This window comes from Vitis vinifera, chromosome 15 (genome assembly GCF_030704535.1).
Source record: "Vitis vinifera cultivar Pinot Noir 40024 chromosome 15, ASM3070453v1".
NCBI classification, from domain to species: Eukaryota; Viridiplantae; Streptophyta; class Magnoliopsida; order Vitales; family Vitaceae; genus Vitis; species Vitis vinifera.
Window position 1 is genome coordinate 16,353,920 of NC_081819.1, and position 60,948 is coordinate 16,414,867.

A 60,948-nucleotide genomic window follows, 5' to 3' on the forward strand; every position below is an offset into this window, starting at 1 on the left:
ACTGCTCATTATTCGGAGAGGCCACCATATCATTAGATGCAGAAGTGAAATTAGATTCATCAGATTCATCAAATTCGTCATATTGACTTATATCCCTGATCCTTCTCATCAACCGCTGGACCCTCTCCAGAGCCTCATAAATACACTTTCTAATTTTGATTTCCCCATTCGTAGGTAGCTCCATAACAGGTTCCAGAACATGTGCCCACTGTAGGATACTGCCATCATTCACCACAATCCTATCATGGTCACCAGTAGCATCAGATCCTTTCTCTTCTATAGTAAAAATGTCATCTTCTCTTTCCAAAGAATCAATACCCTATTTTCTGGCCTCTGCAAACAAAAGTGCATCTGCTTGCATTCCTGCAACTCTGGTAAGTGAGTCACCAAGCACCCCACCAAGTCTAACTCCTGGAGCAGGACCTCTTCTTCCAAATATCTCAATGTTGGCATTCCAATTGTATTCCATATCAGACTCAACAGTCAATGATCTTCTCCTGAGCTCTTATTTCAACACTTTCACCCCAATCACGTCTTCACACTGACATTCAAATATCATAACCATTAAAGTAGCAGGTTGTTTGCAGTGGTCATTGTCAAACATCTTTAAGCAATCAAAAGTTCAAAGGCAACCAATCTTTCTTGTTTTTCTCATCCTTCTAACTTTTCTGATATTTCTGAACCAAAGATGCCCAAGAGGATTTGCACTACTCTGGACTTCCCAACTCTCTTACGGATTTTTCTCTTCTGCTATGCTATTTTTCTTGTGGACCCAGAATCTCAACCCCACTGAAATCACCTTTACAGCTCATAAGCCCAGAAATATATACCTTATTCATTCATAAATATAGGATGACACCCCGGGAAGCAAAACAGGGCAATTTGAAGCATGCTCAACTATAGAAAAACAACCCCGCCAAAATAGAGTTTGATAAAAAAAAAGGGATGAACAAATAAGTGATCCATTAAATGAAAACCCATTTCATGTTAGGTTCAATGGGTTTGGAATGATGGGATAAGTACGAGCAGATTCCAACAAACGAATACAACCACAGTTCTCATGTAATGCACGGGAAATAATAATAAAAAAGATGGAACCTTGCAGCCCTAAATCAAAATTAGAGAACTCCTAAGGGATGAATCAACAACATCTATAGAAGCAAGTATCAATGTAGACAAACATGTGAACTCTGTCATTCCCCCCTAGCATCCAAGCAAGACTCAAAATATGGCAAAGATTAATACATAACAAAAGGATAATGGGAATGAAGAAGGAATCTACAGTAGACATACCTGGGAATGCTTACTTCTGGTAAATAAAAAAATCTGCACTGGTTTCTATCCTCAGAAAATCTCCACTGGTTTCTTGTGCTTCCTTCTTCTTCTCCTCTTAAACCGTTTCCTCCAATGCGTGCCCCCTCTTTCTTAAAAAAAAAATCTCCTTTTTATAAGTGCTGCCAGTCCCACTTTTCAAAAAAGAAGCCATCTTGCTGAAAAGGAAAATCCTACTTCCTTTTCTCCTTTCTTTCCTTTCTTTCTTTTCTCTGCTTCTTCCTTTTCTCTCCTTCTTGTAGCCGATCCCCACATGGAAGAAGTATATGTGCTGTCCCTCTAAAAATAAAATCTCCTATTTTCAAAATTCCGTTGATTTTTCTTCCAAATAAATGGCGGTCCGTTTCCTCATGCCCAAAAAATAAAAAAATAAATAAATAAAGATACAAATAGAAATAAGAATAAAATAAAGACAAAATAGAATAAAGATTAAAATCAATAAATATCATGAAATTGAAAATCAAAAGAAATTTAAATCACACATCTAAAAAATAAAATAAATAAATAAAAATAAAAAAATAAAAAATAAAAAAATAAAAAAAATTAAAAACAAAAATAAAAAAAATCAACCACATGCAAGTCATACGAGCTATGTAACCACCAAAAGAATATGAGTCATGCAATCATGCAAAAACACGAGCCATGCAACCATGCAAACCATGCAAAAACATCTAAAGGTGACTTAGGGTGTGTCCTAGTGCGCTAGGGCAAACGAAGTGGACTAAGTGTGCTTAAAAGCTATCCTAAAAAAAAAGAAAAGCCTACGACTAAGTTAGGGCTGCCAAGGGTCACAATAAGGGATCAAATAATCCCTCAACCAAGATCTCCAAGGTGACTCAGAAAAAGGTAAATGGTATGAGTAGCCATGGGCCACCAAGGAACTATGGGGCACTGAAAACGAATTTAAAGACATGTGCTAAAGGGACAAAATTGAGGGTCTACAGATACATGTTCCTGAAACACAACTATGGGTAAGCCTTTTGTTAGTGGATTCACCAACATACTTTTTGTGGACATGTGCTCAATATCAATAAGAGACTTTGCCACTTTCTCCTTAACAAAATAGAACTTTACATCAATATGTTTGGAGCAAGAAATACTCTCAGTGTTCTTAGAGAAAACAACAGCTGCAGAATTATCACAAAATAATTTCAGTGGTCTAGAAATGGAGTCAACGACTCCCAAAGCTGAAATAAAATTCTGCATCCACATAGCATGACAACAAGCCTCATAACATGCCATATACTCTGCCTCCATAGTTGAGGATGCTGTAAGTGTCTGCTTGACACTTTTCCAAGATACAACTCCTCTTGCCATCATAAAAATATAGCCCGTAGTGAATTTCTTATCATCTATGCAACCAGCAAAATCAGCATCACAAACCCAACTACATCAAGTATGTTGGTGCACCAATATGTCAACATTAAGTCCTTAGTTCCTTGCAAATACCTAAGGACCTTCTTAGCAGCTTTCCAATGTTGACTTCCAGGATTGCTCAAGTACCTTCCCAACATGCCCACAACAAAAGCAATATCAGGGCGTGTACATACTTGAGCATACATAAGGCTGCCAACCAAAGATGAATAAAGAATGGTTCTCATTTCCTCTATCTCATCATCATTTTGAGGACATTGAGCCTTTGAAAATTTATCACCCTTCACAATTGGTGCTTTAGTAGAACTACGGTTATGCATATTGAACCTCCTCAATATCTTCTCAATATAGGTTCTTTGAGACAATTTGAGCACCTCATTAGCCCTATCACTAAGAAACTTTATGTCCAAAACATAAGAAGCCTCACCAAGATCCTTCATGTCAAAATGGGTTGACAACATGTGCTTTGTCTCAATCAACAAGTCAGAATCATTTGATGCGAGTAGTATGTCATCAACATATAAAACAAGAAATATGTAACTACTCCCACTAACCCTCAAATATATGCATCTATCAACTGTATTCTCTTTAAAACCATTTTGGGTGATAATCCTATTAAACTTCAGATACCACTGCCTTGAAGCCTGTTTAAGACCATAAATTGACTTATTGAGCTTGTAAACTAAGTATTCCTTTCCAACTTCTGTAAAACCAGTAGGCTGCTCCATATACACGTCCTCATCCAAATCACTATTCAAGAAAGCTATCTTGACATCCATCTAATGTAGCTCTAAATCAAAATGAGCTATTATGACCATAATTACTCTAAAAGAGTCCTTGGTCGACACAGGTGAGAAGGTTTCCTTAAAATCAATCCCTTCTCTTTGATTATAACCTTTAACCACAAGTCTAGCTTTATATCTCTCTATTCACCCACTAGAATCACGTTTGGTCTTAAAGACCCACTTACACCCAACTGGTTTACAACCATGTGGCAATTCGACCAAGTCCCAAACACCATTCATATACATAGAATTCATTTAATCATCCATGACTTCTTTCCAAGAAGTGAATTGAGGACAATGAATTGCTTCTTGATAAGTGACTGGATTAGAAGCATCATAACCATCATACTCATGCTCCTGCAAATAAATCATGTAGTCATTTGAAATAGCCGGCCTACGAACCCTCTGTGATTTTCTCAAAGGAAACCCATCAACAACAGTATCATCAACAGGAATGCCAGATTCCACTTGATCATCATGCTCTCCTTGATTAGTGGTTAGCTGTTGGACAATAGGAACATCCACATTTGGAACATGAGATGTAGGAAAAAGAATCACAACATGCTCTTTTCCAAAAGGTATCACACAAGGCCTAAAATTTGGATCAACATTAACTTCATCCTCAAAGTATACAACCCTGTCTGACTCAATGATCCTGGTGGTATGAGATGGACAATAAAATCTGGAACCCCTTGATCCAATGCAATAACCAACAAAGAAACCACTGATGGTTTTAGGATCAAGTTATTTGACTGTGGGTTATAGGGCTTAACCTCAACCTTAAATCCCCAAACATGGAAATGATGAAGACTCGGTTTCTTCCCTGACTATAGCTCATAAGGTGTCTTAGGCACAGACTTATTGGGCACTTGATTCAAAATATATGCGTAGTCCTTAAGGCTTCACCCCACAAATTTTATGGCAATGAGGAATTAGACAACATGCACCTCACCATATCTAACAATGTGTGATTCCTCTTTTCTACAATCCCATTCTGTTGAGGAATGCCTGACATTTTATATCTCGCATCAATGTCGCATTCCAACAGAAACTTAGCGAATGGTCCAGGATTCCATCCAGTCTCATCATATATCCCATAATACTCACCACCTCTATTAGACTTCACAACTTTAATGGGCTTTCCCAACTACAACTCCACCTTAGCCTTAAAGGCCTTAAACACATTTAGGGAGCTAGATTTCTCATGGATTAGTTCAATATAACTATATCTAGAGAAATCATCAATAAAAGTGATGAAATATTTATAACCCCCTAAAGCAGTTGGTGTCAAAGGACCACATATATCTATGTGAATCAAGTCTAAAATGCCTCCACACCTATCAATCTTCTCTTTTCTGGTCTTAGCTGTCATCTTCCCTTTTAAGCAAACAACACAAGTCTCGAAGTTTGAGAAATCAAGATTAGAAAGCACACCATCTCTAACCAATCTCTCTAATATTTGCATAGAAATATGACCTAGGCATTTGTGCCACAACATAAAAGAACTCAAATTCATTCTAGCACGCTTGCAACCAACAATAGATTAACGGAAGATGAATCACACAAAGGACCATGATGCAAACTGAGACTATAAAGATTGCCAAACAAAACACCATTGCCAATTAAGACTGACTTGCTAAAAATATCCACTTTTCCACCTCCAAATTGAAAAGAATAACCATGTCTATCCAAAACAGATACAAAAATCAAATTCTTCCTAAGTGAGGGAATGTAAGCAACATCGTGTAATAATAAAAAGCTTTCGGTGGCCAATTTTAGTTTTATTATGCCAAAAAATTCTTCTTTCACTTTGCTTCCATTACTCATGTACACAAATTCTTCATGCTTTGATGGCCTTCTTTTCTTTGTCATCTCCTGCAAAGAATTAGTAACATGAATAGTGACACTAGTATCTAACCACCAAGAATTGGCATGAACATCAACAATATTAGTCTCAATCATGTTTGCATTTAAATCAATCGTAACCACAATTTTACATTTCTTCTTTTTCTCTAGCCAAATTTTAAACTTGAAGCAGTCAACCCGCTTATGCCCAACCTTATGACAAAAGTTGCACTTCCACTTGAATTTCTCATTCTTTATACCATTATATGAAGTAGATCCACTAGGGGCTCCTTGACTCGAATTCCCTCTCCTCTTGAATTGCTTAGAGCCTTTAGAATTCTTGTGTTGAGGTTTTTTCTTCATATTGCTCCCATGGTCAATAACAAGAGCAATGAAGTGAGTCTCATTTTTCTTCAATGAGACTTCATGTTGCACCACAATGGACAACAACTCCTCCAAAGTCCATTCTTCCTTCAAGGCATTATAAGTCAACTTCACTACATCAAAGGAAGTAGGAAGAGACTCAAGTATCAGCCATTTCAGGAATTTCTCACTCAACTCCACTTTCATCTCATTTGTCTTGTTGAAATAGTGCTTTAGTTTGATGATGTGATCTCTAACCCCACCTACTCCATCATACACAGTGGTTGTGAGAAGCTTCAAGTGAGTTGTCATTTATGTCTTATCAGTCTTGGTATAATTGGCCTTCACATATTCCAAAAAATCTTTGGCCCTTTTTGCCTTTGGCACACATTCTTTAATGGACTTATCCATAGTGTACTTCATCACCATCAGACAACTCCTATTGGAGTGCTCCCATTTCTCATAAAATGATCTTTCGTCTGCAGAGCTCATATAAGTGGGTTTACTTGGCTCATCAACTCTCAAAACCAAGTCTAGATTTTGCAGGGTCATATAGACGTTGAAAGACTCAAACCATTCCTCAAAATTATTTCCTATAAGAGGCTTGATGGTAGACAATTGCAAAGTAATACCAAGATTGATAGTAGCTGGAAAATAACAAAATAAAACAATATGCATGTTACTATAAAATCATGCTATTTGCTAGTTTCCAGAATTACTCAATTTACCAATAGCTTGGAATTTTGAAAATTCCACAACGGTAAGGACAAATAATTATATATCACAACTAAGATGCATTAATTTTATTATCAAAAAGGCAAAGAAAATTAGTACGGTTCATAATATATAATTAATTTCCTTCACCAATCTAAGCATCCTACCAAATATTATAATCATTGATAGGACAATTACAATACCCCTATGGATCTTAGTAATTACAATAATAAAATAACCAAAATGTGAGAGATTAAATATTTCAACAAAGACAATTTGACACATATAGGATCACAATAGACAACTACATATATGTTCATTATTGTCATGATGAATTCAAAATATCTCAATTTGCACAACTTGACACACTTAGAATTGCGATAGGCAATCACACAAGTGTTCTTCAATTTCATAATAAATTGAGATATTGAACAAAATAGCTTAGGACAACATTATTAGTACAACACAAAAATTATACCCAAAAGAACAACAACAATAATAATTATTGTCCCAATAAATCCAAATTTCATAAATGCATAATAATTCCAATTCCAACATATGTATTATCATTCCAAGAATGCCAAGACCAAAAAAAAAAAAAAATTGTTTTTTAAAATTATGATGTCATGATGGTGTCATCATCTTCTCCACGGGTTGAACAACCCTGGTTCTGGCTGTATAGATCTGGAGAAGGAAAAAAAAAATTTGGCCAAAAAATTATGCAATTTCCAACACAAACAACCTGTTTTCCATCATCAAACATTAATCCATAAATCTTGACTAAAAATTTGCACAAAAACGCATAAACGAAGAGCCATAAGAAACCCTAGTTTTCGAAATCCCATCAATTGAGTTCCAAAAAACCAAAAAAAAATTATGGGTTTTCCTCCAAAAGGTGTTTTCTTCCAAAATGTGTTTTCTACAAGTCTCCAACATCAACTTTGCTTCAAAATGGAGAATTAACATCAAACGAAAAAAACCCCAAAAATTGACTTCGGGAAAACCTTGATTAATCCAAAAATTAAAAAAAAAAAATTGCAGCTTAAATGTCATCCATGGTTTCTCTTATACCAATTGATGAAAAAATTTAAACCATAAACAGGATCTCATGAAAGACATTAAAGCATACAATAAAAATTGGAAATTAAGAAAAACTAACCTTGATTGATCCCATAGAAAGTCATTCCTGTGTTCTTTTGATGTTCAAGGATGCGTTCAATTTGTGAAGGAGAGAAACCCCGGGTTCAATTGGCTCTTCCCTTTCAACACCCAAAAGAATGTGCTCTAAAGAGTTCGTTCGTGTAGTCTCTTCTCAATCCCAAAGAGAAACAAGAACAGAATGGGATAGCCACCCTGCCTTTTTCCCTTATACATATATATATATATATATATTACATATCACACATACACAGTTTGGACCACTTGACTTAATGGGCCAGTCAAGTGAATTAGGGTGAGCCCATAGAAATCAAACAATAATGTGTCTAGCCCCATTATGGACCACAATGCACAAATTAAATTAACATTGATTTATGACATTATCAAATTGATTATGTAAGTCCACACATAAAAATTCCAGCAATGGAGCTGGATGTAACGGTGTTATCTTCTGTTGTACTTACCCTGTTTTTCTTCACTTTCACCTCTCTCTCTCTTCTCTGTTTTCTCTTTCATGAATTTCCTCTTTTGCTCACTCTCTCTCATCTATTCTCTCCTCTTTATCATCTCATTCTCTTCTAATTCTTAGAGTCTCCTCTTATATTTTTGGGATTATTATGAGAAAACCAAAGGCAAAGTTTTTAGGCATAGAGTTAGTGTTTTCTGATAATTGATTTTTTTTTTCTTTTCTCATTTTTAAAACTTTTTTTTAGTCTTTTTGTTGTGGGTGCTGAACAAAGGTGTCGTCTTACCTTGTTTATGATGCGCTCTTCACAATGCCTGTTTGATTGAAGTCAAGTGCACATGGGTTTGCTTTTTGTGGCTTTATTTTTCTATTTTTAGACCTATTTATTGCTTTGTTGTTGAGAAATGAGAATGCAAGTGGGGCAGTGTTTGGATAAGAAATATGTTTCTGGTTTTTGTGTTTTATCAAGGTAAAAAAAATTGTTTTTTATTTTGTCATGTATGTGTGTTGTGTTGTGTTGCTTTCAGTTTGGGTTGTTTACTTCTGGGTTTTGTTTTGTTCATTTCTTTTATTGTGTTAATATGTTGTTGGGTTCTTTAGCAAATCTATTAATAAACCTTTCATTTTTCTGGAGAATATTGACATCTTTTGTTGCCCTTAAGACTAGTGAACAACTAATTAGTAGTGAGATTTTCTGGTCATGTCTCTACCTTATATTAATTAAGTTATTGTAGGGGTTCATTTTGCAGGATGGTGTTGGTTTTTGACTCACCCAAGCACATTCCCGGATCATACTTCAAGGGTGTGATTGTTTGATTGCCAACATTTTTTTCATGATTTACATGTGATTTACTTCTGTTAATGGAATTGAAAGGGGTTTGCAATACAATGGCGGGGCAAACCATGATTAAAAAAGTAGCTTTGGCAATGAAGAAACATATTAAAATCTTTGGAAAAAAATCATAGTATTCTCAAATAATTTTTCGAAATTCCGATTCTCAAATTTGATTTTTAAAGCTTCGATTTTTAAATAATTCTTCGAGGATTCCAATTTCCAAATTTAATTTTCAATTTCTAAAATTCCAATTTTCACATTTATTTATTTAATCATTATTATTTTCGTTATTATTATTATTATTTTATTTATTTATTTATTTTTAAAATTCCATCTTTAAATAATTCTTCAAAATTCCGATTTCCAAATTTAATTCTCAATTTCAGAAATTCCAATTTTCCAATTTCCGAATTTAATTTCCAATTTCTAAAATTCCAATTTTCATATTTATTTATTTAATCATTATTATTTTCGTTATTATTATTATTATTTTATTTATTTATTTATTTATTTTTAAAATTCCATCTTTAAATAATTCTTCAAAATTCCGAATTCCAAATTTAATTCTCAATTTCAGAAATTCCAATTTTCCAATTTCCAAATTTAATTTCCAATTTTAAAAATTCTAATTTTCACATTTATTTATTTATTTATTATTATTATTATTATTATTATATTTATTTTTAAAAATTCCATCTTCAAATAATTTCCAAGATTCCAATTTTCATAGTTCCAATTCTCAAATAATTTACTAATTTCTTTCAAATTTAATTTCCAAAGTTTCAATTCCTTAATTTAATTTTCAAAACTTCAATTCTCAAATAATTTTTAAAATTCCAATTTTTTTCAAATTTAATTTTCAAAATTTCAATTCTTAAATTTAATTTTCAAAACGCCAATTTTCAAGTAATTTTCGGGCTTTCAATTTTCGAATAAATTTCAAAACTTAAGTTTTCTTTCAAATAATTTTGATTTCACTCCAGTTTTCAAATATTTCTTTAATTCTATTACTATTCATTTTTCCTTAAGGTTCAGGGTCACCAAAAATCCCGTTTTTAATAAACCTGTTTTTTTTTTTTTTTAGGCAAACACCTTCATAAATTGTTCTTTGATTTTAAAATAATTTTTCTGTTTCTCTTGATTTTTAAATAAGCAAGAATGAATTTTTCATAATTCCAAAATAATGGAATTTGTGAGACTAATTCATACAAGATAAATTGGGCTTTGGTGACGGCCCCACATATGAGTTTTCTCTTCTAATTATCAATTATCATACTTAATGAATATTGTCTGATCCTTGTCTTACTCTTTGATATGCATGTGATAATTTTATACTTGAACTAACCTGATTTCCATGATAGCGCACTAAGATAAATTGGGCTTTGGTGACGGCCCCACATATGAGTTTTCTCTTCTAATTATCAATTATCATACTTAATGAATATTGTCTGATCCTTGTCTTACTCTTTGATATGCATGTGATAATTTTATACTTGAACTAACCTTATTTCCATGATAGCGCACTATTACTTGCTGCTAAGGTATGATCTCACTCTCACTTTGCTTATTCTTATGCATGATTCGTTTTATTATTTGATCATTTAATTGGTATCCATTAATTTCCTTACTAATTGCCACACTTGCTTCATCTTATTAGTAGAGACCTATTTTTAGGGATTTAGAGGGGTGCTACGGTTTTTACCGTACCTTCCCGATAAGTAACCTGACCCTCGAACCCAAACTCGATTTTTCACAAACTTGTTTTTCCTTCAAGAGTCACACTTAGGGTTTTTCTTTCTTATTTTTTTAGTCTCTTAAAAAATAAAAAAAAAGTAAGTGCCGACTCCAAGTCTTTTTTCTAAGAATCAAATTGTGGACCCCGCATTTCGGCTCATGCGTTTCCCACTCGATGGCGAGCTCGATTTTTATTTGAAAAATGATTTTATTGATTTAAAAAAAAAATGACTTGGAGTCGCCACTTATTTTTGTTTAATTTTAAAAGGGTAAATAAAATAAGAAAGAAAACCCTAAGTGCGACTCCTTATTTTGGAAAAGGTGATCTACGAAAAACCGGATCGGGTTCGGGGGTCAGGTTACTTATCGGAAAGGTATGGTAAAGACCGTAGTACCCCTCTAAGTCCCTAAAGTCGGGTCTCTACTAATAAAATGAAATTGACATGACAATCAATGAGAAAATCAATGAATACCTAGAATGATTATGCACGTATGAAAATCGGAACACTCAATGAAGAATAACCAAAATGAGAGCAGAGCGTACCTTGACATCAAACGAGTCATCATGCGCTATCAAGAAAGGGGGTTAGTGCACAATAACAATCACGAGATATGTCACACATGCCACTAAACCAAATAAAGAAGCACCAATATCATGCATGACATTTCATTCAATTCCGTTTTTATTTTAAAGGAAATTTATTTGATGTCGGGCCCCCACCATAGCCCATTTATTTTACATGAACCTAATCTGTAAATTCCATCACTAGGAATTACAAAATTTGATTCTTGCTTATTTTAAAACAGTTTAAAAACAGGGGAGATGAAAATTGCATGCCCAAAGGAAGAATGGCATCAACATTTGATTAAAAATGAGACTTTTAAAACCTAAAATCTCTAAAGATGGAAGATGGGGAAGTTGAGGTTATTTGAGAAGTTGGAATTTGGAAAATCATTTAAAAATGGGGTTTAGAAAAATTATTTAAAAAAAATGGGATTTGAAAAACTATTTTTAAAATCAAAGAGGAAGAAAATGAAGGTGACACGTGGCCTCAATGAGGCCATGCAAACCATACAGGAGTGGGATCCTAAACTTAAGGTATCTTGAGCATTGACTGAGTGTTACTCCATTCCTGCCTGTAAAGAAGACCTCCCGGAGTTTTCTGAATATCCCTAATACCCTTTCCCAAGCATGAGCGCATGAATAACTCAATCCTCTGCTGATGTTGCTGGAAAACTGAAGCATAGCGACCATCCTTCCCTTGCATTAACATCTCAGCCTTAAAGACCTGAATTCCAACTCACCGGGTGTCCCAAATCTCTGGGGAGTTTAGTAGATCCGGGCAAACAGTGTGAAGGGTGTGCCGTTGATTATCTGTAACAAGATTTCTATGTATTTCTGGAGGCATTGAAGAACTTCTGCTGCAATCAGTACCAGATGGACTGCTGAATATTACACCAAGGTGCTGCTTGTTTTGCCATTATTGAGATTGATCTGCTGGAACTGAGCTCTCCCATGTTGATTTTCAGCATACATATTGTGTAGTTTCTCTGCCTTTTGCAACCCAGAAAAGGTTGCATTGAACCTCACCACCATGATGCTCTGAGGGGCAGATTCCCCTCGGCATATTTAGGTCTTTCCCCCCATCAAAGCTCATATCTCTTAGAATGGTCACAAGTGTATCGATGGTTACAATTATCCGCTCATCTGGATCACTGTTTCCTATGAAACTGTTATGGATAATGATAACAGCAGGCCAATTAATGAGATTCTCCTTCAGAGCCGAGGACTCAGCAGCAGGCAATACCTTAAGAGACATGATGGTATGCATCACCAAGCCTAATATACCCATGAACTCTTTGGAGTTGTTGCCACATATCATGCACTTTAAACTACTAGCTTTCCCTTGCTCTGGGTATATTCTTTGTTGAGTGGGGTTCTCAATGGAGATAAGAAAATTCTGCCCTTTATTTGCAAACCCTTTGGTACTTTTCAAGAAGGAGGTTCCTGGCTCATTGCATCTTACACCAATATCCAGAGTGTTCAATTTGCGTCCATAAAAGTCAAAGAGGTTTACCTATCAAAAGGACTCCCAAAATCTCTCATTAGTGAGATCGTGCTTCTTCGACTCATTCCGCCTACAGTATGTAATCTGAAACTCTTCAGCCAAGTGGCCAAGTTAAGCATGTGAGAAAAAAGATTTTTGCAATGACACTGGAGTTCTCTGCATCCAAACTCGTCAACACTTTTCTGACATTCCCGCCCTTGTTGAAGGATATCATGCATGCCATGAAGGCGAGGTAACAGGAAAGATGACCTGCAGATAGGGTCCCAGAACATGCTAAACCTAGCAGCCCTGTACCCATCAAATGGATGTCTGAGGCCATTTGATATCGAAGATGCATCCCACAGTCGCACACCATGGGAGCTTGACGAGAGGACCAGCTAGGTGTCACAAGAAAGATATGACTGGACTAGTGTCAAAGGATACTGATAGCCCGCGAAACTCTCTAGCATAGTGCTGCTGTTGCAGTAAAAAGTTTTAAGCTATCCAGAATGACTTCCAGCCGCAATCTGTGTAGAATCCCCTAGAAAAGCAAGAGATGTCAAAAGACCATTACCATCATCACGGCAAATGCTCCAGGGCCTGAATCTGCTGTAAATGAATTGACGATCCCTCCTGTTTCCATGAATTCCACCATGCACATTTCCAAACTCACGTGTCCATATTATTGGAGTCTTATATCGGGACTCAGCATCCAAATTTGGTTTTGAGGCAGTCATTGATGGAGTTTCTGGTACATTTGCAGGTACTGAAGACCTTTTCGAAGTACTGAAAACTTTGCTGATTGCTGGCGTTTGGGCATCATGTGACTGAGGCTGATTTCTGAATTGAAAACTGAAAGTAGCTGAGAAAACCAGTGGCTTCTTCTTCGAGGAAGACACAGGTGAATCAAACTTCAAGCATGAATCTTCATCCTTTGTGTTCGGTTTCCATTTATTGGAGAGAAATCCACCGGCAATGCGACCAGATGGCCACTGAAGTTGCATAGATGGAGTTTCTTGGGAAGAGGCTTGATGCACGAGAGATGAGGAGGCTGCCAAGGATGGCAAAGGTGTCAACTGAGCCTCTTTAAGCAATTGAGCAGTAGTTGTGCTCGAACCAGATGCTTGTAGGTGTTCATGGATAACGAGTAAGAGTTCCCTGGAATGGTAAGTAATAGGCGTGGCAGCAGCTAAAGCTGCTCTATGCGCCTCAAGGTAGGGGTAGCAGCATCTGTAGCTGCTAGTGTACTTGCACGCCCCATCGGTACGCTTCCAGTGGTTTGTCTGAGGGCTTTTTGGGCTTCCCCCTCTCACATCTACAGGTACTGCTGTTCTCATAACAAAATCATGCCAATCAATCACAACTATCCGCATCTGTTCCTTGCTCAATTTCATCTTCAGCTTTCTACCTTGCCTACTCCTCAAAACCGGAGGTGGGATTTTCGAATATTTGATGGAGGACAACAGGTTGAAGAAATAATTCCCAGCATCTGCATGAAGTTTACTCCCTTTTCTTTTAAAGCTTTGCAATATGCGCCTTCAATTTTCAGTGGAGAATTGTTTCAGATATGCCTTGTATTCAGGGCTTCATTCTTCTTACTCGAATTGCCTTCATTTTCTGGGAATTCCCTCCCGTAGGTGGAAACACATTCCTCAACCATTTTAGAGGAGTATACTCAATTATCTTAGCATGTTTATTTCATTTCCCTCTAATAACCAGTTTCTTTTTCATAGCTATTCTCGGTCCCGAACCTCCTTTCTTGGTGCAAGCATCCCAATCCATGAATATCTTCTTAATCCTTGCCCAAAAAGGTACTCCAGCACACCCCCATTCTCCACTGAGCCCCCAACTTTGAGCCCAATTCGTAGCCCATCCAAGTCCAACAGCCTGGAACTTATGGTTTTGAGAGATGTTCGTTTAGAAAGGTTGCCAGACAAACCAGCTTTATCAAAGCTGTTCCAAATGGTGCTGTGAAGAGATGTGCTTAATGCCAAATTTGCCAAAACCCCTCCAGCTGCCTCCTTCCCTTTAATATCTTCATCCTCCAGGGACCTGATTACTCAGATGTCAAGGAAGAATGCCTCAACAAACCAGTTATCTCTTCTATTGCCTCACTTTCTGCTACTAACTCTGTATAGATTAATTGAAGCAATTCCTCGTAGAAGGCCTGCAGCTGCTTCACAAGTAGAACTGGAGTCTAATTTAAGGAGATTTACTGTGAGATTTAAGCAGCCTCAGAATTGCATTATGGCATCAATATATTGCTTTCCCCCAAGTAAATATTTCCATAATGCTACTACTGCCAATTCCCTATCAAGAGGATCATTATCTAGCCCAAGCATCCGAACAAACAATGCCACATAACCATCACCAAGACTAGGAGAGCTGCTGTTTATTGTACGCACCCCAGGAACCAGGTCCAGGTCCGTATTGAGGAAAACTTTCTGCGCTTGCCGGTATTGGATTCATGCCATAGTTTGTAAGATAAGGATTTGCTGCATATCCAGCTTCAGGGGTTGCCATAATTTCCACTATAACCTGGATTCCCACCAGGAGCAGCAGCACTTGCTCCTTTATCAGCATTAGCAAGCTCTGCACGAAGTTTTTCCAACTCCCTAGCCATTGAGATCAAGTTATTCTCCATCAGCTGACCATGCTGGTAATTCTCTGCATATCCATTCTTCTCATACTCAATGGCATCTCTTGCTCGGACAGAGGTGAGAAAACAGATGCTCACCCCGGACAAGTATCAGAAACAGGGGAAGATGGCTAAAACAGAGCACAAATGGTAGAAACAAAAAAGGAACTCATACAAGCCACGTTCCATATTTTTTTATCAACAGGCCTTGATGAGGGTGAGTGAAGTATAATGCATCCCATGGAAATGAAGGCAAAACCAAACTCCCACATGATGTATAGTAAAGATGAAACAGAGCTATGTTACCCTCAAATTATTCCAAAGAAAATAGACGAGATAGCAACAAATAAACCCATAAAAGCTAAACACAAGTCAAGCGATCCACAGAAAATATTGAGAAAAGAGAAAGAGGCTATTTACCCACGAAGCAAAACAAAAGATTAGTGGCAGTCATGCCTATACCTTCTTCTCCTTCAAGCTGCCTGCAACTCTCTCTCTCTGAAACTCTCCTTTTCCCTCTCGCTCAAGTGTCCTGCTCCAAACTGAACCTCCCTCAGAAAAAAAACCAGTCTGCCCCTCTCTCAAGTGCCCTGCTCCCCTCTTCCCTCATCTCGTTTCCTTCTTTCTCAAGCTAAGCAATCCCCTCAAAAATATCTCCCCTCCTCTGCCAAAAGCGCCCCCCGCCCCCCCCCCCCCCCCCCCCCCGAAAAGCACCACCTCTCCTGCAGGAGACGCTCCTCCCATAACAGACTCTGAATCCTCTGCATATCCTCCAACCTGGTGTCGCTTTCTCATTCGTCCATCAACTCCACTAAGCTGATTCCACAGCAATCAACCAGGAGGCAACACTTGGCTTTCAAAGAGCCCACCAGCTGGCAAGTGAGCTGCAAAAAATGAGAAAAAAAGGTACCCCAAATGGGGGTCTACACAAATTTTCATCAAAAAAAAAAAAAAAAAAAAAGAGTTTCACCGTCGAGTGGGAACACATCGAGAAATGCGATATCTACATTTATATAAATTGATTTTCAAGACAAATTCGTATAATAAATTTTTTTATTTATTAATTATAAATAATAAAGAAATAATGTAATTTGAAAAAAAAAAAAAAGAACTTCCGTATACATAAAGTAAGCTCTTTACTCTGTTTCTATTTTTAATATTTATTTAAAAATAATATAATAAGTAATGGTTAATCATCTTTTATTTAGAAAAAATTAAAGGAAAATAACTTTTTAAAATTTTAAATTATTTCAAAATTTTCAAATATTTTAATTTAAAATTTTTAAATTTTATTAAGAAAAATGGAGGAAAATAAAATATTTTATTTTTTAATTTATTAAAAATTTTCATATATTTTCATTTTTTTAGTGTGATAGGCAGTGATGTTTAAGGAAATCGTTTTTTGAAGATAATTATTTCTAAAATAATTAGTTTGAGAATGTAGAATTGATTTTGAGTTGAATTTCACAATGAGGCCATACTCAGTTTAAGAATTAAATTTTCAGCCCAATTTGAGCCATTACCAAGCCACTAGGCCAAACTAATGATGGCCCAGGTCTGCATGGTCCGCTAACATATCTACCTTTCGAATATAGGCCCACTTAGCTGCATCACCTAGCGTGTCAGTAGTGAAATACAAACTAGCCCAAATAAATTTCCCCACTTAATCCACTTCCTACAATTCTGCCAAAAAATACCCAAATAATGTAAAATAAGAATAACAACAGAATAATTTTAAGAAACATAACCTCTTAAGAGAATTTAGAAATAATTAATATTAAAAAAGTTTCACTTTCCACTATGGCATAAAAATCAAACTCCTTCTCAAACCCAAATGTTATATTTGATTAGTGGGAGAGGATATGTATATTTTACAATATTATTTTTAATAAAATAGACTTTAGGATATGTTATATTATGTTATTTAATATATACAAATAATTTGTATACATTATCCAAAATTTTTACATATAAATAAATTTAATTTTTTTTATTTTATAAAATAAGTAAGAAAAAGTTATAAAAATAATAAAGTTGTGATAAATGTGACATATTTCTTCGTTTAACATTAATATGTTTGAGGTAAAAAGAATATAGAAAAAAAAATTGAATAAAACATCTCACTACCATTTTATAAGATGTTATGGTGGTATCTCAAACCTCTTTATGTCAGAAAGGACGTTAAAGTCCAAAAATATATGATGTTTGTCTTGGGATCTCTACTGTTATTTCTAAGGGTCTCCAATGGGCCGGGCCGGGCTGCCCAGACTGGAGGAGTAAGGCCCATGGCCCAGCCCGAGGCGAGCCACTAAGCCTGTTGACTGGTTAACGAGTCGGGTCGGGCCCTTGATATATTTAAGGCTCGTGGCCCGGCCCGATGGCCCTCAAGCTGGGCGGGCTTGGCGAGCTTGGCGGGCCGGGCTGGCGAGCTTGGGTAAAAATTAAAATAATTTTTAATTTCGAACCCCTTCCCTTATGGAACCATAAGGAAGCTAGCCACCAACCGAGCTAACCATCTTTTGTATAATTATTTTGCATTAATTATATATATATTAGAAATGTTGTATGATTTTTGAAAAAAAAAATAAAAGTGAGTTGGCTGTTCAACGGTCACATGACCGTTGAACATGCCACTCATAATTCAATTTCAAATATATGACCATTGAACGGTCTTGAAATTTAAAAAAAAAAAAAAATTAAATCCTAATATTTAAATCCCTATAAATATTAAATACCCTCATTTTTTTTCCTATTCTCTCAACTCTTAAGCTTTCTCCAATTTCACAATATTTCCGATTATTGCATTTTGTCTCAAATTATTCAATATTATTGATGGTGAAAAACAAGCATTGGTGGTCCAAAGAGTTCAAATTTGAAGGAATTTCTGCTTCGGTTCTCCAATTTAGTAACATACTTCACCTTTTCTTTTATTTATTTGTTACATTTTAATTTTACATTTATTATTTTTAGCATAATATTTTATCAATAATTATAATTATGGCAAGTGGTTTTTGTTCTTCATCTAATGCATGTGATAGCAAAAAATTTACTTCAAATATGTGGAATTTTTTTGATAGAATAGGAATAAATTTAGAAAATAATAAAAAAGAAATAAAAGCAAAATGTAAAATTTTTAACAAACTTCTTAGTGGTGGCTTAAATGCAGGTACAAGTCATTTAAAAAGGCATCATGAAAATTGTAAAACTAAAAATAATGTAGATATTAGAAATTATATGCAATTAGGTAAAAATGAAAGTGGAAATTTAAAAACATTTTCTTATGATGAATCTTATTATCGTGAAGAAATGATTGGTTATATAATAAGAGCAGAACAACCTTTCAATTTCACTAGTTCACCATCACCGTCAAGAGATAATGATTAAAATATTTTACTAAATGCATGCCATATTTTTATTTTTATTTTTATGGTTGAAAAATACAAATGATTGACAAATAAGTAGGTGCCAACCTAGTTGGGATGTATTTATTTTGTAGTAATGTAAACTTTTCCCACATTTTCAAATGTAATGTATACATTCAATGAATAAAATAGTTAACAATGAATATTTTTATTAATGTAACATTTTCTATTTCTTGAATATTATATATATATATATATTTTTTAAAGTGGCGGGCCCCCGCGGGCCTAATTTGGGGCCCATGGCCCGGCCCATCCAGAAATGGGCTGGGGTCGGGCTTTAGCCAGCCGGGACGCGGGCCGCGAGCTTTTTGGAGACCCTTAGTTATTTCTTTTGACTTCCATCACAATAAGACACAGCTAGAGAATCAAGAACCATGGCAAAACAAAAAACGGTGCTAGTAATAAAATAATTGAGTTAGAATATCATTATTTTTTACCATTACTCTTAGGGGGTGTTTGGTACGTCGGAATAGGGAATGAAAATAATATTTTGTTTCCTTTCCTATTTCTTAGTGGAATGGAATGAATTTGATGATTCCATTTCTAACATTTGGATGAACTTAGAAATACAAGATTGGAATGATTATTTGTTTCCATTCCAAAGTTTGATAATGATAGGAATGGAAATGAAAAAGAAATAAATTTACAATAATATCCTTACATATAATTTAAAATATTTTTTTATTTTTACTTTTATTTTAAAAAAATAAAATTTGAGAGGTTTTTTGTTGTTAAATAATAAGACTAAAAAATATATATATACTCAATAAATAAAAAATTAACCATAAAAAATCGTATAACCCTAATGCACAAATATTCAATTATTATTTTTATTAAAAATTTGAATAATTTGTCATGCTTAAGTAGTTATAAAATTATATTTAAAAAAAAATATATTTATTATAATATTTAAATTCTCAAAGCTAACAAATGTTTTTCCTATTTTCAAAAAAGGAAATAAAAGTACTCAAATTTATTCTAATTTTCAACAAGTATCATATCCGATAAAATCCATAACCTTAAAAAATTTTAAATATTCGTTTTTTTTTATCAAAATTTTAAATAATTGGTCATGCAAAAAAAGCTATAGAATCCATAAATGAAGAGATCTTGACTGTGGCCCATGCTAAAGTTCCAAAAAGAGCCGAAAACGCAGCAGATTATCTGCGACGACAGAATCCATAGCTTTAACTAGGAAAGGAAGACGCCGATAATAATAAACAAAAGGGAAAAAAAACCAAAAGTTTTGTTTTTGTTTGTTTTTTTCTTTTTATTTTTTTCCTAACCATTAAAAATTTTCAATATTGTAAACACGTGAAATCGAAAAATCTTTTTCCAACCATTTCAATTTTTCTCTCCAGTTTCCATTAATACAAGATAAAGAAACATCAAAGATTACAAACATAAATTAATAAAAAAAAATTAATCGATTTATAGAGAAGAAGAAACACATATAAAGAAGTAGAAGAAAAAAGAGAAAATAAGGTAAACCTGATCGAAGATGTAGAAGAGAGTTTTCAGAACCTAATTGCAGCAAACAATGATGAATCCTAAATCCAACAATCAAAATGAACATCCAAAACCCTATAAATTAGAAATTGATTTTTTTTTTTAAATATAGTGGAAGGTTTAATTGATTCAATTTGGAAGAATCACTTGTTGTAGAGAATTGGATGATGAGTGGGTCTCTAGCTTTGCAAAGAACATAAGAAGTGGATGATGAATGGATCTCTACCTTTACAAAGAAGATAAACATCGGGTTTGAAGAACAAGATAAGAGGGTAAAATAGTAATTTATGTTATTTTATATTATCAAATAGGTTTAATGAATCAGAATACCACATACTTTTAATGAATGCAAATTCGACTCATAAGTTGGATTTGATTTCTGCCGGAATAATTTTTTATTTCATTTCTGCCTTCTTAACATTTATCCAAACATAGGAATAAGGGAGAAAAGGAATGAGATGTCTATTCCCACTCCTTATTCCCGTGTACCAAATACCCCCTTAATGAATGTAAATCCGACTCATAAATTGGATTTGATTTCTGCAGGAATAATTTTTTATTTCATTTCCGCCTTCTTAACATTTATCCAAACATAGGAATAAGGGAGAAAAGGAATGAGATGTCTATTCCCACTCTCTATTCTCGTGTACCAAAAAAATGTATATTATTTATTTCATGGATTATTATTATTATTATGATTAATTAGAATGTTTTCAAAAAAATGATCAAACAGAAAATTTTCTTTCCCCGAAATTTTAATAGGAATTTACAAGTATTACATCCTTTAGTTTTGTAAAATTAATTTATTATTCTTATAATTTTGAGTCATTTAGGATCATGATTTACTATTATGGTTGAATTGTGGTTAAAATAAGAAAGAAAAATTATTTCTTTTCCATCCCATCTCTTGTACCACCATATAAAGGAAAAAATTTCTTTTTTATACCAAATTTCCTTAATTGAAATCCATTCATTTCAAAGTTTATTAATTGGACTATTTTTCTTCTTATAAAAGGACTATTTGAGAATTGTATTGTTAAATGACTCTTATATTTTTCTTCTTAATTTTTTTCTCATATATAAAATTTAAAACTTATTATTGTTTTCCAACTTTAAAACTTAATAATAAAATTTAATAATAAATTTTTATTTATCGAAAACGTTTTAACTATGAAATCTTTTCTTGGAGATATTTACATTTTTTTTTTCAATTTTATTATGAATGTATCCTTATTTTCAATTAGTAAAATTAAATGACAAAATTAAAGATGTTAAAAATAAAAGAGAAGTATATCTCAACTTACATAAATTAAGAGGAGATATATTAAGCAAATGAAGAATAAAAATGATTAATGATAAAATAAATAATGTATAAATTAGTATTATGTGTTAATGATTTGTGTTGTTAGAGTGTAGCAGAGATTTTCATTTTTTTTTTAAATACATTTCACCGTAGTGTAGAAATTTTTTTGTATAAGAGTTTTTAAATTGTAGTATGAATTTTTTTTAGTAAGCTGTTTTTTTTTTTTCTATATATATGTAGTTGTTTTTGGTCAGTGATATTTTGTTATCTCAGTAATTCAAAAGAAATAAAAATTATTTATCCCATATCTTTTCAAAACTAAAAATATTATATATATATTTAATAAAACTTTGATTTTCTTAAAAAAAAAATGAAGTAAAGCCAATACTATTAAACATACTATTTAATCCTTAGATTATGACAGTAGCAGGCTGCGTTAGATTGACTAGTGCCTTGGATTATGACATTCAACATAATGCCGATCATCTCCTCGATTTTGACATGCATTAATTATTCTCCTCTTGTTTTGGGTTCATATATTAATCCTTCATCTCCTTTCCCTTCCATCACTCCGCTCCTCTTCTCTGTCTTCCATCACTTTGCTCTTCTTTTGGCTTCATATATTAATCCTTCATCTCCTCTACCTTCCTCTTCATGGCGCGAGAAGCAAGGTATGACTCATTTTCTTATTTTATAGTTGTCCAATCATGCATACACATGATTCATGCCCCTCAACGTCTTTTGCCTCGTGTCTTTTTTCCATTTTGGTCCTCTATTCATCTCCATTTTGCTTTTAATAATATTCTCTTAACTCACTCAAACCATTTGTTTAATTTAGTACACTCTCGTTTTAAATCATTTACTTTAACTTCTATACTTCACTAATTTCACCATCATACGCTCACTCCAAAAGTATAGGTATTCACTAATTTCATCATCGAGAAGGCTTTGTATATTTTCTTCTTTTATTACTGAATTTCATTATTAACTTGTTAATTAAACACTCAGAATAATTTCATTTTCTTGGCATCATGGTGAGCAAGAGCAAGGAATAAGTTCCTCCATAGGGCAAGATCAAGGAATGAGTTCCTTCATAGGGCGAGATCAAGGATTGAGTTCCTCCATTGCGGTCCGAGATATTTAACCCTTCCTTTCAATATTGGGTTTCCTCCTCGAAGTGAAATCTCAAGGCAACAACCTATTTGAGAAACATAAAGTGATTATATATATTCTTTTGTTGTTGTTATTTCCATTTATGTTGGAACAATTATTGTTGGTAAAAAGCTTGGGACGGAGGCTATTAGGCCCATTTATCACTTGGATATGTTCAGGACTCAAAATAACACCAGCGATGGAGGCACAGAGGACAAGAGGAGTAGCTATCCTGTAGGCCATTACCAAAGGAAGATTAAGCAATTTGTCTTTTGTACTATCTTTTTCAGAAATGATTTGCTTCTATATTTGAAGTGTTACCCTAAATGTTTTTTATTTTTTTGTAATAAGTTATTTCCACTAATGGTGGAGGAGCAGTTACCCTTGTACCCCTGTAGGCCATCGCCAAAGGAAGATTAAGCAATTTGTCTTTTGTACTATCTTAGAAATAATTGGCTTCTATATTTAAAGTGTTACCCTCAAATGTTTTTTTGTACTAAGTTATTTCCACTAATGGTGCTATATCCATATTTAAAGATCAAATCCCGACATGTTTCATTGCCAACATGGTTTTATATAATAGAATTATGAATGAACTAATAAAACATATTTTTTATATATTGTTTAGATAGGCCTCCCAGCCACCTCTCCGTAATATACTAATATCCCTTGAACATGGGAAGCACAAACTAACCGCAACTGCTAATCTTTCCCATTCTTACACAAAACAGAACCCAGGAAAAGGTGTTTTTAGAAGTTGCATTTTCTATGTTCCCAAACAATAGAAAATCCCACATATAGCATTTCGCTATCTACTATTCTTCCCCGCATTTTCTCATAACAAAAATATGTTAACCTCTCATCCCAAGATCCAACCAAAATTGAAAAATGCTTGCAACAATCCTAGTAAAAGAGACGCTTTCTTACAACAAATTGAAGTGCTGAATGTACTCCAATTAAATGAAACAAATAAAAACCAACCTCCTCAAAACTCCAAGAGATACTGATCGACAGCTTGAGGAAATCTTGTGTAATACCCATTTAATTTCTACTGATCTAGCGTATATAAATCCATTAAAAAAAACAGATGATCAGTAAATAAACGAAGCTCACTGAGCAGAAAGATTTTAAGAAATCAGCTCAGCTCATCATTAACTCAAAAACTTCCCATTAGATATTTGGAGTCTCTATTTATCACTTGCATCTTTCTCCTCTCATACAAGCAATTAATTCAAATGTTGTTATTATTAACATACAAAAATTAAACTTCATACTCAACAACCACTCTTCTCTCCCCCGAATAGAAACTGTCTGTCTCAAAGATTTAAACTTTATACTAAATAAAATGAAGGTAAGACAGATTGCACATGAACACTAACCCCTGTATGCTCAGAAGATTCCATTGCAGCAGCAACACAAGAAATGTGTCTCCAAATTAATAACCAAGCTGCAGATATTTGGAGCCACTAAAAATCGCATCATCAGCCTAAAAACTCCTGAAAAACCATTGCAATATTCCAAAGAAATTTGTTTTCTCTTTCTTTTCTAAACTTTAACGACAACCAAATAAAGATCCCCAATTTCTTCAGCAATCAAAACCAAAAAACTCAACATACTGTTGCCCAATTTCGAAAACCCTACAAATAATGAGATTGACTGACCAGAGATCATGAGAGATCGCCGCCGGCGAGATCTGAAGAGAAAGATCGAGATCGGCACTAGGACAGGGCGTTGACCACGCTCTTGAGTCTCTTCTAGCTCAGCTTCTCTTCGGTTCCCTCATCTTCGAAATGAGGCCCACAGGGCTGCCTTTATTATTATCAGTATTATTTTCTTTGCCACTATGTGGGGATATTTTTCTCAACAGCTTTCAAGCCACCATCTTCCTCAGAATATTTTAAAAACTTATAATAAATTCATTCCTAATCTAAATTTTATCATTTTTAGGAGGAATCTAAAGAAATTTATAGAATGTAAATTTCATGAAAATTTTATGAATTGTAAGATGAAAATAGTGAATACGTCCCAAAATTTTGATTTTGGTCATAAAGACAAAATCTATTTAAGTCATATTGGTTTTTGGGATGACAATTTTACTATAAATTTTAAAAGTATGGTTTTTAAAAATTTAAAAATATTTTTTTTTAATAAAAATTTTAGAAATAGTATCTTAAAAAATTGGTTTTTATGTTATAATATTTTTTTTAAAGAAATAAATTATCTCTTCAAAACATGATTTTAAATAAAATAAATACTTTCATTTTTTTTTTAAATTACAATAGATTTAGAATTATTTTTTATATTATGATAGTTTAGGAATTACATTTTTAAACTACCTTACCTACTTAAAAATCCAAGTAAGAATGGGGGCTACATATGACAAGGATACGTATTAGCATACGTAAGAATAGGGGTACCTTGTCTGGTGGTTTATTCGAGGCCTTGATTTGTCTTTGAAGCTTAAAATGATGGCAAAACCTTATTATAAAAAATTATAATAACAAAAGTATTTGTTTAACATTAAGAGCTTGTTAAATTTCCTCAATTGCATTTCAAGATTATATATTTTTCCTTACAATGTGAATTTTCAAGTTGTATGAATAAGATAAAAATAAAAAATAAAAATACAAGCATGTGAACCAATGATATGAGATGAAATTATAAAAGTTATAAGAACAACAATCTTTTTTCTTGTTTTAAAGTATATTATTATTATTATTTCTCTTTACTTAGAATATGAATGTGGGGTTCAAAATTCAAATGAATATATTATTTGTTATTGTGTTATACCAAGTAATTATATCATTTCCAAAATTTATCACTTACTAAGTTTACTTATTTTTCTTTTTATTGTTTAATCATATTTCATTTTTTTCAAATTTCAATTGTTTTAAGAGGCAAACTTTATACTAATAAAAAAAATTGGGTCAATAATGGAAAAAAAATGCACAACTTATGACACAAGGAAAGTGAGTAGAAGACATGATTCAAAAATATATATATATATATATATATATATATATATATATATATATATATATATATTTTGGTTAATTAATTAATTATTTTTTAGTTTTAAAATTTATGTAATATAAGGTAGTTAGAGTTCAATTTAATCAAATTTATTAGGATTACAATTGTTTAGGATTTTAGTAATCAAATTCAATCAAATTTTATGTGCATTACATAAAAATCTCTAGGGAACAAAATATAATTTTTTTTTTAAGATATTAAATTATTTCTAAAATAATTAGTTTTGGGAAAGAAGAATTCATTTTGACGAGAATTTCACACTGAGACCAAGCCCAATTTAGGAGTTAAATTTTCAGCCATTGGAGCTATTCCAAAGACCCACTTGGCCAAGCTAAGAATGGCCTGAGCCATTTGGTGAAACACAAATTGGCCTAAACAAATTTCCGGCTCAATCCACTTCCTACAATTCTGCCAAAAAAGACTCAATTTCTCATTGAAAAAAAAGATTAAAAATAAGAATAACAACAAAATCAAGCCATGGCTATATATATATATATATATATATATATATATATATATATATATATATATATATAAATCTATCAAAACCTTAAAAATTTGAAAATAAGTAAAACAAAAGATGAGTTACAAACTAAGCGCACTGAAAGTAAATCCAAAAGTGCGATAGCTAGCTAAAGACAATAATCTAAACAAGCAAGCTTATCAATTTTGAAACCATAGAATCTCTAATCTTCCTATGCATTATGAATTATATTCAATAGTTTAAATTTCTTATCCTATTGGTGGGAGAGTTGATCATTTTCCATGACATCAACCAAAAGGGATTATGAGACATGTTCGAACCTTTCAAAATACAAAATTTTTAAGAAACATAACCTATTAAGGGAATTTAGAAACAAGTAATATTAAAAAAGTTTAACCTTCCACAATTGTTGAGGCCTTGCGTTACCAGGACCACTACAACTGCCTGATGGACGCGCCTTCTCAACCGAAGATGATGCTTCCTTTCTTCAACTTGCAAAAGATGTCCGGACAGGGGTTCCGGACACACCCTCGATGGTTTTGTTAGTTTTGCTTTTTAACATTTTGATATTCTCTTTTGGGCCCTTCTTTTTAAGAATGTTTACCTTTTTTGACTGTGTGAGGGCCTTTTATAATGCCAGGAGCTTTGTCCCTTTTAATAGTGGGAAGACTTTTTGACTTGTCATGATGGTACTTAGATGGTGGCAGAACCATCATTATCCTATAGGCGGCTATTAGAGATTGTAGGAGGGATGACTTGCTGTCATTCTTGTCTTTTCGCTTTGCAGGCAGCACAGGGCAGGTGGTGGCAGGTTGCTTGAAGTGACCCAGGAAGGTCCCGTCGAGCATACTTTTGGTAAAATGAATAATGATTGCTCGCAAGACGCGGTCAAGACTCTTGTTTGAGACGTTATCCACTGAGTCTGGATAGGACATCCGGACAGGGGAGGTGTGTCAGTCCCATGATAGTCCGGATGAAGGGTTGGATGTGCCATGTGTCGATCCTTGTGTACATCCGGACAGGGGGTTGGTGCGTGCCACGTGTCCAATGGAGGAGTGCTTTGTGAGGTTGCCACGTGTTCGCTTAGGGGTGATCCCTACAACAATGTCATCATATTCATAATTAATCTCATGGTCTATGAATCATGTATTGTCAAACCCAAATGTTATATTTAGTTTATAGGATAAGATACGTATGTTTTACCATATAATTTTTTATAAAATATTATACTTAATAAACATAATATTCTTTGAGGTATGTTATATTATGTTATATAATATATAAAAATATTTTTTTATATATTGAATGATACATATAATAATATTATTTTATAAAAAAAAATTTAGTTAAATTTTATAATATTATTTTATATTATGTTAAATTTTTTAGTTTTTAAATTTTAAATTTATTTTTAAAATAAAATTTTTTATTTTATAAAATAAGTAATATAAAAAAAATATGAAAAGAATAAATTTATGATACATGTGATTTATATATATATATATATATATATATACACCATTATTGAGTTTTTTATTCTTTAAAATAGAAAATAGATTTTTAAGTCCAAAACAAATTTGATAAACATTTTACAGAATATATATATATATTAAATTGTCTTGAAAACAAGTTATTTTTTAGAATAAATTTTATGTGTTTTTAGTTATTTTTTTTAAAATGTTATAAACAACAATTAAAAATATGTAAAATATTTTAAAAAACTTTTGTAATACATATAAATTAATAAAGGGTAAGATGAGAAAATTGTTTTCATATTCTAAGTTCTCAAATAATTTTATTCCTAAAAATAATTGAAAAGCATTTTTTAAACCTGTTATAGAAAAACTATTGGAGAGTTGTTTTTAAAAATATTATTAGACAACTAAGAATCAAGTGTGGCCAACTATTAATAACTTTTTCTACCATGGTTAGATGAATGATATTTCGATGAGAGAAGTTATTTTTTAAGTTGTTTTGATAGTAAAACATTGTATTTTATCATTTTGTAAATTTTATCATCACTCATATCTTTATTTATTTATATTTAAAATTAAATAAAAAATTAAATTTCTTAAAAAGATATGAAAAGAAAGTATATCACAACTTATATTAATTAAAAGTCTTTATTTTCTATTCTAAAATGAAAAAACAAAATTAAAGTCATGGAGAGAAAGTGCATTCCAACTTATATTAATTAAAGGTTAAATAAATCATTTAATAAATAGGTAGTATGGGTTGATGATTTTATTATTAGACTCTAATAAGGATTTTCATTTTCTTTTTAAATGCATTTCATGGTTTTTAAATGGTATATATATATATGTTTTGTCCTAGATTCACGGACTTCCTAAATTCACCTACTAGGAAAATGTTATTTGATTCACTACTATCACCATAACCTCAACTTCATGCAAAGGTATCAAGTTGTTGCTTACTAGTGGTAAAAAATAAATAATAAAAACAAAATATATTTATTATTATTATTATTATTTTGTATTATTACTATCCATTATTCACTCATTAGCATACGATAGAAAAACAAAAAAATACTGATAAATGATTATCTATGTTGTATAATTTTAAGTGAAATGGTCATAATATTTTTAAAAAATTAATAATTGATGAAATTTTTTTGGTAAATTTATAAACTTGTGATAAATATTGATAAATGATAGGGAAACTAATTTTTAAAGTTGTTGCAATGGTTAAACATTGTATCTAATTATGATTTTCTAACGTCAAAACTTGATAATAAAATTTTGATAACAAATAATGATAGAGAAACTAATTTTTAAAGTTGTTGCAATAGTTAAACATTATTTCTTATTATGATTTTCTAACTTCCAAACATGATAGTAAAATTTTGATAACAAAATTTTATCTATTTAAAACTTTTGAATTGTGAAATCTTTTATTGTGCATCTTGTATTTTATCATGGACATGATCGTTATATTCTATTTCTAAAATTAAATGATAAAATTAAAACAGTTAAAATAAAAGAAAAGTATATTCCCAACTTACATCAATTAAGAGAAGATATATTAATAAATCACTTATTAGCCAATATTTAATGATTTACATTATTAGACTATAGCAAAGAGTTTTATTTTTATTTTTGTATATAGGGATTTTTAAATTGTAATACAATTTTTTTTTTTTAATTTTTGAGTTAACTTTCTTTTTTGAAATGTATATTTTTTTTTCTGTGTTTGATATTGTGTTATCCCTAGTTTTAAAAGAAATGAAAATTATTTATGCTTGAAAACTAAAATATTATATATATATTTATTAAAACTCTGATATCCTTAAAAAAATGCATAGTACAACAATACCAAACTCTGACTAAACTAACAAGACAAAGGTCTATCAATCAATGAGACAATCAATGAGACGATTGAGACGAAGATCTTCTCATCGGTTGTCACGAGCCTTTGAAAGGCATCCCCTATAAATAGACCTCAAAGTAAGAGCAGCTGCACATTCTTTCACACTGTCCCCTCCCATCTTCCCAGCTGCACACTGCATTCCCCTCCCCCATTCAGGCTTAAAAGAAGAGCAAACATTCCCACATTCCCACATTCCCCTCCCTCCCCTCCCTTCAGGCTTCAAAGTAAGAGCAACAGCATCTACAGTATCTGCCATGGCCACACAACCAAGGTATGTCGCCTTTTCTCATGTCCTGCTATTTTATGGTTGCCCAATTATGCCATACACATGATTCCTGCTCTCTTCCCCATCATTTTCTTGCATCAAAAGCTTAACGGCTTTTACCTCATGCCCTTTTCCCATTTTGTTCCCTCTTTTCATCTCCATTTTGTTTTCAATATTCTCTTACCTTAACCCATTTGTTTAATTCAATACGCTCATTTTAAATCATTTCCTTCAACTTTTATGTTTCACTAATTTTCACCATAAGTATTCATTAATTAAATTTATTCTCTATGTGCCTTCATTTGATATATACTCATTTGAAAATATGTCTTTAACCTATTAAAATTCTCTCCCTGTAAGGCTTCAATAATTGCATTTTTTGATATATACTCATTTGAAAATATGTCTTTAACCTATTAAAATTCTCTCCTTGTAAGGCTTCAATAATGGCATTTTTTGATATATACTCATTTGAAAATATGTCTTAACCTATTAAAATTCTCTCCCTGTAAGGCTTCAATAATGGCATTTTTTGATATATACTCATTTGAAAATATGTCTTAACCTATTAAAATTCTCTCCCTGTAAGGCTTCAATAATGGCATTTCACACTTTCCCCTCGATGCTCTTCTACTTGTGAGCACTCCATTTTTCAAACTCTAGTTTTTGGTTAAATTTCAAAAGAAAATTAAGTTATCATTTCAATCATTTGCTTTTCAAATATACATATAGGATATTAGGTGTTTTATCCACTAAAACACAAAGTGTTGCTTTTCATATTTCATATGTACCTTTAATATTTTAAAATTATAATTGATTTAGATGATAATATATAACATTCTCTAAAATTAGATAAAAAGATTGATTTGATCATATTTATCTAATTTTTTTAATTACTACTACTAATATCTTATTTTCATAAATCTAATTGAATTTCCTACTTATTTATTTATTGTTTTTATGACAGAGTTTCATCAACTTTCATCTCTTTCCTTACGATTTTGGGTTCAGCAGTCCTTGCGAAATACCAATATGAGAATGTTTCCCCATTTGCGCAACACAATATAGCTATGCGAATTTCCTTGTTCGCAACATTTATATATTTCATGGTGATTGTGGTTTATGAAATCCTTAATACTAATGGAATTGTCCAAGTTGAAGATGATGGAAGATATTTCCTTATTTTGAGCCATGTTTGGTTCTTAAGTGGAATGGTAGCTGCAACTTTGTTGATCATGATCCTGATACCATATTTTGGATGGTTCCTCTTTGTCATATGGACCATGTTCTTAGTGAAAATAGTGTGTTGTTGGAATAAAACATTTTATAACTTTGACATGTTCAAGAAGAAAAAAAATGTCAATGATAGGGAAGGAAAACAAGAGGAGCAGCGACCCCCAGTTTAGAGTAGGTTTGGCACATCAAAGGTTATTACCGAATTCTTGTAATTTGGAATGTGTTATCTAAGTGTTTTATTTTGACTAATGGGAGCATTTTTTTTTTCTCTCTTCGTCGCCTGAATACCCACAAGGTTATGACATTGTTCATTGCAAATATGGTTTTATATAATAGAATTATGATTGAACTAATAAAACATATTTTTTGCACATTGTTTAGCAAGGCCTCTCAACTACCTCTCCGTAATATCCTAAATAGCAAGTATAAACTAATAGCAACGGCTAATCTTTCCCATTCTTACACAAAATAGAACCAAGGATAAGGTATGTTTAGAAATTAAATTTTCTATGTTGCCAAACAATAGAAATTCAATATATGGCACTTCACTCTCTATTTTTCTTTCCCACATTTTCTCATAACCCAAATATTCTAACATCTCATAATCTCATTCCAAAATCCAACCAAAATTGAAAAACACTTACAAAAATCCTAATAAAAGAGACAGATCATGCTAAAATTACACTTTGTTACAAGAAATTGAAGTGCAGAAGGTACAACAATTGAGTGAAACAAATAAAAACCAACCTCCTTAACACACCTACTAATGGAATACTTGCAAAGACACTTAAAATTCCTCCAAACTCCAAGAGATACTGATAAACAGCCTTGAGGAAATCTTGTGTCATACCCATTTTAATTTCTACTGATCTAGGGTATATCAATCCATTAAACAAAAAAGACAGAAGATCAATAAACAGAAGAATTTCAAAAACCAAACAAAGATCTAGCGTATATTTCCTCTTTCTTTCCTATCACAATAAAATATCAAAAAAATTTCAAAAATAAAATTAAAAAACAAAGATTCCCCTTTCAAAAGCAAACACCCATAATTATGAAATTGAAGCTTTTAACCCAGAAGATCAAAGAAGACAAAGAAGAAACCCCTGACCCTTTTGGAAATAAGAGGAGAAACCACCGAAGGATGAGGGCATGATTTAGGATTTACTCACTTGATTTTCCTCAAAATCGAGCATTACTGGAGGGTGGAGCTTTGGTGTCGGCGGTGGTAACTCGTCAAGTGGACTGAATCTTACAACGGCGACGTTGGCCAGACAACCCCCTCACGGTCAGATTTCTCTCCCTCCAGGGTCTTGCATTGTTGCAAATTTGCAATTGTAGGTGGTGTCGTCTGTCCACGGTTTTGACAACAACATTGGTGTGTGAGGTGTGGGAGATTGGGAGCCAAAATTAGTAAAGTAAACAAAATGCATTTTATATGGATTTACATGGTATGAGATAGGATTTGATGGTAACATATTAAATTAAATTAAATGATTGAGTCCAAAATGATATGGATGGTATGGGATGGTATTTAATGAAAAATTAAATGTATTTATATGGCAGGTTAAGAACTAAATCCCCAATTCTTAGTATTATTATAAATAGCTTTGAGTTAAATGTGAAAATTTTTTATTTTATTAATTTTTTAAGCTTATTTAATTATATATTTATTTATAATTTACACAACATTTTTATAATTTTTTGAAAATTTTAATTATTTTATTTTATGTATAATTTGATACTCAATCGATAAGTTGAGACTAATATACCTCGAGACCCTTCGAGTCGATGATAAATATCGCAATTCTGAACAATATTTGTCTTGGATCCCTCAATAGAGATTAAATGAGGTGAAGGCAGCTGCCTTTTTTATTATTACTAATTAAAAATAATTTGTGTAATATAATATAATTTTTTAAAATATTTTATAAAAAATTTAATAGAGAAAAATTTAAATAAAGGAGTTTACAATAACTTTCTATATTAATAAATTAATAATGAATCTATATTCATATATTATTGAGAATAAATACATTTATATTTATATAATTTTATTATAAATTTATGTTCACACATATCATTGGTTTTCCCAAAGTTTTATTTTTAATTGATTACAAAGTATTAGTACTTGTTTAATATAAAACTGTATTAAATAAATATTAATATTATATAAATAAATAAAAGTTGAATTTTAATAAAACTTATATATATATATATATATATATATATATATATATATATATATATATATATATATATATATATATATATTATTCTACATTACTATGAATCTATTATTAAAGATACATGGTAATAAGAGTTAATATTATATAATCAAATGAGAGAACACAATATTAACAATTAATTATTATAATAATAAGATATTTAATATTATGTAAATAAATAAAAGTCTTCATAAATTTAAATTTGAATTTATATTTTTAAACCTTTTAAATTTAATTTTTTTCTCCACTTCAAATAGCAATAATAGTGTTTATTCATACTAAGTATACTTAAAATTGATGAAAATAAAATAAAATTAAAAACTCATACCCTTCCAATTTGCATTTATTTTAATTTTAAGAATTTTTTTCTCTGCTTCAAATAATAATAATAATAATGTTTATTCATACTAATAACAATAAAATTAATGAAAATGATGGAAAGTAAAAAATAAAAAGTAAAAACTTCAAAATTGGAAAAGGTTTAAAGAAACCAAGAATTCTCACATTTTTCGTAATCTCCAAATTTGCATTTTTTTTATTATTTTAATACTTTTTTCTCCACTCCAAATAGCAAGATAGTATTTATTCATACTAATTACATTTAGATTGATGAAAATTATGAACAAAAAAAAAAATTAAAAGTAAAAAAACTAAGAAATTGGAGAGGATATGAACAATACATGGAATAAACACTATTATTCATCATATTTTTTGTATCCTTCAAATTTTCCATTTGCTTTAATTTTAAGATTTATTTTTATACTTCAAATAACAATAATAGTGTTTATTTATATTAATTACACTTATAATGGATGGAAATTAGGAACAACAATTCTTCATAATCATAACCTCCTAGTTTCCAACAATTATAATTGAAATTATTTTGAATAAAACATGTAATTTGCATTTGAAGTCAAAAAAAATTCTTAAAATTAAATGGGAAGGATAGGTATTTTATTTTATTTTTCCCTCATATATATATATATATATATATATATATATATATATATATATATATATATATATATATATATATATATTGTTATGAATTCTAAGTGAAATTATTATGAATCAACAATTTTATTGATATTTAAAGTTAAAAAAAAAATTCTATGGATTTTAAATAAATTTTGGAAGGTATTTTTAATGGGGTATTTTTATTTGGACTTTCCTATTACGTTGAAGCTCACAAGCAACACACTGGGTGTACGGGCAAGAGGCAGCGGACCCAGTTCGTTCCCCTTTCTCAATTTGACGATAATCTCCTCTTATCTGGTAACTTTTTCTCCCAATTTTGTTCTTTGTTGTCAAATTTCAATACCCATTTGGCTATTCTAAAGATTTGTCATCAGTGGATTGTGGTCACCATTGAGGAAGTTTACTGCTTTTTTTTTTTCTTGAAATTTGGATATGTTTCGCCATTTTGAAGATGTTCGGCAATGGTGTATTGTAATTAGCTTGAGGAATTTTGCTCTTTGGTCTTCATATTACAGTGTTTTCTTTTGCTGGTTTGTCCATTCCTTCGCAGTCATGGCTGCTTTGAAGATCTTTCTGTGTAGGTATTATGTGATTTGTAATTGGCTTGAGGAAGTTGAGTGTTTTGTCTTCAAATTTCAAAGTTTCGATACAAATTTAGGGTTTCAAAGTTTTTTCATGGGTTGATTGTTAATTTATGTGAAGAAGGTTGCCACTTTTTCTTCAGATTTTGGTACTCATTTTCTGATTTTGAGTTTTTAATTATGGGTAAATTATAATATTGTTAAGGAAGTTTGTTGTGTTGTCTTCAGATTTCACTTACCCTTTTTGCAGTTTGATTTTCTTTTTTGATAGATTATAATTTGCTCGAGAAAGTGAAGAGGGTTGCAGAATCTGCTCAGAGAACAAGAGTTAATTTGGGCGGGCATTCTCATTTTAAGATTCCATCCCATCCTCAAGGCCTTAGTAATGCTTCACAGAGTCACAGGACGAAACTCCTATTTCTCCTCGGTGGAATGTCGAAGAGGGAGAAAAATAAATCTCAATACAACCAAAGGTAATCATGTATTCATCCTTACCAAAAAAAAAAAAAAAAGTAATCATGTATTCATGAGATAAGTAGTTGTCTTTTAGTTTGAAGGAAGATTACTACATGTCTACTTATGGGTTGTTTGTTAGTAAAATTTGATATGATTTATGTTTTACATGCAGTTTCTATTTTCTAGCTTTGTTTTCATATCACTATTATTTAAAAAATTAGTAGTCAAACTAGTTTTTGAACTCAATGAACGGTCTTTGGCCTTTATTTTGTTTGTTTTTTTGTTTTTTTTAATAAATAAATTGAGATTTTTTTTTTCCAAGTCCTAGCATTACCCTTTTCATATCTTTTTTACCGGAGATAAATGCAGTACTTGGACGATTGAATGGCAGTTTCATTCAACAGACATTGTTTTACTCAACCGTAGGTGAGCTCTCTTACCTATTCTTATCTTCAGGAGAGCTTTTATAATAGTCTTCCTACTCTATCAAATTTTATTGTTTCATTGATTCATTTAATGTTATTACAGAGTAAATGAAAACTCAACCCTTTCATCTGTAATTGAGAACCATTTAAAGTCTGGGCCATGGAATCATAAGCTCAGGCCGTTCTGTGCAGAGCAGTTGGACTGTCTCAAATTTTTCATTCGTAAATATCTTAAGGTATTTCCTCTTCCCTGCTGATTCATGGTTGTTGACTTGTTGATTGTAGACACCACAGACACTAATTTTAAGCCTTAAAAGGTTTCTTGTGTTTCCATTGAAATATAATTTAATGGATTGTCTTGGCCCTTGTGGAGCTGGGCAACTTGTTTAGGAATCCAACTGTGTTGAACCCAGCTTTATTGTTGGATTGCATTGAGCTAGTGTGAGGCCATGAGCCAAAATGCCAACTAAGGTATAGCACATCATCCATGCACTATTTGTTAATTGGATCGCTGTTTTTTTTCTATGGTTTATTGTCCATCCTCTTTGGAGATGGTCCATTTGTGCTAGGCACTGCTGCTGAAATCTTTGAAATTGAGAGGCTAGGATTTGCTCAACTTGCAACATGCCGTGCATTGCCGGCCAAAAAATTATACTTGTCTCTCTGATTCTCTGGTTCAAATAATGGTTTATGGTGGGTAAGATAATTGGTCACCCAACTGGTCCATACCAAAATACCTGAATTTACATTTTTTTCCCCCGGATTTGGGAAATAAGCATCCTAGGTTGGGACTGAATTGGGATATTGGTTGATGTTCTATTTGAATTTCTATTAGCCTTCAATTCTACTGCACCCACGTTACCTATGAAAAGAATTTTCTACTATTCCCACCTGAAATCTTGCCATTACCTGATGTCTACTCAAATATATTCTATCTGTAACATTTCCCTGCATATAACTTTCCTCGCTTTATAGAATTTAAAAAGAAAAAAAATTATCAAAACATTTTTTTCCCCTGTGAACAAGAAAAAAATTTCTATCTGACAAAAAAATCTTATCCTTCCATATTACTACAGGGCCGCAGGTCACCTTTCCATGAGTTCAATATAAGAGCTCCAATAATTAGTGAATTTAGTTATTCTGGAGTACCCTCTGATTCATGTTTTCCTCCCTTCACATAGCTATGATATCAATGTCATTAAAGGTGTCAAACCCCTGTCATCAACCAGAGCTTAAGGGGTCTGTTGCCATTGATCACCCAAGTCCAAAAGGCATTTAATTCAGGGAAGAGGAAATAGAAGAACATGGTGGTCTTCAAATCCTTAGTTTCTAGATCTCATTAAGCATGTGAAATCAACAGAAGCTAATAAGCTACGGTCCAACCCCCACGAGAAGGAACCAGGTGAAAACATGGATTTTGATCGAGGCTTGCTTGATGTATATATACTCTGATATTAATCCTGATGATTTTCTTGAATAGGGAAGGTGACTTTTCCAAGGAAGTGAAATATGAAGAAAGAATAGATCGTGCAGATCTTGGTAGAGTTTTCCCAGCGGAGGAATTAGAGGAAGGGGAGATTCCTGGTGCTGAACAATTGAATGCTCATATATTATTTGGGATCATCAATATTATTTAAGAGCAAAGATAATTTCAAGTTTATTTATTTATTTATTTTTTCTTTTTAAGAAAGAAAATTTTGGATTTGAATTCTTACCATTTTGATTTGAAATGAGAATATTGCTTGAAGTAAAAAATAATAAAAAAAACCTACAGCTTTATCTAAATAAATTTTCTACCACTTTTACTAAATAAGGACTTTTATTTACAACTTTATTTTAAAAAAGAATTTTTGCCTTGAAAAACAAAATTTTATCTATCTCTTAATTCATTTCATTTAAAAAAAACTTTCAATTTTATTTATAAAAGCTTTGCAACTTATTTTATTTTCTAAAAAAAAAGTTTATTTAGAAAAGCTTTGTAACTTATTTTTTTTCTAAAAAAAAGGTTATTTTCAATCTTATATATATATAAAAAACTTAAATTTATTAAAATCATGATTTTAGGATTTTATTTTTTTTATTTGAAATGGTTTTTTATTAAAAGGGTTTTTATTTAAAAAAAGTTACTTTTATATAATTGAGTTTATCTATTAAAAAAAATTATCTTGATGACTCTGATTTTTATTTATTTATTTTGAAGACAAAATTTAATTTATTGAAAATGTATTAGAAAGGGATTTTGGTTTATTAGAATTATGAATTTCAATTTACTTAAAAAAATTATTACAAATGATTAAATCTGAAAAAAAAAAAAACCTTGGTTTTGTTATTATTATTATAAAATAAACAAATAAATAAGTAGATAAATTTTTTAAAAATAAAATCAATGAAATAATCTACAAACAAAAACATTATTATTTGTTTATCACTAGATTTACACAACAATTTGAAAATTAGAAATTGTAAGAATACGAAAGAAAGTGAATTAGATATACACATCAATATATACAAAAATGGCAAACAAAATAAATTCAATATATAAATTAAATAAAAAAGAATAAAAATAAAGAGAAGACTGGGATTAACAGTTGTACCCTTTCCAAGTCTAGTAAAACTCAAAAATATCAATTTTTTTTTTAAAAAAAAAACTAATGTGGAAATCGACAAACTTACCCAAATTTGCACCCTTGAATGGTGGTGATTAGAGGAAGATATGGTATTCGTGGGGGAAGACGAGCATCCCTAGGTGATGATTCGTGAAGGGAAATGGTGGTGGTGGTGTTGAAATGGGAGGAAAAGAGGTGGGAAGAGATTTGAGCACGAGGGAAGATGGTGAGATGAGTGTCACGATCCATGGATATGAGTGTTGTAAAAAATCATAAAAAGAAAGAAGAAAAATAAATAAAAACAAGAAAAAAAAAAAAAAAAAAAACAGGTGAGTGAAAGAGACAATTGTGGTGAAAGTATGATTTGAAATATTAGTAAATATGAATATATTGATATTTAAATTTTATGAATATATTGAAAATATTAATGGATGTTTTGATAAAAATATCGATAAAATGAAAATTATTTAGAATTCATGAAAAAACTTTAAAAAAATAAAATAAAATAAAAAATTAAACATATTAAAGTTATTTTGTAAGTGTAATTGACATAGGTACGCCAAAGGATAATATATATTTAATTTTAAAAAAATATATCTCAAATTCCTTTAATATAAATATTTATTTATTTTAAAAATTAAAAACTATTTAAAACCCGTTTTTATTACATTTTAAATAAAAAAATTAAATACTTTTTCAGATTTATATAAAATATTTTATTTAAAATTTAATTTCTAAAATTTTATTATTTGTAGTGACAATTTTTTGCTATTGACATTAATTTATTTAAATTATTAAAAATTATATTAATAATTTATCTTATCAAATTAATTTTAATTTATAAAATATTATAACTTTATTATTATTTTTTTATATTTTAGAAAATTTTAAATAAATTTATAATTTTAGTATTTAATTATCATATAAATGATGGCTTTTATATTTTTAGTAATTAATTAAATAAAATAAGTAGAATTAATTTATTTATTAAAATATTTTTTTAATAATGGATTTTAACATAACTTGTCCAACATCTACCAAAAGGGCGAATCCCCGCGGTGCAACTTCCAAAAAAATATTTAAAGGGTGTTTGACCGAGAGGCAGCCGTGTTGACTGGGCTGATGTGTAGGTTGTGAAACCTTGAAAATGAAATAAGCCCAGATTTAAGCTCAAAAAATTAAACCAAAGGGGCCTACAAAATACTAATCAAATGGGCTTGAAAGTAAAAGATGAAAATGGGTCAAACAAAAAAGATAAAAAAAAAAAAAAAAACCATAAAATTTAAAATAAAAATGATTAAATTCATAAATTTGGAACAAAGAAATGAGGACAAAATCGAGCTAAAAAAAATTAATAGTAAAAAAAGACTTTGGGCAAATTTTGGTTTCCATAAAAATATATATATTTTTTTTTATTCTGGTCCTAAATAATAATTTCAACATATTTAATAAATAGAAATGAATTTGATTTTTCATTCCAATTGTATGTTTTAATATTCTAAACATGACCTAAATGTATTTTGGTTCTAATTATATGACACAAATTTATTTTTCAGCTCAAAGTGGCTACCATCATATTTCAAAATAAAATTTTAAAACTTGTGATAATAAGAGAATGTAAACTAAATTTAAGTTATATCAAAATAACTTTCAAGAGAACAATAACTTATAATTCAATTAATCATAATTTTAAATTCATGATTGTGAGTTATAATTAAACTTGTAAGTTATTAATAAGTTAATATAAATATGTCTTATTAAACATTTCAAAATAAAAAATAACAATAATAGAACGTTAAATAATGAAAAATAAACTAAAATAAATAGTTATTATTTAATTAAATTATAAAATAAAAAATTTCAAAATAAAAAATAATAATAATGAAATGTTAAATTAATGAAAAATAAATTAATATAAATAGTTGTTATTTAGTTATATTTCAAAAATAAAACAATTTCAAAATAAAAAATAAAAAATAAAAAATAATAATAATCCAATGTTAAACTAATGAAAAATAAATTATTATAAACATGTCTTGTTATTTATTTAAATTTTAAAAATAAAAAAATTATGATAATCCAATAGTTGTTATTTAATTAAATTTTTTTTAAATAATAATCTAACATTAAATTAATAAAAAATAAATTAATACAAACATGTTTTATATAGTTGTAATTTAATTAAATTTCAAAAGTAAAAAAAATTAGAATTAAAAAGTTTCAACAAAAAAAAAAAATCCAATATTAAATTAATAAAAAATAAATTAAGATAATATTTGTAGTTTAAAAAAAAAAACTATAATAAGGGTTTATGGTTAAAAAGTTTCAACAAAAAAAAAAAATCCAATATTAAATTAATAAAAAATAAATTAAGATAATATTTGTAGTTTAAAAAAAAAACTATAATAAGGGTTTATGGGTTCATATTTTGGGTGTGGGAGCTTGGATGGTGGAGAATCTTAAAATTCTAGAGGATGTAGAAGTGTGGAAGGTACATTGCAGCTCAATTTATTTGTGATTTGTTTATGGAAAACAAATCTACAATTTGTAATTCATCATTGTCAATTGTAATGGAATTACCTGGTTTCTTCAAGAAAGTCAAATTCTTATTAAATATATCTAATATTCTTAGTTTTAAAGCGATGTGGGATAAGTAATTTTTATTTTCTTTGAATTACTGAGAAATTATCATAGAAAAAAATTATATATATATAAAAGGAAAAAAAAATTCATACTAAAATTTAAAAACTCTTATACAAAGAAATCTCTACATCACCATGAAATGTATTTAAAAAAATGAAAATATTTGCTACACTCTAACAATTTAAACAATTGACATACAATACCAATACACTAATTTTTTATTTATTTTTATTTCTTTGATTTGGTCAATATATCTCCTCTTAATTGAAGTTGGGATATACTTGTCTTTTATTTTTAACAATTTTAATTTTTTTCATTTAATTTTACCGAATAAAAAATAAAAATTCATTGGTAATAAAATTTTACAAAAAGAAATACAAATATATGCAAGAAAAAAATTGACGGCTTAAAACATTTTTTGATAGATTGAAATTTATTATCAAATTTTATTATTAAGTTTTGAAGTTGGAAAACATTAGTAAGATACAATGTTTTACATTAAAATGATATTGAAGTTCTCCTGTTCATGTAGAGTAAATTTTTTAATACTATATGTAGTTGAAAATAAATAAGGATAAATAAAATATATTTAAAAAGCTTTAAACTTGAATTTATATCAACATTATACACGCCTTGAATTAGTGAGTGGTAATGTTTATCTTACAATTTTTTTAGTGATACATGTAGTGATAATTTAAAATAATTTTATGGTAAATTATAAATAAAAATAGTGGAAATTGAATAGTTTTATGGTATTAAATAAATGATGGGTATTTTTGAAAGGAAAAAAAAAAGATAAAATAGTTTTAACTTTTATAGATAAAAAGACTTTTTCATATTCAATAACTTTTTTTTTTTATATATAAATGAAAATTAATATTTTTTTAGAGGGATTTTTAGGTGAAAATGTTTTACAATTTGTTCTTAAGATAGTACCAATTTTAAAATTAATTAAAATAATATATAAATATAAATGACATAAACAACTCTTTATCATAATTATCCTTCCAATCTTTTATTTTTTTTCTCTCTTTATTATTTATTAGAAACTTCTATATAGAAAAAAAATATTAATACCATTATTTTGAAAAACCATTAATACAAAAAAAGAAAAAAAAATGAAGTATGTCCATTTTTATTGTGAAATTATCACTAAGGAAACCACAAAAGAAAAAGGGAGTTGCTATTCGCAACATCCCTTTTGCTAAACATAACATTTTTTTGTCATATTTTTTTTTCTTCATATATACCATTTTTAATAAAGAACTCTCTCTAACCTCCTCTCAACATATTGAACCTAAATTCTAGTTGATTAAAGTTGCGAATTACATATGAAATACAATGAATGATGAAATTTAATCATAGGATGACAATTTTTATGTAAGATTTATAATTTTCATTTTTCTTATAAAGATATATATATATATATATATATATATATATATATATATATATATATATATATTTATCAAAAAAAAAAAAAACCGACGACCTGGGTGGGGCTCCGACGTCCTAGGAGGCGGCAGCGGCAATGATGGTTAGGGTTTGAAGCAAGGATGAAAGTCAGTGACCACCAACGACGGTGGTTGAGCTCAATTTTTTGCTTATAATAATTATAAAAATCGATTTTTTTTTATTGTTTATAATAGTTACTAAATTACTTTTCGTTTATAATAGTTAGTCTTCATGACATAAATTTTGGCTTATAATAATTATAAAATTCTAATTCTTTTATTTATTTATAATATTTACTAAATTACTACTTTTTTGTAAAAAAACATTATGTAAGACCTCAGGTGCTACCAACTCTCCTAAAATGAGTTGCTTGTAGGAAAGGCGCATACCCTAGCCTTATAGTGCATTCACCTAAGCACCCACGGCGAACACAAGGGGAGTTGATGGACGCGATCAACCCTCCGATCTGCCAACAATCTCCCCCCTAGCAACACCCTTGGGGTTCGAACCCGTGACCTTGACTCTGATACCACTTGTGCGCCCACGGCGAACACAAGGGGAGTTGATGGACGCGGCCAACCCTCCGATCTGCCAACAATCTCCCCCCCAGCGACACCCATGGGGTTCGAACCCGTGACCTCGGCTCTGATACCACTTGTAGGACCTCAGGTGCTACCAACTCTCCTAAAAGCAATTGCTTGTAGGAAAGACGCATACCCTAGCCTTATAGTGCATTCACCCAAGCGCCCACGACGAACATAAGGGGAGTTGATGAACGCGGCCAACCCTCTGATTTGCCAACACATTATAATAGCCACATAAATTATTAATTTAAACAAGATTTGTTTTTGCCAATTTTCACCAATTTTACTAATTTCAACATTTTAATTTTTTTTTTTTGCAAATTTTAACTAATTGCTTCATGTTTTAATTTTTAAAATGCTTTAACTTTGTCATGTACAATCTCATATGAATTTCCCATTAAAACATTGAATGTAATAAAATCATTTTACATAATATACTTTTGGTGAAAAAACCATTTTATAATTTATTATTTAAAGAAATTGTTTTGTTTTAAAATATAAGAAGAATATGAAAAACAATTGAGTGTGAAAAATAAAAGAAATGAAAAAAAAAAAAACAAAGTTTATGTGGGGTGGGGGGTTGGGAAAAAAAATGAGTGCAATTGGGACGAGGGTTGGGAAGGAGAGAGGGGAGAGGAGAGTGGAGAAAAGGGAGAAGACAGAGGAGAGAAAGGAGGGAAGGAATAAGGGAGAGAAGGGTGGAGAAAGGGGAGAGGAGAGAGAGAGGGGAAGGAATAAAGGAGAGTAATTTAGGAATGTAAAATATTGGATTAGTAAAAATGGTGTTACGAATAGCAATTGAGAAGAAAAAAAATAGAATTTTCTTCTAAAATCTAAAATACTATTACCATAACCATTTAATAGGAAAAATCATATAAAAAAATATAATAAACAAAATAAAATTTCAAAATTCTTATTAAAAATCATTTAATTGGAATAATAAAGAGATATGATATTATCATTATTAATTATTAAAAATTAAAAATTAAAATTAATTTAAAGTTAATTCTTATTAAAAAAAAAATCATTCTAAGAGGTATGATATGATACACATCATTACTAAGTATTAAAAATTCATTTTAAAATTTGAAGCATACTATCTATTAAAAATTAAAATTAGTTTTCAAAAATTAAATTATTGATATTCTACACCTCTAGATTTATCATATTACTAAGTATTAAAAATTAATTTTACAATTAGAAGGATACAATCTATTAAAAATTGAAACTTAAAATTAATTTTCAAAAATTAGATCATCAATATTCTACCTATGTAGATTTATCATAATAATAAATTTTAATTTAAATAATTGAAATGAAATAGTGATAAAATTAATGTTTAAAATGATTAAAAAAACAAATATATAACCTATAAGACAAGTATAAAAACTAATTTAATTAATTAATTATAAAAATATAAATAATAAAGAAATGTAAAAGATAATAATAAAATTTGACAACGAATTTTTATCTATAATATATATATATTATTAATATGATAATTTTTCATTTTTATTTTTTGAGTTAGGTTTATTTTTTGATATATAATTTTTTTTTTTTTTTTTTGTCTTTGATATTGTGTTATCCCAATTTCAAAAGAAATGAAAATTATTTATCTCACATCGAAACTAAAAATATTATATACATTTATTAATTCCTTACAAAATACAAGTACAACCAACATGTAAGCATTCAGCAGATGATAAATGAATTTAGAGAAAATTTAAGGCATCGAGCATCCTACATGATGGATATATGTTCCCACAAAGAGTGAATTTAGATGTCGGCATATGAGTGGAAAAAGTGGTGGAAAACCAATGTAAGCCGCAAAATTCCAAAGTTGCATATATGAGCTCCTCTCTCCAAAGACACCTCCAGAGCAAAAAAGAGCAGCCAGTAATTACTTGTTGATTAAACACTCAAAAGTAATTTCATTTTCTTGGCATCACAGTGAGCAAGATCAAGGATCAAGTGAATCCGTTGAGATCCAAGTTTTTTTCGGCTACCTTTTAATATTAGGCGTCCTCCTCTCAGTGAAATATCAAGGCATCAACATTTCCCTACTTGAGGAACATAAAGGGATTATATATATTTTTGTTATTGTTATTTCAATCTATGTTGCAACAATTATTGTTGGTAAAAAGCTTGGGCTCATTCGACTCCTCTCTGCCACAATTGCCCCAATCTTACTCTTCTTCATTTTAGTTCCAGAATTAGGATGGCCGGCACTTGGTTTATGGGTCATCCTTGCAGCAAAATTGGCATGGGACTACTTACGACAACTATATCATTATCTTCTTCACCAAGCAAGTCATGTATTCAACTCATTTGCCACAACTATATCATTATCTTCTTCACCAAGCAAGTCATGTATTCAACTCATTTGCCACACTCATAAAATGAAGAGTAAGATTGGGGCAATTGTGGCAGAGAGGAGTCGAATGGGCCCAAGCTTTTTACCAACAATAATTGTTCCAACATAGATGAAAATAACAATAACAAAAATATATATAATCCCTTTATGTTCCTCAAGTAGGGAAATGCTGATGCCTTGATATTTCACTGAGAGGACACCCAATATTGAAAGGTAGCCGAAAAAAACTTGGATCTCAACGGATTCACTTGATCCTTGATCTTGCTCACTGTGATGCCAAGAAAATGAAATTACTTTGAGTGTTTAATCAACAAGTAATTACTGAAATTCAATAATAAAAGCTTTCTCAATAATGAGAGCATACCGTTGTCTGTCCATGAAGCTGTGTAGATCCTGTTGTCTGTCCATGAAGTTGTGCTTTCTCAAAACACTCCAAGCGATACTGATCAACAGCCTTGAGGAGATCTTGTGTAATACCCATTTCAATTTCTACTGCTCTGGCGGATGTAATCCATTAAAACAAAAATAGAAGATCAGTATTATTTACTTGTCTAATTTGTCTGCAACTCTCTCACAACTAATTGTCTCTTATCATAAATTTTTGTCTGATTCCCACTTACAAGGCCTCGCAGTTTAAGCATTTAATAAAATAAGTCAAATTAAAATGATATGTTGTTGAAAAGAGTTTATCCATACAAAGTATAAAATTTAAAATTAAAAATTTTCTTTTATATATTTTTATCATAATATGTATAATTTTTTTGAGTGATTCACTCAATTAACTTTATTTATATTTTTTAACATGTGAAATTATTTTAATAATCAGATTTAATTTTAATAATTCAGTAGTGATATTTCAATTGATTGTGTAATATTTTTGTTAATAATTCACTGACCTGAGATGATCGGCGCCGGCGAGATACGGGGAGAAGTGGAGCTTGCAGTGGAATAGGGAAGAGGTTGTTGTGTTCTTCAGTCTGGCTCAAAAATCGTGGATTTAGGGTTCGTGAAATTTAAATCCAATGGCATAAAAGCAAAGAGACCCCTAGAACAGATCCAGCAAACACAGGGACCCAAAAAACAAAGCAATTTTTTTGGTTTTCCTTGGGGGTTTTGCATGGATTTTCTCGGAAATCAAACGAGAATGAATTTTCCCGGAAATCAAATGGGGGATAGATTTTCTTGGGAATCAAACGGGGGTTGCCAAAAAAAAAAAATAATAGCATGATTAGATTAGTACCTGCGAGGATCGAGTGGCAGAGGAAAATAGGGCCTTTCTAGGGATTCTCTCGTCTGGAGGGCAACTTCAGAAAAGGGCTTCTTCATACTTCGAGTGAGAGAAGCGGCTGGCTCTTTTGATTTTTAGATTCAGATGGAAGAGGTTGTTGTGTTCTTCAGTCTGGCTCAAAAATCGTGGATTTAGGGTTCGTGAAATTTAAATCCAATGGCATAAAAGCAAAGAGACCCCTAGAACAGATCCAGCAAACACAGGGACCCAAAAAACAAAGCAATTTTTTTGGTGTTCCTTGGGGGTTTTGCATGGATTTTCTCGGAAATCAAACGAGGATGAATTTTCCCGGAAATCAAATGGGGGGTAGATTTTCTTGGGAATCAAACGGGGGTTGCCAAAAAAAAAAAAAAGATCAGATTAGTACCTGCGGGAATTGAGAGTGGCAGAGGAAAATAAGGCCTTGGAGGGAAGTTCAGAAAAGGGCTTCTTGATGCCTCGAGTGAGAGAAGTGGGTGGCCCTTTTGGTTTTTAGATTTAGTAAAGATAAAAAAAAAGGAAACAAATCAGGAGAACAATTTTCCTCTCTATATAAACAATTATTAATTATTAATTACCCATTTTTATTTTGATTAAATCAAAACCAGTGTCTGAAATATCGGTAATATTTCATCGAAATTGCAAACCCTTTGCATGGGTTCAATCCCTGACTACCATTGGAGTATCATGCTCTTTTGATAATATATGTTCAATTTAAATTTGTTAAGGTTCATCATTAAAAAAAAAAACCTAATTCTAATTATTTTATTTTAAATTATATTTAATAGATTAATAAAAATATAAAAATCAATATATAATTTTTTTAATAAATCTTTTTTTATATTATTTATATAATAATTAAATATAGAAAATGTAAATATTAAAAAAATAATATATGTATCATAATTTATTTCAATTAAATAAATTATAATTTTAATATTAAATGTATCATAATTCATCTTATTAATCATATTCTAAAAAATTACTATCACTTCACTTTTAAATTTTTTTATATTTATTATTTTTATTTTAATATTTCTAATACTTTAAAAAATTTTATCATTTAAGTGTTAAAAATACTATAAACGTTTTGTAAAATCACTCCAAAATACTCTAAAAGTTCGTTTAATAGTGATTTTAGAAAGTATTTTTAGACTTTCTAATACTTTAAAATTTTTATCTTTCAAGTATAAAAAAAAGTTAAAAATACTTCCTAAAATCGCCACTGCACACTAAATTTATGTTAAATAGTGTTTTTAGTGAAAGTGTTTTCAAAAAAATCACCTACAAATATTTCTTTAAGAAACATTTCGAGTGATTTTCTAACACTTGGAGTAATTTTTTTATATTTTTAAAAATATTTTCTAAATTTTACCAAACATTTTTTTTTCTAAAACACTTTTTTGAGTTAAAAACGCTTTTTAAAATTACTTTCACATAAACTTTTAAATTGACTTGTTTTGAATTTAATGCTTAAAATTGGAACACTCAAAACATATGCACCCATTTAGAAAGTGTCTCAATAAGTCGGAGGCCCCTGACATTTTAGAAAGTGTCTCAATAAGTCGGAGGTCCCTGACTTGACATGCTTTGTTGAGGGAATCCATCGTCGTCTCAAAGGAATGATCCACTAGGGAGTCACAAGAGGATAATCCATCGGGGTAACTACCACAATCTCAACACAACAATCTACTGAGAAGTCATGGGGGGTGGGATAGTCAAAACCCGAAAGTCGTGCTCCTCTGGAGGCTCATTTTGGCAAAAATCACTAAAACAATGACATAGTAATGTAAATAAACATCCCTTGGTAGAATAATGAAGATCGTGACAGATTTGTGAGAAAACAATCATCTCTAAAGCTAAAGGGGGGAAATATTACCCAGTATAACAACTAATGCATCTGGTTTGTCCTAACAGGTCGAGAATAGCTCCATGGGATATATAAGAGATCTGACACGTACTCCACCGAAATGATGATATAAGAGGCTATACATCTGAAGTAACCCCATCCAAGAATCACGACAACATCAAAAAGTACGAGCTTAGCTGAATGATTCAAAAAAGACTCTACTAGAGAATCAGGACAAAATGAAAGTGAGTCATCAGCCCGAGATACATCTTGCAACTGGTGATGATCATGCAAATCAATGAAGATCTACAAATCTCAACCGAATAGAAAATTGCCTCAGTATGGCATCAGATGTGTGAAGGGTCGAAAAATCAGATGATATCAAATCATCCATCATCAAATGTGCAATCCTAGTCATCCTCGTCCATAACTGAATCGAACCTACAGATAAAAAAGGTGTATCTTAAGAGGAGAAGCATGATGACGTCCAAATGCCATAAGGTGTGAGTCTGATTGAATGGCTCAAGAGAGGCTCCCTTGGGAGATCATGATAAGATAACAAATAGGTCATCATCTTGGTGTGTACCTCATAAGTGGAGATAAGCATGCAACTCCATGAAGATCTGTAAATCTCGATCGAAACGAAAATATGCCCTAGTATGGCATCAGATGTGTGGTAGGTCGAAAAATTTGATAACCTCAAATCATCAATTATCAAATGTGTAATCACAGTTATCCAAATCCACAACTGAATCAGATCCGAACGTCAAAATGGCGTCTCCCAAAAGAAGAAGCATGCTGATATCCAAATATCAACCAAGTCTCGAATACTTGTCCAAGTAGGGGCTGTTGAAGACGACATCTGATTCCATGGCCTTAGGGTGGTCTTAAGACACGAGACCTAACGTAGGTAGGGTGATAAGGTAGTAGAAATGAAAGGAAACTAGGCTCAAATACCCAATGATAAAAAACCCATGCCCTCATGTATAAAATGCAATATGTATAGAAAAGCTTGTAAGCCATGGACCTGAGAGTGCCCAATATGAATATAATATCAATAATGAGACGATGAAGCAAATCAAATTGATAACGAGATACACAAGAATGATGCAAGGGAAATATCAAACCTAGAATAGGTCAGTGTAAGAAAAGAACAAGGGGGTGAAGCGAATGGGATGAATCACAAGCAATGACGAAGATGATAGCGAAATAATGAATATACGAAGAAAAATGGTGATCAAGTCAAATCAAATATGGAGTGAAGTCACATCAATAATGAATGTAATGATAGATAGGACAATGACCCGGAGTCCCGAGGAGAAGGTCACTCATCTCACTCTCAAAGAAATATGACAAAGTGAATACAAATAAAATAGGATCCCAAAAAGCTCACATACGAACTCTCAACAACAAACATACTCGATAAAATGACCCTCAGATATCAATATACACACTCAATGATGGAGAATACTATGCACATACACACATGTGCTTATTTTTATGTTCTTTTCATTTATTTATTATTTATTTATTTATTTATTATTATTATTATTTACATATATACAAATGCACATACCTTGAACATAAACAAATGAACCCAAAAGATGATATCAATAATGGATAAACACACTCCTAGGTGCTAAGGTAACAAAAACTCTCTCTGACGAAATGACATTCTCAAACCAATGATCTCTAAACAGTGTCCGTAGGATAAATAGTGGAGATGATGTGACTATCCTCCATGTAATGAACTGAGAAGGATCACTACTAAGGGTGGAGAGAATATGAAGCAAACACAAGTAGTAGATAGAATAAATGAGAAGAGATGAAGAATACAACCAATGAGATATGAAGGAATGCAGTAGTGCGATGATAGGAAAAAATAATGAGAACATGATATGCTCGTAGGACCAAGACTCATGAGACTCCCAAACAATGCATGCATACACTAAAGGACCCCCATTCCGGTGCAATAATGTGAGCAATGTGATAAGAAAGAAAGACTATAATGCACATGCGAGGCTCAATGGGCTAGCAACGGTCTATATATCAAAACGGTGAAAGGGTATATGGCTAACTGAAATGATGGCCACCCATCATGCGACCATGGTATCAAACATAGTGCCTCTTTAGCTGATCCACGTTGGCCGGCTTCGAGAATTCGATTCTATCTAGATCTATCAACCATGCAACACCCTTTGGGGTCAACTCCCTAATGAAATAAGGTCCGCTCCAATTGGGTTTGAACTTCCCTCTGGGATCTCTGATCAATCCCCTGATGACTTTCAGAACCAAGTCACCTCTCTGTAATGGTATAGGCTTGACCCGTTTTTTGAAAGCGCGGGTCATCTTCCTCTGATAGGTGCGAACATGGTCTGCTGCCTTTAATCTCCTCTCATCTAGGAGATTGAGCTGGTCTAATCAAGCTTGAGCCCAATCTGTCTCTAGAATCTACTATTCCAATGCTACTCTCAATGAACTCATCTCAATCTCAACTGGTAGCACTACCTTCATACCATACACCAAGGAGTAGGGTGTGGCTCCTATAGAGGTATGAAAAGAAGTCCGATAAGCCCACAATGCAAAAAGGAGCTTCGTTGACCAATCCTGAGAAGTCTCAACCACCCTCCACAAAATCCTCTTAATATTCTTATTCATAGCCTCTACCGCTTCATTAGTCTACAACATGTATGCAGACGATCTATGATGCTGGATACCGTACCGCTGTAATTAAGTGTTAACATCTGCTCTGAAATGTACTCATCTGCCTGAAATCGACTCATGAGAGACTCCATAACGATAGATAATGTGTGATATGATGAAACTGGCAACCCCAAATGATGTCAATCTCGCATATGAAGCGGCCTCCACCCACTTGGTGAAGTAATCGATGACGACCAAGATGAACTCATGACCATTGGAAGACTTTGGTGAAATCTTCCCAATAATGTTTATACCCCATACTAAAAATGGCCATGGTGAAGTCAGTGCATGTCACTCTAAAGGTGGCACATGAATGAGGTTCTCATGTATCTGACACTTTGGACATCTCTGAACAAACTGACAACAATCTATCTCCATAGTCAACTAGAAATGTCCAGTCCTCATTATCTTACGAGCTAACATATGTCCTCTCATATGTGGTCCACAGATTCCTGCATGAAACTCTCTCATCATTCGAATTGCAAAGACGCGGTCTAAGCACAATAGCAACATCCCATCAACTGATCGTTTGTACAATGTTTCTTCACATATCACGAACCGAGTGGGCAACTGTCTCAATGCTCTATTATTCTTGGTCGTGGCGGCCTCAAGATATGCACCAAGTCTTAGAAACTAGTATATGTCATGGTACCAAGGTAAACCATCATCAAACTCTGCCTCACCAATCAAGCAACAATAGGTAGGAATAGATCTCGACTCAATTAGTAAAAGGTAAATAATACCCTCGACATGAATATCAATCATGGAAGCTAGAGTAGCCAAGGCATCAGCAAATTGGTTCAGCGCTTTAGGCAGATGTGTATATCTCAAATCATCGAATCTTTGAACTAGTAGCTTCAAGTATGCATGGTAAGGCCTAAGCTTCATATCCCTAGTCTTCCACTCGTCCTGAATCTGTCTTAATACCAAATTGGAGTCACCAAACACCTCCATTTGTCTAATCCCAAGCTTCACAGTTGTCTCTAATCCTAAGATACAATCCCCATACTCAACAATATTGTTTGTGATAGGATGTCGATCCAAGAATGTCAAACGAAACAGATCTAGGAATGTGATCGTCACGAGGGGATATCAACAAGACACCTATCCCGTATCTAGAATGGTTAGCCATACCATCAAAGTACATACACCAACCTGACAAGCTAGTCACAGCAGCAACATCCTCATCTGGGAAATCATCATCAATAGCTCTACCATCGGAAACTGGTAATGAGGCTAGGTGATCTGCAACGATGCTCCATCTGATGGACTTTTGAGTGACATAATGGATGTCAAAATCAGTCAAAAGTACTAGTCATCTCATGAGGCGACCGACCAAAGCGGGCTTGTCAAACAAATATCTCAGAGGATCTAGAGAGATATCAAGTGCACTAAGTACTTGGTCATGTAATGTCTCAGTCTGCGGGTGGCCCAAATCAATGCCAAACAATAGTGCTCAATCATGACATACCTCATTTCTTAATCTAGCATCCTCTTACTCAAATAATAAATGGCTCGGTCTTTGCCCGAATCATCAAGCTAAGCTAACATGCATCCCAAAGCCACATCTAAGACTGACAAGTATAGGAGCAAAGAACGGCTTGGTGTAGGAGGCACCAAGACTGGAGGTGACAACAAGTACTCTCTAACCCTCTCAAATTCACACTGACACTAATCGTCCCAAATAGTAGGTTGACTCTTCCTCAAGAGTCGGAAAATGGGCTCACAGATGTCCGACAATCTGGCAATGAATCTACTGATGTACTGAAGTCTACCCAAGAAGCCTTTGATATCTCTCTTGGTCCTCGGTGCAGGCATGTCAAGGATGGCTCTGATCTTATCTGGATCCGCCTCTATGCCCCTATCACTAACCATGTATCCCAAGAGCTTCCCAGAAGTCACTCCGAAAGTGCACTTCTTAGGATTCAGTCTCAATCTGAACTGCCTGATCCTCTTAAAGAATCTCTCTAAAGCTACTAGTTGATTTAACTTATCTAGGGATTTCATTATCATGTAGTCTACATAAACCTCGACATCTCGATGCATCATGTCATAGAATAGGGTGGTCGTTGCTCTCTAATAGGTAGTTCATGTATTCTTCAACCCAAATGGCATGACTCGGTAGCAATAAGTACCCCACTCGGTAATGAATGGCGTCTTCTCCATGTCCTCTAGAGCCATGAGGATCTGACTGTACCCAAAAAAATCCGTCCATAAAGGACAACATCAAATGATCTGTTGTATTGTCAACTAGCATATCGATGTGTGGGAGAGGAAAATCATCCTTAGGATTGGCTTTGTTGACATCTTGGAAATCAACACAAACTTTCATTTTGCCGTCTTTTTTGGGAATAGGGATGACATTGGCTAGCCACTCAGGGTACTCGACCATTGATAAAAATCTCACACTGAGTTACTTCTGAATCTCTTCCTTTTCTGCAAGCTCCAACGAGAGTGCAATAGTCTCAACTTTTGCTTAACCGGTCTAGCATGGGGTAGAAGCGGCAAACGATGCTGGACAATAGAGCGTCATAAGGCTAATACGATCTAAAGATGATGGAGCAGCCAATGCAGATGTCGAAGTGCTTGGAGCTCCATCACTCAACTGTAGCCAATAGATAAGACGCTGAAGCTCGGCCTCCTAAACAGTATTGAGTCCTCTAATGATCCCATCTGAAGGCATCTGTGACTCTGACGCCCTCACAAAGTAGTCCGTCAAGCTCATGGTTTATGGATGAACAAGATAATCAAAATGTGTGTGAGTCAATCGGGTTATCACCCTCTCCTTACGCAATCGCGCCATATATTGATAATCAACCTCAGTGGGGATGAACCCAAGTCCGAATGGTATATCATGATCTGGGATAGCCATGAACTCACTGGGCCCGTGTTGACGCCACCCCAACCCCATGCCAGGTAAATAAGACATGCTTCTCATTATGTCGAGTACCATTGTGCTGCCATACTGGTTAAACAACATAGCCACAAAGTCTCGGTGAAAATCCTCCATCTCCAAGGTTTGCACCTCGTCGAATGTGAACCCAGTCAGAAATAGGTCATCATCACTGTGACTAATATGAAGCATTGGCTTAGCATAAATAAACATATCTCCCACATACTACACTGTGACGACTTGGCCATCATGAATGAACTTCACATTCTAATGAAGAGAATAAGGAATGGCCTCAGCTCTGTGAATCCAAGGTCGACCCAATAGCAGGTTAAATGATGTAGGAATTCTCAAAACCTGGAACAAAGTAACAAATGTGGTCAGACCTATCAGCAGCTCAATCTCTAAAGTGCTCATGACCTCCCTCCGAGTGTTATCATATGCTCAGACTGTCTGAGTAGAGGGACCAAAGTCAAAGGGCGCATAGTTGAGGGCGATGGCAGTGGCCAGAGGATAGACATTCAATACCAAGCCATTGTCTAAAAGGACAGATAGGACTCGACGACCTGAACAACCGATTGCTATATATAGTGGATGTGTATGGTCTGAATCCTCTAGTGGCAAGTCGTCATCAGAGAAAACTATGCAAATGGCTTTACCAATCGTCACCATGTGACTCAACCCTTCAGAGTGGTGGTAGTCTCGACTCTGATCTAGCTCAGGACTCGAATCAATGCATCTCTATGAGTACTGGAAGATGCCAGCAAGCTTCAAATGGAAATACAAGCCTATGTGCTCTATAACCGCCTTAGAATCTCATCATCCTCCCTTTCGACCTCTTTATGGGATGAGGTCCCCTCCAAGGGTCTAGCAACTGCAGGAGGCTACTGTCATACCACCCTACTCCCACGAATAACATTTTTTATATCAGGAATGTGAACATCATCAACATATGGAGTTCGAACCTTCTCAACATCCAGAATCAAGACAAACGGTGTTTGAGCACTGTAATATGGGAAAGTCAGTGGCACAACAGTGGTCGTCTATACTGACGCTGCCTCAGGAACTAGTTTAAATGGTGTTGGCATCTGAAGGCCCAAAGTCACTTGGCCTATCTCATAAATCCCATCAAATGCTATGGGCTTTGGCTTAGAATCATCCCAACTCAGCATGTGGATGTGGTCGTCAAGCTTAACGAAGTCCAGGAAATGTATACCATCAATCGGATGGGGAACCGTGTGTGTAATGTGACCCGATAATGGGTTTGTGGTTACACTCGGCTAACCCAAGTGAACCAAACCCTAATAAATCAGATCCTGGATAGCATGTCTCAGAGCAGCATAACGATCTGTCTCATGTCCTGGCCCCTAATGATACGCACAGTATAAATCCATCTTGAACTGAGGCGGGACAAGCTAAGGCAATGATTTGGGTATGAGAGCCATCAACAGTTTAGACTTTGTGAGTTTTCGAAGAGTCTGACTCAACGGCATACCCAACTGTGAAAACTGTTTTTACGTCCTCAAAACAAAAGGAGTAGAGGTCTGTTAAGCTCTGGGTTTAGGATAGGATGTTGTAGGTCTCGCAGCAAACTGTGTCATATAACATGGATGGCCTATGGCAGAATATGAAACATGAGGTCTCTTGGTGCCCTGCGTGGCAAAGTAAGGCAATACTAGTGTACGAGGCATGTAAGCCTGATCATAGGTTTGATGAGGCGCTCGTGACCTATACTGCTGAGGTGCATAAGAAGAATGAGTCCCAGTGAGTTATGGAACAGGATGATAACGCCTGGAAGGCCTCTGACTAGTAGAAATGATACCACTCACATCAACTGATCTCTGTCCTCTGGATGGTATCTTCCCCTTAACATCAGTAGGGGAAGAATCTGTCCATAGACCTCTAGAAATACCGTTCCTCAACATTATATAGGGCCAAAACCAGAAAGCCAAAGTTTGTAAAGGGTACCTCGACCACATGTCTAGCAATCCTAGGTTGTAGACTCCTCAGAACCATCTGTATCTGATCCTTCTCTGATGGCCTATCAATAATCTCAGCTATCTTCCCGTGCCGGCTAGAGATGAACGAAGAAACGGACTCATCCGATCTCTGTCTCAGAACCTCAAGCCCTCTCCTCGATACATCTACGACGGTATTAAACGAAAACTATCGCAAAAACTCCTAGGCCAAGTCATCTCATGTCCTACGTTACGAGGACTTCAAAGACGCGAACCAACATTGGGCTGCTCCACTCAAAGATAATGGGAATAAGGTGATCATCTATGACTTGTCCAATCTATGGGCCCTCATTACTGTGTTGTAGAGTCGGAGGTGAATGAGAGGGTAACCAATGCCCGTGTACCTCTCAATGTCAGGCATCCTAAACTTGGCCAGTAAACTAGCCACTAGCATACCCTCAAGATCATCCTAAACAACTGAATTGTCAGATACTCTCAACTGTAAGCTGCTCGATACGGTCCATATGTGTGAACATCATCAATGATCGTGGTCTGAACTACTGCAGGTGGGGCAACCTCAGAATGACCATGCAACAGATAAGATGAGGCCTGAAGCACTGTCAGAACAGGTGGTGGCGGTGGAGGTGGCAACGAGTCATAAGGTGTCTCATCTTGAAATACGGGCGGTATACTCTACTGACTACCTATCTTTTGTCTGAGACTTGCCAAGGCCTCCTGAATAGAAACCATGGCGGTTGTGAACTGATCAACCGTGACAACCTGTTGATTCATGTCTGATATCTTTAAAAATCAGACTAATCTCCCCTCTACTTTGACCCAAGATGGTAAATCCAAACTGAGAACAAAGCATCGATCTTGGAACATGAGAAACGAAATAAGAGTACGTCATAGGGAAAACACAAAAGAAATGTTAATCTGAACTGAAACGAGCAAGACATTAAAGTGTAGACGAACTGTTCGACCGTAACTCAAACTCGTACTGATCTCGGTGCACTCTCAACTGGAGACTAAAAAAGGGAATACTAAATCCAAACTGTGACCAAAGAGACTCTAAAGGCCCTTAGATGCACCCACATGTAAGGAGAGAGTCTTAATCGAAGGATCTACGACTCAACCTACAAGGTCAAGATGACTCTAAAAGGATAAGGATGGACTATAAAATATCCCTAGTAGAAGCGATCATACCCTCCGACGGTACGCAACCCTTTACACGCCTCCGAAGAGATGGGGCGCTTCCATGAAAAGTGGTTATCACCTCCACACATGCACTACCTCGACATCCTAGGGGGTTTCCTATGGTGAAACCTCTCAAAACTCTCAACACTCAATAGTCAACTAAAGTGCATAGTGAGCAGGTGTAGGTGCATCCGAAAACCCTATGAATTTAAAACAGAAAGAGGAAACATACTGGTGGCACAAATATCCATGAAACCTAGCTCCGAGCTATACAAGTCTTCAATGATCGGACTCTAATCACCATCGATATGTTAGTCTCCTCCAGAATGCTCCCGAACATCGATATAGCCCATCGCTAGACCCTACTCCTAATCTCTAACTTGGTTAGAGAAGCAAGCACACACAAGGCCTTACACTTACAAAAATAAGAGCCGAAATGAAAGAAATGACTGAAACCAAAGGATTGGAGGTAAAAAGGATAGATGTGCGGCCCACACAAATAAGCGACATGCAATCATACAAGAAAAGAGCATTCATGCACCATACAATCAAGCAAAGTACAAATATATCACTCATGTCCACAATCAAGCTATGACAATCAAGATGAATAGCGATACAAGCATCATGCTCAAAGACGATCAAGATAATACACAAACTAAAGAATCAACACATCTTGTCAAATGATATACAACAGTGAATCTATACATGCGAGGTGATCAAAACAATCATGGCAAAATCAAAGTCACTATGCTAAGACAGGTAAGATAATCGATCAATACAATCAACGTGTCAATGTCCCAAATGGATATAGCAATGAAACATAGAAAAAATCACTACATCGGAATCCTCAACCAAGATATAATCAATCAGTATGTCAATGTCCTAAATGAACACAATAACCAAGCATGCATCAAGGATAATGATATCAAGAGCTCTCAACTTGTAATCAATAGTCGAGCGAATCGAAACACAAAGAGAGATAGGTACCTACTGATCGACCAATCAAACACCACATTTGCCTTATCTTAAGTTCAAGCTTGACTCACAGGTGATTCCCCAGTGGAGTCGCCATTTTGTGGACCCCGTATTTCGGTTCATGTGCTTTCACTCATTGGCGAACTCGTTTTTTATTTGAAAAATGATTTATTGTTTAGAAAATGACTTGGAGTCACCACTTATTTTTGTTTTATTTTTAAAGGGTAAACAAAATAAGAAAGAAAACCCTAAATGTGACTCCCTGTTTGGAAAAGACAATCTATGAGAAACCAAATACTGGTTCGGGGGTCATGTTACTTATCGGAAAGGTATGGTAAAAACCGTAGCACCCCTCTAAGTCCCTAAAAATGGGTCTCTACTAAATAAGATAAGACATATGCGGCAATTGATGAGGAAATCAATGGATACCGATGAAATAATCAAATAATAAAGTCAATCATGCATCAGAATAAGCGAAGTGGGAATGGGATCATACCTTAGCGCAATTAATAGTGCGCTATCATAGAAACAAGGTTAAATCAAGTATAAAATCATCACATGCATATCAAAAAGTAAGACAAAGATCAAGTAATACTCATTAAGCATAACAATTGAAGAAAATGAAACTCATATGTAGGGCCCCCCACCAAAGCCCAATTTATTTTGCATGAATTAATATCACAAATTCCATTATTTTGGAATTATGAAAAATTCATTCATGATTATTAAAAAAAAATCAAGGAAAACGAAAAATTATTTGAAAATCAAAGAAAATTCTTGAATTAAAAAAATATTTGAAAAATGGAGTGGAATTAAAACTATTTGAAAGAAAATTGGAGTTTTGAAATTTATTTGAAAATTGAAGTCTCGAAAATTATTTGAAAATTGGGATTTTGAAAATTAAATTTAAGAATTGGAATTTTGAAAATTAAATTTGAAAGAAATTGGAATTTTGAAAATTATTTGACAATTGGAATTTTGAAAATTAAATTTAAGAATTAGAATTTTACAAATTAAATTTTGAAAGAAATTAGAATTTTAAAAATTATTTAAAGATGGAATTTTTAAGAATAAATAAATAGAATAATGATAATAACGAAAATAATAACGATTAAATAAACAAACATGAAAATTGGAATTTTTGAAATTGGAAACTAAGGGCCTATTTGTTTAGTGTTTTCAAGAACTGTTTTCTGTTCTCGAAAACAAAAAACACCAAAAACTCGTTTGGTTGAGAGAGTCGTTTTTGTTTTTGTTGTTCCCCGTGTTCTCAAAATGACACTGTTTAGAGAACAACAAAATATTGTTTTCCCCGTTTTTTTACCGTTTACAGAACAAAATTAAACAAAAAAAAACCATCTGTTCTCCGTGTTTTTTTTTTCTTCCCGTTTTCATCTCTTCTCCAGCACAGTCGCGTTTCTCAGTTTTGATTCAAGGTTCATGAAATTTAAATCCAATGGCACAATAGCAAAGAGACCCCTAAAACGGATCCAGAAAACGCAGGGAGCAAAAGAAAATCCATTTTTTTGGTTTTCCTTGGGGTTTTTGCTTGGATTTTCTCGGAAATCAAACGAGGATGAATTTTCCCGGAAATCGAATGGGGGATGGATTTTCTTGGGAATCAAACGGGGGTTGCAGGGTTTTTGCTTGGATTTTCTCGGAAATCAAACGAGGATGAATTTTCCCGGAAATCGAATGGGGGATGGATTTTCTTGGGAATCAAACGGGGGTTGCAAAAAAAATAATAATAATAATAACATGATTAGATTAGTACCTGCGAGGATTGAGAGTGGCAGAGGAAAATAGGGCCTTTTAGGGATTCTCTCGGCTAGAGGGCAACTTCAGAAAAGGGCTTCTTGATGCGCGATGAGAGAAGTGGGTGGCATTTTGAATTTTAGATTTAGTAGAGATAAAAAAAAATTAACAAATCATGAGAATAATTTTATCTCAACTTAATAAAAAATGCTATAATTTTTAATAAAGTTAAAGATTAAATAAAAAAATATTAATAAAAATAATTTTATTATGTTTGATTTATTTTAAAAAAATATAAAAAATATTTTTATTTTTAAATTAATAAAATAAATAAATTTTTTAATTTAAATGAACTATATATCTAAAAATTATTTATAAATTTATAATATAAAATTACTTGAAGAAAATATTTTATTAATTAGAAAAGAAAAAAAAATATCTTTCAAACATGTTTTTTGTTTTATTTGTTCTAAATTTTTTTTTTATTAACTCAACCAAACATGTTTTTTTGTTTCTGAGAACAAAAACTGTTTTTCAAAATTCAGTTTCCAAACACAATTTTTTTTTTAAAAACACCAAAAACTGTTTTCCAGAACAGTTTTAAAAAACAGCAACCAAACAGGTCCTAAATTTGGAAACAGGAATTTTGAAGAATTATTTAAAGATGGAAGTTTTTGGAATTTTGGAAATTAGAGATTGAATATGGAAATCAGAATTTTGAAGAATTATCTAAAGATGGAATTTTAAAAATAAATAAATAAATAATAATGATTAAATAAATAAATGTGAAAATTGGAATTTTGGAAATTGGAAATTGAATTTGGAAATCAGAATTTTGAAAAATTATTTAAAGATGGAATTTTAAAAATAAAAAAATAAAATAATAATAATAATAATAGCGAAAATAATAATGAGTAAATAAATAAATGTGCAAATTGAAA

General features: G+C 32.4%; 2 protein-coding genes across 6 annotated transcripts; one reads left to right on the forward strand and one right to left on the reverse strand.

Annotated features, from left to right (window-relative positions):
- The first annotated feature begins 34,495 nt into the window (after positions 1-34,495).
- LOC100855187 (uncharacterized) lies at positions 34,496-37,411 on the forward strand. The gene is made up of 5 exons (XM_059743220.1): positions 34,496-34,586; positions 35,142-35,343; positions 35,696-35,752; positions 35,855-35,987; positions 36,125-37,411. The coding sequence occupies exons 2-5, from the start codon at positions 35,303-35,305 to the stop codon at positions 36,194-36,196; spliced, it is 303 nt and encodes a 100-aa protein (XP_059599203.1). The 5' UTR covers positions 34,496-34,586; positions 35,142-35,302; the 3' UTR covers positions 36,197-37,411.
- A 7,252-nt stretch (positions 37,412-44,663) lies between these two features.
- Positions 44,664-60,105, reverse strand: LOC104881797 (uncharacterized). 5 transcript variants are annotated; one of them, XM_059743178.1, is made up of 4 exons: positions 60,027-60,105; positions 46,654-46,880; positions 46,310-46,390; positions 44,664-45,910 (listed from the first exon to the last, which is right to left on the reverse strand). In XM_059743178.1, the coding sequence occupies exons 2-4, from the start codon at positions 46,737-46,739 to the stop codon at positions 45,760-45,762; spliced, it is 318 nt and encodes a 105-aa protein (XP_059599161.1). In that variant the 5' UTR covers positions 46,740-46,880; positions 60,027-60,105; the 3' UTR covers positions 44,664-45,759. The 5 variants fall into 5 exon arrangements, 4 of the variants coding, with proteins under 4 accessions (XP_059599161.1, XP_010661333.1, XP_010661334.1 ...); XM_010663031.3 differs by lacking the exon at positions 60,027-60,105 and adding an exon at positions 47,069-47,194 and having other exon boundaries at positions 46,654-46,812; XM_010663032.3 differs by lacking the exon at positions 60,027-60,105 and having other exon boundaries at positions 44,664-45,681; positions 45,778-45,910; positions 46,654-47,182.
- Between the last annotated feature and the right edge of the window lie 843 nt (positions 60,106-60,948).

What these genes read in the sequence shown, in the direction of transcription:
- LOC100855187 (XM_059743220.1), top strand. Translation starts at nt 35,303, where the DNA reads ATGTCGAAGAGGGAGAAAAATAAATCTCAATACAACCAAAG. An exon ending in ATTGTTTTACTCAACCGTAG is followed by an intron (nt 35,753 to 35,854) that starts GTGAGCTCTCTT and finishes ATGTTATTACAG; the next exon opens with AGTAAATGAAAACTCAACCC. An exon ending in TCATTCGTAAATATCTTAAG is followed by an intron (nt 35,988 to 36,124) that starts GTATTTCCTCTT and finishes GCCCTTGTGGAG; the next exon opens with CTGGGCAACTTGTTTAGGAA.
- LOC104881797 (XM_059743178.1), bottom strand. Translation starts at nt 46,739, where the DNA reads ATGAAGAAGCCCTTTTCTGAAGTTGCCCTCCAGACGAGAGAATCCCTA. An exon ending in CTGCCACTCGATCCTCGCAG is followed by an intron (nt 46,391 to 46,653) that starts GTACTAATCTAA and finishes TTTTTGAGCCAG; the next exon opens with ACTGAAGAACACAACAACCT. An exon ending in GCCGGCGCCGATCATCTCAG is followed by an intron (nt 45,911 to 46,309) that starts GTCAGTGAATTA and finishes TACATCCGCCAG; the next exon opens with AGCAGTAGAAATTGAAATGG.